We start from the raw sequence: 72,089 nt of genomic DNA, 5'->3' as shown, positions 1-72,089 counted from the left end.
AATAGATTACCAACCTTGAATAATCTGCACAAGAAGCATTCTGCTCTAGAATCCTCTACTTTGTTTTACCTCTGTGGAAATAGTGAAGAAACTGAAGATCATCTTTTTCTTCAATGTCCTTCTTCTTCTTCTTCTTCTTCTTCTTCTTCTTCTTCTTCTTCTTCTTCTTCTTTATGGTATTAATTCATTAATGTTGTGGAAAACCTTAATGTTATTCTAAATTCAGTTAGGGACATTGTTGTGGGATGGAAATGTTTTCTACTTTCTGCTCAAGGTTTTTAACTTTGGAAATGTCTCCCGGCTTACATTCAATAGGGTTTATGGAAAGCTATTAATGCTATAGTTTTTTTTTGGTGAAGGGAAATTTATGGAAACTAAATATATGATTGTTATTTGTATCTTATTGATGGTATATTTTTGTTGTAGAAAAATAATGAATTTTTGGATTTAATATATAGGGTAATTTTAGGATAGTCTAGACGTTTATTTTAAGAGTTTTAATAAGCTTGGAAGTTACCTAATGATAGTACATACCTTAGAAAATAAGTTTTTTATATTTTTGTGAAGTTTAGAGTTTGTTTAGGGGTGTTATCTATATAAGGAGCTCCAAAAACGAAAATTATTTATTTTTTATAGAAAGAGAATTATAGTTAGGTTCATCCTGAGGTCTAAATAATCATCATATCCATAATAGTAATTTTTTGGAGTTGCGAGGTCCGGATCAATCGTTCATACCCTTTATTCTTCGGAATAATTTGGTGACTGAACAATTTATCTTATCAATTATATCAAATTTATCGGTAACTTATTATTTATTTATTTTTGATAGAAAGAGAGATATTATTGAGAAAAAGAATGTACAATGGAGGCTACCAGAGGTAGCGAAGACAAAAAAGAAACGATTTTACAAAAACATTACCAAAAGAGATCGTCCCAAAAGAAAATTTGAGATGAACATTGAAACCAAAAGCAGTAGCCCAAGCAATCGCTAAAGACTTTGGTTCAGTTCGTAAGTATGTATCAGTTTTGAATGTATGCTTATCTTCAAAGGTGTTAGCATTCCTTTCATTCCAAAGAATCCGTGTTACCGTCGCCGGAATTAGAGACCAATAATGGTTACCAGTGGGAGAAAAACGATTACAGTCCCAGCAGTGAGCAAGTTCGTAAAGTGTTCTTGGAAATTACTAGTCCCAATTAGTTGGTGAAAGCTGCGACCAAATTCTTGTAGCCACTTTGCAGTGTAGAAAGATATGATATGCAGACTCGACAACATCTCCACACATGATACACCCATCATCCAGAATGATACCCTTTGTTTCCAGTGCATCGATAGTGTTCAATCTTCTATGAACGACACACCATATTAGGATATGTTTTTCTTCCAGATAAAATAATGTGGGAAATTATCGATCCCAGCAGTTAAGTTTAGTGAAAAAGCGGGGGTATAACAACACCACCCAATATTTCTCTTAGCAATATGTATGGACTAACTCTGAAATACTTTATAGAGAATCAACTAGACAGTCAGACTCAATCCAGGTAAAAGTATCTCAAGGAGTTAATATCTCTCTCTTGTTTTGATTTACTCGAGCTAATAGAAATCAGCGAGTCTATAATCAAACACAAGGAATAACTTGGATGGTACCAAAGACCAATATCCAAGGATCAATCAATGACAATCAACAACCAAAGGTTGGATTACTCTAATTGATGATTTAACGCACAATCTGTATTATTTCAATTATAAAGATAAAACAATATAATGCGGATATAGAAATAACACAGACACCAGAAATTTTGTTAACGAGGAAACCGCAAATGAAGAAAAACCCAGGGACCTAGTCCAGATTGAAAACAAACTGTATTAAGCCGATACAGACACTAGCCTACTCCAAGCTAACTTCAGACTGGACTGTAGTTGAACCCCAATCAGTCTCCCACTGATCCAAGGTAGAGTTGTACTCTCTACGCCTCTAATCCCAGCAGGATACTGCGCACTTGATTCCCTTAGCTGATCTCACCCACACTAAGAGTTGTTATGACCCAAATCGCAGGCTTTGACAATAAACAAATATGTCTCCCACAGACAAGTCTATCAAAGGATCAATCTGTCTCCCACAGATAAACCCTAAAGGTTTTGTTCCGTCTTTTGATAATAATCAAGGTGAACAGGAACCAATTGATAATCCGGTCTTATATTCCCGAAGAACAGCCTAGAGTTATCAATCACCTCACAACAATCTTAATCGTATAGTAGCGAAACAAGATGTTGCGGAATCACAAACAACTAGACGAAGATGTTTGTGATTACTTTTTATATCTTGCCTATCGGAGATATCAATCTCATGCCAATCAATCTGATTGTACTCGTACGATAGAAGATGCAAGATCAGATCACACAACTACGATAAAAGTAGTACCGGTCTGGATTCACAATCCCAATGAAGTCTTTAAGTCGTTAACCTGGTTTTAGAAGAAGAAAACCAAAGGTTAAAGGAGAACCGACTCTAGTATGAAAACTAGTATCACACGTGAGGTGTGGGGATTATTTTTTCACAATACTAGATGTCTCCTTTATATAGTCTTTCAAATCAGGGTTTGCAATCCATGTTAGCTTAGTAACAAAGCACTCAATATTCACCGTTAGATGAAAACCTGATTTAGATTCAAGCTAATATTTCTCAACCGTTAGATCGAAAACTTAACTTGTTACACACACTTGACAATGCACGCTTCTAGGTTTGTTAGCCGTACCCAAACGTATGCACTTGTTGGTTCAACAATAGTTAACCAAAAGGTTAGCCATATGAGAATTTCATATCAACCATGTTCTTCTTCACCATAATAGTTCAAATGACTTCAAATGAACTAGTTAGAGAGTTGTTCTATTGCAAGGAAATCTCATGTACTACTGTTGATAGTGCTTTTTAGCTTAGGGTTAAAATCGTAAAACCTTACATCTTACATGACGTCACTAAGACCACTGGCGCATTTATTGAATCATTCAACACGCCTACGTAAGAATTATCAGGGTACCTTTTTTTTACATATATATGTGTCATGTTCCACGGTATAACCCTTAGTATTGACCGACATCACCTTCGTATACCAAACCCTAAATTGTTACACCACCGTGCCAATGGAAAACCATGTCAGCCACGTCTCCGCGCCAAGGAATGCCAACCATGCCAGCCGCACCACCGTGCCAGCTACATCTTCGCGCCAAGGCATGCCAACCATGCCAGCCACGTCTCCGCGCCAAAGCATGCTAACCATGCCAGCCGCGCCACCGTGCCAATGGAAAGCCGTGCCAGCCACACCACCGTGCCAATGGAAAACCATGCCAGCCACGTCTCCGCGCCAAGGCATGCCAACCATGTCAGCCGCACCACCGTGCCAATGGAAAACCATGCCAGCCACGTCTCCGCGCCAAAGCATGCCAACCATGCCAGCTGCGCCACCGTACCAATGGAAAACCATGCCAGCCACGTCTCCGCGCCAAGGCATGCCAACCATGCCAGACGCACCACATTTTCCAATAGCATGCCGTGCCAGCCACATCTCCACGCCAAGGCATGCCAACCATGCCAGCAGCACCACCGTGCTAGTGGCAAACCATGCCAGCCACAATTCCATGCCAAAGCCATACCGGCCCCGCTACATGTGCTGCCAAAACGAAGGGTTCTAACAATCAAAGGCCACCCTTCCATCTGAGATGCAGATCTTAGCCGTCCAAGGTCGCCAACCAACGCATGGTAATCTTTGGCCCAACGCAAAATCCCTAGTTTTGGCCACGCCTAAACAGCGGCAAGGCATGCCGACCATGCCACATGTGCCAATGGCATGCCGTGCCAGCCACCTTGCCGCGCCTAAACCATACCATGCCGGACTTCCCTTTACGGCTGCCAAAACGAAGGCGTGCGACAATCAACGGCCACCCTTTCATCTTAGATGCAAATCTTAACCGTCCAAGGTCACCAACCAACGCATGGTAACCTTTGGCCCAACGCCAAAACCCTAGTTTTGGCTACGTTTAAACCGCGCCAAGGCATGCCGAACATACCACATGTGCCAATGGCATGCCGTGCCAGCCACCTTGCCGCGCCTAAACCATATCATGCCGGCCTTCCCCTCACGGCTGCCAAAACGAAGGCGTGTGACAATCAACGACCACCCTTCCATCTTAGATGCAAATCTTAGCCGTCCAAGGTCACCAACCAACGCATGGTAACCTTTGGCCCAACGCCAAAACCCTAGTTTTTGCCACGCCTAAACCGCGCCAAGGCATGCCGACCATGCCACATGTGCCAATGGCATGCCGTGCCATCCACCTTGCGTAGCCTAAACCATACCATGCCGGCCTTCCCTTCATGTCTGCCAAAACGAAGGCGTGCGACAATCAACGACCACCCTTCCATCTTCGATGCAAATCTCGATCATCCAAGGTCACCAACCAACACATGGTAACCTTTGGCCCAATGCCAAAACCCTAGTTTTGGTCACGCCAAAACCGTGCCAAGGCATGACGGCCATGCCACATGTGCCAATGGCATGCCAGCCACCTTGTCGCGCCATACCATGCCGGCCTTCCCTATACGGTTACCAAAACAAAGGCTTGCGACGATCAACGACCATCCTTCCATCTAAGATGCAAATCTTAGCCGTCCAAGGTCGTCAACTAAAGCATGGTAACCTTTGGCCCAAAACCCTAATTTTGGTCACGCCCAAACCGCGCCAAGGCATGTCGGTCATGCCACATGTGCCAATGGCATGCCAGCCACCTTTCCGCGTCATACCATGCCGGCCTTCCCTATGCGGTTACCAAAACAAAGGCTGGAAACAATCAATGGCCATCCTTCCATCTAAGATGCAAATCTTAGCCGTCCAAGGTCGCCAACCAACGCATGGTAACCTTTGGCCCAACGCCAAAACCTTTGTTTTGGCCATGTCAAAACCGCGCCAAGGCATGCCAGCCATGCCACATGTGCCAATGGCATGACAACCACCTTGCCGCGCCATACCATGCCGTCCTTCCCTATGCGGCTACCAAAACAAAGGCTTGCGAAGATCAACGACCACTTTTCTATCTAAGATGCAGATCTTAGTCGTCCAAGGTTACCAGCTAACGTATGGCAACCTTTGGCCCGACGTGAAGCCCTAGTTTGGTCGCGCCCAAACAAAGCCAAAACCCTAACTTTTGGCCGCGCCTAAACTAGGCCATATTAAAGTCGTACCGTCCATGCTTTCATGCCACTGGATACCAAACGAAAGGTTGCAATAATCAACGGCTACCCTTCCTCTCAAGATGCAAAATCTCGACCGTCGAAGGTCACCACCGAGCCGGTAAGTCTCCCAAGCTCAACTTTCCGAACAACAACATGCTACATGTTTTCCACGAAAACACTCGAGACATCAACACATGTCACAAACTGGGGGATGCTCATTGTGTATTGGTTTGGCAGTTTACAACGTGCGGCGTACATTATGCCCGTTATAAGACAGTGTCATAAGGATGAGGCGGTTAATAAATACAGGGAATAATGGTGAAACTCTTTCTTTTATGGACATCAATTCCAGGCGTTACCGGTTACCACCTCCTCCCATTTACTCATCTATTTTCCATTTCTTACGAGACCAGAGTATGTTTCACTTCGACTTGTATAAATAGGTCTTACCTATTTCCACCGAACAACAAGTTCAGGTCAGGAGGATACAACACTCAGAAAATATTTGCTAGCTTTCCATCTGTTAGCTTCCCACTTTCTGATACAAGTCGTGAAACAACTACTCTTCCATAATCAAGTATTCTGGTCTCAACACTCTCTTCGCTTCCCTCCCCAAAACAAACCCTTCTCCTTCACTTTGTGACCGAAGCAAGTCTGGAACGACCATTTCTTGGTTTAGGCCGGATTTGTACAGATTGATCTCTAGAATTTAAAGTACTCCTTTGCAGTACATTGTTTAGGGTTTAAACTCGTTTCTCACCCACACACCCGAAATTACCAAAGTCAGCAGAAATTGTTTTCACTCTCAAGCAACTACACAAGACACAATTGAAGCAAAGATGATTTGATTCACTTGAATCGGTTCATGAACTTTTATAGCCACGGTTTGTAAACTGCATTCCTTAGTCTTTTAAAAGTTTAAGTTCAGAAATCATCTTCAGATATATAACCTTCTCAAGTTCGCGGACTTAAGTTACCGGGCAGAGTTTACAAACTCCAGCAGGAATTCTCGGTTATGAGAACTTTGCCGCTTCGCGGACTGAGTTCACGGACTTAGCTTCACGCAAGTAGTTTCTCAACTCCAGCAGAAATTATCGGGTTTGAGAACTTCGGCAGTTCGCGGACTTGGCTCACGCCATTCTTCCGGTTCTCTTGATCAACAAAGCTCGCAAACTTTGGTTCAAGGAATAGGACTTATACATGAATGAGTTTCCACAACAATGCTTATGTCCACCATTGGTTATGTAATCTAAACTCTCATTTCAATCATTGAAACATTCTTAGAGGACGTTATACAGTTGTTACACCATTTCTCGTCAAAGCAATTTTCAAGATGGTTGAAACATATTATGACTTTCTTCACATGGTAAAGATAAAATTGATCGAAGCGAAAATCTTACCAACACATATTTCGAGATATAGATAGGCGAGGTATACTCGGCTCGAGTACCAAATGTGTATAATCCAAGTATATATATATAGCATACGACTTCTTGTATCAAAGAGTAGGAGATAGAGTAGATAGACTTTTGAGTGACAGATAAGTTCAAGTCTTCACATACCTTTTTGTCGATAAGTTCCACCGGTTCCTTGAGTAGTTCTTCTTCTTGTATGGTGAATATCCATGAATTCCTTGAGCTCAACTACACTTTCTATCCTAGTCCGAGACTTAGCTATAATAGACTAGAAATAGAGACTTATAGTTTTGATCACTAACATTGACAAATATGCTTGAGATAGCAACGCATGCGAGTTCGACCGAGCAATGCTCTAACATTTATAATACCATAAAGAGATTTGACATTAAAAACACCATTTGAAGTTAGTGACCAGCGTCTTATGTCTGTCAATCCATCTAGTTGAGGTGGGTTTGCTCCTAAAACTTGCAGCATACAAGCAAATAAGTTTGCTTCTAAATCGAACAATCTTCTTTTGAAATTAAAACACCAATTTCCATCTTCAGTAGTATGCTCAACAAGAGTTATATATTTAACTTTGTCCAGCTTATATATGTCAAGGAGATTTAAAGAGATGAAATGCCTATCCACTTATCATGCCAGAAAGAACTTAAAGTGCCAAAATGAACTGAGATATTGCAGTTGTTGTTAATGATCTCTTTAGTGTCTTCAATGGCCTTACAACATGAAATACCATAAGGAGAAGTAACTTTACCTGGTATCCAGTTAGAGAAGGAATTCTCGTGTTTTTCAGAGCTGATTCTAAACCACATACGGGTTTTTCAATATCATATCTCCAACACCACTTGGACAGTAAGGATAAATTCATTAACCGGAGGTTCAACACACCCAAACCCCTTCTTTGTTTTGATGAACAGACAAAAGAATAATTAACCAGGTGATAACTCTTGGTACCGTTCTTCCTTTCCCAAAGAAACTTCCTTATTTTCCTTTCTAGTTGCTCAATGATCGAAATCAGAGCTTTAAAAAGTGAAAAATAATAAAGAGGCAATGCAACCCGAATATGCTTTATAAGTGTAACCTTACTACCTTTAGAAAGAGAGATTTGGTTCAAAAATGATAACCTCGAGTCAAATTTGTTCAAAACTGGAACCCATATAGTTTTAGAGTTAGAATTAGCACTCAATGGCAGACCAAGATAGATAAAGGGAATCGTATCAGTAGAGCAACCCAATTTCATAGCCCAATTATCCAGTTCTGGGGTAAAACCAATTGGAATTAATCTTGCCTTCGCGGTGTTTATTTTTAAACCTGCGATGAATTGAAAACAACGTAGAGCTGAAAACAAGTTATGAAGCTCCACCTTGCTATTATTTAAGAAAAATATAGTGTAATCTGCGTAATGCAGATGATTAACTATAATTCCATTATGAGTACATGAAAACCCACTGAATAACTGCATGAAAAATATAGTGTCAGCTCCACCTTATCAATATTTCTGTTCTGCTGCAATTTTATGAAAGTAAAAATGCTTCCGATCTACATCACTTTTCTCGGAAGATCTTCAAACTGCATGAAGTTATTCGAGATATATAAATTGATGTTTTCAATTGGTTTAAAGGTCTCGACTGTTTCAAGGGATTAATACGTCTAATATAACAGTGGGATGAAATCATTTCTTTGTAAACCCCCACTAATTTCACTCTTGTTTAAGATTTTTTTTTTATTTGGGTTTTTTATTTTGATTCTTTGTTCCTGTTCTTTGTTTGGATTTCAACTTGTTTCTTGAATTTCAACCTGTTTCTCCAGCCTTTTTGGCCGTAGTTTGTATTATTTCATTCTTTCAATGTGTCTTCTTATCTTCGAAGGGAAAAGAATTTAAATCAAAGAAGGTTATATTGATGGGTGGACTTTCGTTCGTATTAACAACGATGATATATAGTTGCCAATTAAAGTCGTTTGACCGATCTTCACCAAGTTCAATCCTTATTACTTGCCATTGGCGTGCTATATTAATTGGTGGTGGTGGAGCAACTACACCTCGTTGACTTCACCCCATAGTAACACAACAACCAAAAACTACTTCCTACATTTGTCAGAGAAGATATTCCCACTGAAATAATTTTCAAGCCTCCCTTGGGAAATTTGTGGGATCATGTTAGTTTAGATGTTAAACATTAGAAAATTAGAAACCCATGCATTGGTAAAGTTTGCACACTTTAACTATGGATGCCAATTACTACAGTAGCCAAAACGGAGTGAAGCCGTGTGGGTGTGACCACTTGAGGCAACCCATATGGCATGTACGCAGTACGCTTATGCATGGATTGGACAAGTCACAAGTAGCTTGTCCGGAACCTGCCAGAATGTTGCGTAAGGACCATAAATCATTGCAGCGTAACTGGTGGTTGTGTGCAATGAATATCTTCATCATGGGTGGTGGGTTGGGGTTTGGTCATAAGAAATACTTTGACTTTGGGCCATTTATATATGCAAGTAGAATCTGACATTACGCGGTTCGCATTTAGTAGCAGTACTGTAGTATCCTGTGTCAGTTTTACACAGCTCACGAGATCAACCTTCATCACCGCTGCTTTAGTTTCTTCCTTTATTTTTTTCAGACACGGGCCAGCTACTACTAGACAACCAAACTCATTAACTCCATTGAAGCACTTCATGAATCTTGTCATCTCTTTCCAAATTCAAGTTTATAAATAGCGTATGATCGTTATCATTCCGATATAGTAAATTAACATATATCATCTCTACACATAAACAAAATGGGTAGTCATGGTATCCGTGGTTTAACGTTTACGATATTAAGTTTCTTATGGCTAATTAGTATGGAATCGTGTTTTTCACAAGTCGATCAGCAGGATCCACAAGTTCCTGGATTTTTCATATTTGGAGACTCCCTAGTTGACAATGGAAATAACAATGGTATACTTAGCCTTGCTAGAGCTAACTATGCGCCTTACGGTATTGACTTCCCTGAAGGTGCTTCCGGAAGGTTTAACAACGGCCTGACGATGGTTGATGTCTTAGGTGTGTGTCAGGTTTATGGTTCCCCATGTTTAATATGAATGTCGTGAGTAATTAAAAGTTCATTGACATGAATTAATTTCTTCTTTTGCAGCTCAACTCCTTGGGCTTCCAAATCTAATTCCTCCATACGCGAGGACAAGAGGTCCTGCGCTTTTAAGAGGAGCCAATTTTGCATCTGGTGCGTCTGGTATTAGGGATGAAACCGGCAATAATCTGGTATGCAACTTTGTTATCCAGCAAGCTAGTCAAACTATTTGGTTATGATTTCCCTTCTAATTTTTGGCGATTGATGAATTTACAGGGAGCTCACGTGTCAATGAATCAACAAGTAGCAAACTTCGCGAGAGTGGTACAACAGATGAGAAGGGCGTTCAGAAGAGATGATAATGCCATGAGTGCTTACTTGAGCAAATGTATTTTCTATTGTGGACTGGGAAGTAATGATTACCTTAACAATTATTTCATGACTAGTTTCTATGCAACCAGCCGTCAATACACTCCGGCAGCTTATGCTGCATCTCTTCTTCAAGACTATTCCCGCCAATTAACGGTATGTCAGTTCCATCACTTTCTCTTCATATATTTTGGGATATCGGACAATTGCATTAGTTTTCTTACCCTTTGATCTTTCGTTTTATTTTAAAATCTTAGCAACTCTATCAATTGGGAGCTCGCAAGATTGTAGTAACAGCAGTTGGGGGGATAGGTTGCATACCTTACCAATTAGCACGAGTCAATCCTCGCAACCGTACTGCTAATAGCCAGTGTAATGAAGATATAAACAAGGCAATATACATTTTTAATGCTGGGCTTCTAAACCTGGTGAAAAGCTTCAACAACGGCCGACTACCTGGTGCACAGTTTGTGTATTTGAATGTAATCGAGAGCGCAAAAGATCTCGTCATAAATGGCGCTGCTTATGGTAATACAAATGAAATCCGGCACAGTTATCTGTGTACTTTATTCTTGTTCATACGTTTACTATTTTTTTTGTTTTATAATCTGTAGGATTTGAGGTTTTTGACAAGGGATGTTGTGGTGTGGGAAGAAACAATGGGGAGATAACTTGTCTTCCGCTGCAACGACCATGCCCGGATCGTAGTAAGTACCTATTTTGGGATGCATTTCATCCTACAGAAGCTGCAAATATCATCTTGGGGAAGAAAGCGTTTAGTTCGAATTCTGCAACTGATGTTTATCCCATGAACATTCAAAAATTAGCAATGCTGTAAGGCTTAGCTATAATTGAAGAGCTTAACTTGAAAAAGACATTGAATTATTTTCAGCAGTACTGTTAACCCTTTGTAACTGCTTATTGTGAATGCTTGTGTATCATTTCAATATTTTCAACTAATTATATAAGCTTTTAGTATCATTTATTGCTTGACTTGTCTTGACTATAAATGGATTAAACCGATCTCCGGTGTCCCATCTGGTCAATTGGTCGCTTAAAATTCCACGTCGTCAATCCACGTGTCACCAATCCAGTGACAATTTCAAAAGGGCTCCCTGCCTTCATCCAATGAGATGTCTTTCAGTAACACTCTCTTTCTCTTCCATTTCTTCAGTTTCCTTTTCCACCACCATAAGAAAAATCCCAGCTGCCTGTTTTTTGTATTGGTCCTAGGAGGATTCTGATGGAGGTAATTTTTCATTCTTACTTGTACAAATTTGATTTTAATTAACATTAGATTTGTGGAGAGTGTTGTTTAAATTCATTTTTCATTAACCTTGCTAGGGTGATAGCTAATTCACATACACATTTGGTTGGTAATCTAGTTTAGTAATTATTGACTGGCATCTAGATTGGAATTTTAGTGATGGGAGAATTTTGTGTAGGTTTTAGATTTATTTTTTTATTGGGCAATTTTAAAAAATTGGGGGTTTGTTGAAGATGATTTCACCTCTAATCTAAGAACACATGATAGAATTGGAATAGTATAGGAAAGGTAATGATGCTCATTTGGAAGCAACTATGGATGTCCATAGTTTCACCAGTTAACTAAACTAATGAATGGCGTTGCGAAAACGTACAATGATGGGCACTCTTTATTGAGGGATCTCTTGGAAATTCAGATGATGCCGATTTGGGAGAAGGCTTTGAGTGGACAGGAGTGAAGTTAAGGGATTTTGGCTTCTGATCATAATTTATTCTTAGTGTACTATTGAATGTGGGTATCTGAAGTTGTCTTAAAAGCTGTTGTTGTGGATGCACAAAAATTGAATTAACACTTACACTGAGTGACTAGTCAACTGAATGTGCATCTCTATAGGTTAAACGTCTTGGTGGAATTTTCACTTCTTTTAAATGCCAGTTGGATTAAGATTGGATTTCATTCAGAACCATGTCTTGATGTTGGTTTACGGCTTTCATATGAGCTTTGTCGATTGCAGACTTGTTATTTTTTGTTCAATTATCTCTTTTCTGATCATAATCCGCACTTGCAAACCCGAGGATATTCTCCCTTCAGTTGCAAAAGGATTTGGAGCTCATACAGTTATAGATTATGTTAATTTTGTTATAAATGATATTGAAGCTAGAGCAATTGTTCTGCAATGAATTTCTTTCATGTACTGCACTATATGATTCGTTAATCAAGCTTTTGATGATTGAGTTGTTTTGATATTCAGATTTATGCCCATAAAGAAACTTGTAGCGAGGAGAAACTTGTCAAGATAGGTTTGCAAGGAGTATCTCTACTATCGGAGGGATCGACATCCACCAGTCGAAATCCTAAAATGTGAAGCTTGAGCTTACTTGGGGAAGTACGATGATCTCCCATTTTATCCGAGTATATCCGAGTAATTTACCAGACATATATGTACCCAATTTCGTAAGGTACGTAAATCTAGAAGTACATTCCAGTGTTTTAGGAGTTACATTTGTTTTTGAGGTTAGATGAGGTTATCCTCAATACCACCATATCTGCCATGATGAATCAACTTGCAGTCTGTTGAATCCAAGCGTGCAATTCATGGATGCTTTAAACTTCTACCGTCTATTGGGCCACTTCCCAGCACCGATCTTGGCAAGATGTTCCTTTGCTTGACCAGCTTGGTTTCATTCAATAAGGGGCAAGTCACCGAGCACTTTTTCGGTCATAATGTTTTGCTGATTATTAAGATGCATACTTTGTTTTATTGTACTCACTAGTAATACCTGAATGAATCAGAAAATGAGAAGTGTGTCAAATTGATTAAGGATTAGAATAATAACAAGACTCCCTCATTCTCTGTTTTGTGAAATGCAGGCAAAAAAAGGAATGTACTTCATTGGCCGTGAAAGTGCAGCGCTGGACAGAGTGCACGAGTATCTCTGGAAGAAGGTAGGCATCTCAGATTATACAATTAGCCGTTGCGTTATTAGAGCGGATAGAAACGTGAAATCGAAGATAGTAATGTGCTTTTTCTTTCAGTTTGAAACTTTGAAAAATCTTCAATCCATTTTTTTAATATAGTTAGCTAAATTAATCTCAAATGATTTGCTAAAGGTGTACAGTGAAAATACAAAGTAAAACGACAAAACGGCAGGTTCGTTTATTGATAAGCCCCAGCCACTTTTTTTCTTCTTCTCTCTCAACTTTCTTCTCTTTTTTGAGTTTCAAAGTGGAGGAAGGTATTTTTTGTCTCATCATTTTAGTAAATTTCTACAAAAATCAAAAATCTTTAAAGATAACATCTTCAGCTATATCCATCAACGGTTGTAATGAATCCGGAGAAAACTTCCTTGCAAAAAGAAAACGATCATCATGATGATGTTTTTGATGCAGCATCCTCGACGAACCAGAGCCGTTTATTTTCTTCTCCTCCTCCTCATCGTCAGTACCACCATATCTGAGTTTATCTCCTCTAAGCTTGATGATCAACTCAGGGTTCACTTCTGAAGCTTCATAAGTACGAGGATGACCGTCGGATCTTCCATGCCAGTCAACATGAGTCAAAGTTGCAGGTATACATCCCTGTGGATCAAGCATATTCATCAGTGTCGGAAAATAATGTTCTTCCGGGTAACAGACATCCCATTGCAGACAAGGAAGTTTAAATTTCGACCATAAACGTCGATCTCGGACAACTAATCTTGCATGTTTACGGGTCAAGACGAAGAACTGTGATCCGATTCGAAACTTATCAAATGGAATTTCCGGTAACATAATATCTAATCCACGCGCAACCCATCTATCGTAAGCTCCTGGTTCATTAGGTAGTATCTCGATGAAGCTTTTCTTTGATCGGATTAATGTATTGTAAGTGAAATTAAACGAATGAAGAGGAATACAAGTAGAAGAAATGAGAGCAAACATGGAATTTGAAGAATCATGAATTAGAGCATGAGCAAGAAGACGACGAGCTGCAGAAATTAAAGATGGAGTGAATCTCTTTGTGGGTTTTGACGAAGGAATTACTCGGTTGTTAAAAACACCTGTGAATGGTGAGTCGTAAGTTTGATTTGGATCAGCATGAATGTATATGTTGTAAAGGTTTTTATGATTTTGATGAATTTCTTCGGTTTGATTGAAAAACAGTTCCCAGAGTGGTGAAAATGGAAGTGGGGTTGTCGTAAGAAACATAAAAGCAATTTTTCTCGGTGAAGAAGGAGAAGAAGAAGAAGAAGAAGAAGAAGAAGAAGAAGAAGAAGAAGAAGAAGAAGAAGAAGAAGAAGAAGAAGAAGAAGAAGAAGAAGAAGAAGAAGAAGAAGAAGAAGGAAATGGTTTTGAGTTAACTCGGGAAGCGAGTTTGAATAGAGACTCATCATCGGTCGGTATTATGATTGGTGGTGGTGGTGGAGGGAGTAAGTTTCTTTTCGTGCCACTGTTAATGGTGGTGGGAGGAGTAGTAGTGGAAGTGAAAACTAGAGCTAGTGGCAGACAGAGGAGAAGAGCACAACAAAGAGAAAAAGGAGATGGAGAGATCAACATCATCATCTTATCAGGTTCCCTCAATTGTGAGACTGTGAGAGAGAGTACAAAGTAAAGTTGGAATTTTGAGAAGAAGAAGAAGTTGAATATTGAGTTGTTGAAAACTGAAATTGATAGAATAATGGGGAAAAGTTATTAGTTTTTTTCTTCCCCACATAAAATTTTCCAGCTCAAGCTCTCTCTTTTATGTCTTGTTATTTGATAAAAATTAAAACAAGTCTTACTTACTTATCTCAGTGTGGAAGGAAGAGCAGGTTGGAGTCCCTGTTTTAAGCTTAAAATTCAAACAAGTGGCGTGCATGCAAATTGTATTATAACAAGCGCTGATAAAAGCAATTTTGGATTTTCACGAATTTTGGCAACTCAAATGAAAAAGAAGAACATCTTGATGTTTTGCTCGTTTTCTTTTGCTTCTTTTGTCAAATTTGACGCAAGTATTATCATATTATTCGAAACGCAATAAACTACTACTAGTATTAAGTACCAACTTTTATATAAAATGATGTACGTCAGACTTGTTGGTGTACCTACAGTACTGACCCCTGATTGATGTTTGGATTTCTAGGAAATTAAACACTTGATGAGTGCAGATATATTGAGCATGTCTGTGATGAGTTTGAAGTTGAACTTTGAAGTCTACTCAGAAATATCAGCTATATCATCAGTTGTAAGACGCTTCACATGAAATGAGCTTACAAGCTTTCTGCAACCCATGCCATCACTTTTCCAATGGCTCGTAGCATTTAGAAACATTTTGTTCGTGATCAGGGCTCTACGTGTCGGATACAGTATGTGGTGATGTGTTTGATACTGCAAATCATAATACACCTTTTCAGAATTTTGCTGATTTTCATTAATTAGCCATAGATAATTTTGCTGATTATCATTAATTAGCCATGGATAAATGGTAGTACTCCATTTTCAGAATTTTACTGATTAATTAATTAGCCACGGATAAAAAATGGTACGAAACTAATTCTGACTTTATTTTTTTGATCGGTAAAAAAGATAAGGTGCTGACAGTTAATGATTTTATCACTGTATAAGTGAAAATCTTTATCACATTGAAAAAAGAAATAAAGTTCATCACGTAGATTTCAGACACAGACACACACCTCTTATGAGTGAGAATTAACGGACACAAAGCACAAAGCATGTAGAGAGACGACACGTGTCTATAACATGAATATTTGCAGAAACGTGACAGACATGGTGTAACCATGGTGTTAGTGAAACTTGTCAATGGTACTTTGGATCATGGCCTGTTCTTTTCAGTAGGTTGCAGGTATTACTGGGCTTCAGTGATGCAGATTGGGGAGGGTCTCCTGACGATAGAAGATCCATTTCTGGATTCTGCCTTCTCTTTGGCGATAATCTAATCTTTTGGTCTACTAAGAAGCAAGCAACAATAGTTGGGTATTCTACAAAAGCTGATACAAACTTGCTCAAGCTGCCGTAGAATTGTTTGGGTGATGCATGAATTGACACACCTGATTGACTACAAAACACAATTCTGGCTTAGCGCAAGTTACAGGGACATTTTACCCGTATTCAGTGGGATTAGCTAGAACATCATTGTCATGATGACTGATCTTTTGAGAAGTAAAAGCAGGAGTTGAACAAGTCTTACCACTAATTATGTGGTAATTTATGTGGAGCATATATTCTCAACCAAGGGAAACAAGAGCAACAAAATCTTTTGAGAGAAGCGTAATTGGGTTTTCTGTGAAAAAATCTCTCAAATGGGGAATGAAAGTTGATGGACTTGGTCGGAGATCTATTGATAATGAAATTAGATGCTAAGAATGCATCAACCCAAAAAGACTCAGGAGGTTGGCTTGAATGAGAAAGTGTACCAATGTCTAACGGAAGTTTATGTTTAGCTGCTGCAACACCATTCTTCTCAAATATGTATAGGAATGTAACTTCATGTTTGATTCCATGAATAACAATCAAACTAGTTATCTCACCATTAATGATTCACCTATCTGATATAATAGTATTGATTTTAAGAGAAAATGAATTATCAATTTAATCTTTGAAATTATAGAAAACGGTCTTGAAATCATAGGTAGCATATAAAAGAAACAACCAACATAATTTAGTAAAATCGTCAATAATATTTACTTAATAGAGATAACCACCATTACAGCGCCACTTGAGAGGGTCGATACAGGTACATATGCGACATTTGTAGATGCCTAGAACTAAAACTAAAAAAAAAAATACAAATTTGTCATATAGAGAATTACACACTCCCTGCAAAGTTGGAAAACAGGGATGTGCAATTCTTTGATGCAAAATAACTTGAGAATCAATGATTGTAATACCCAAATTTTTCGCATGGGCATGCTCAAAGATGTGTCATTGGATTGAGATGAAGCTTCATCTCAAGATTACGTAGCGTATTGAGAGTAACATTGGCCTAGGGCCAATAATGCACCACTATGGTGCATTACTAGGGTTACATTGGCCTAGGGCCAATAATGCACCACTATATGGCGCATTACGAAGGCTATATTGGTTAAGGGTCAATGTCGCACCATCATGGTACATCAGGTCAGTTGGTAGGATGACCTTGAGAAAAGTAGCGCTACCATAGCGTATTATAAAGGTTATTGGCCAAAAGGCCAATAACGCGGTACAATGACGCATTTCCGAGGGAATATTGCGCTAATATAGCATGGGAAATTTTTGGATGTGGAACGAAGTGTAGAACTGATTGGCACCACAAGCATGGGAAAAATTTCGCTTATGAAATTTGTTATTATATTTTGAAAGTGTTGCCTAAATATAATCAGATGTGTTAGCAAGTTTGCAGCAAGTACCTGCAAGGTCACCGTACACGTCTTCTCCTTCAAAACCATCTTCACAACCACCTCAATCAACTCAACGCCCTCCAGATAATCCATTTTCTTCACCAGACACCATAACAACACAAATTCCAACTTGAATATCAATGCTGCGATTAAGAGAAACAATTTAAAGGATATGTTTGTATCTTAAATCTCCTAGATGAGCGCTAAGTATTTTCTTACCATGTGATATCATCTAAATAAAGTTGATATGAAGAGTTACATATTAACTATGGTATTTACGTATTATATTTAACTATCTTGGAATAATAAAGTATCTTTTGGTTGAATTCATTACGTTTCCTTTCGTACCTTTGCCAATTTTTATCGACAAAAAGGGGGAGGACTATTTAGTTGTTTCTCACTACATACATATGGTCTACAGATCATTATGTAAGGAGGAGCGAATGAATAACCTATAGGTTTACCTATTATACAAAAGATGTGAGTATTGATTAAGGGAGAGAAACATATCAACGTAGTATTACTTCAAAGTTGGGATACAATTGAACTTTGGAGAAGATAATAATACTATGTTTCTGTATAACGACGATTGAGACTATTTGTTTTCAAAGTTGTTATCATTATGGATACGGATCTTCAACAACAACTATGCTGAGTTGAACACATTCAGAATCATTGCAACTTGAAGTAACGAAAAATTCAAGGAGTTGAAGAAACCAAGGAAATCAAGGCATGATGGAATCGAGGAGTTTTTAAAGTTTTATTTTTTATCCGTATTGATAGTTTTATGGGGAGATTGTTAGAGCATAGCTAGGTCGAACTCACAAGTGTTGTTATCTCAAGCTCGTTGTCAAATTTAGTAGTCAAAACTATATCTTGATTTCAAGTATACAATTAGTTAAGTCTCGTATTAGGATAGAAGTGTAGTTGAAAAACGGACATCATATCATTGCGATTTACCGTTCGAAGTCTAAGATCAACCAAAGCTTTTGGAAAACTTCTTCAACTAAAGGTAAGTGAAGAGTGAACCACCTATTTCTCAAGTGAAAAAGAGGGGGTATAACAACCACACCCAATGATTCGTTCGACAATATGTATGGACTAAACTCCAATTTAGTTCCGGGAGCTCCAACTTAAAAGCGAGATTCAATCAAGAATTATATCAAAGAGTTTTTTTCCCTTTCTCAGTATAATCAGCAAATCGAACAGATAGAATCCGTGAGCCTTATTGATATAAGAAATAACTTGGACGGTACCAAAGACCAATGCCCACGTGTCAATCAAGTTTTATCCAACAAACAAGGTCGGATTTATCAACTGATTGAACTACGCACAACCTGTGATATTTCAATTATATAAACAAATATAACAAGGAAATTAAATAACACAAACACCAGAAATCTTGTTAACGAGAAAACCGCAAATGCAGAAAACTTTGGGACCTAGTCCAGATTTGAACACCACACTGTATTAAGCCGCTACAGACTCTAGCCTACTACAAGTTAACTTCGGACTGGAATGTAGTTGAGCCCTAACCAAGTCTCACATCGATTAAGCTAAAGTCGTGTTCCTTACGACTCTAGAACCACGCTGGATTCTGCGCACTTGATTCCCTTAGATGATCTCACCCACAACTAAGAGTTGCTACGACCAAAAGTTGAAGACTTATAAACAAATCTGTCTCCCACAGATATGTCTATCCTTTATTTTGTTTGTTTCGTATTTTGATACAAAGATCAAGGTGAACAGGAACCAAATAATAATACGGTCTTATATTCCCGAAGAACAACCTAGAAATATTAGTCACCTCAAAATAACCTAACCGATTAACATAAGAAGTTATTGCGGAATCACAAGATTCTGGACGAAGAACTGTTGTGATTACTTTTTATATCTTACTTATCAGAGATAAATCTCTAGAAAATATTAGAGAAGATAAAACTCAATACGATAGAAAAAGTAAGATCAACATACGCAACTATAGAAAACAGTTGGATCTGTCTTCACGAATGCCAAATGAAATCTTCAGGTCATTAACCTAATGATGGTTTTGGAAAACCTAGGTTAAAGGGTAATCAACTCTAGTTCGCAACTAGGACACAAGAAAGTGTTGGGATTGGATTTTCCAGTTGCTAGAGTTCTCCCTTATATAGTCTTTCAAATCAGGGTTGCTTACAATCAAAGCTAAGATAGGTTAATAACAAAACATTCAATATTCACCATTAGATGGACTCCTGATTTAAGATTCAAGCTAAGTTTGCTTAGAAATTAAGCAATTAATATCCACCGTTAGATGGTCTTAGATTGTTACACACAAAGGAAATATACTTATATTTAGATATGGGTTACTGTACCTAAACGTGTATATTTAGTTGGCTCAATAACAGTTAACCAAAGTTATCCATATGAACACTTTTGTCTCGTATTCATCTAACACTTCTAGATCAAATATAAAGATCAATCAATCATGATAGATAATCAAATTAACCTAATTGTGTTTCAAATAGAGTTGTTCAATTGTTCACTATCTCATAGAAATATATATGAACAAATTGAAACGAAATCGATTTGATTCGTAATCGTACAAAGTACTTATACAAGAATCAATTCATGAACATTAAGCCACGGTTTGCAAATTTAATTTTCATTTTTTAAATCATAAATGTTTTAGTTCATGAGTATGAGAATCATACATAACCGGTTTTAGAACTTAACCACTGTGTCCGCAAACTGGGTACTTGAACAGAAGCTCCGGACCTTGGCCTAGTCAAGCCATTTGCAAACCCGGTTCGCGAACAACCGTTCCGGACCCAACTCAGGTAAATCCTTTCGCATACTATGTACGCAAAAAAGAGTTTCGGACCTTCTCAGGTAAATATTTTCGCATACTAGGTACGCAAACAAGAGTTCCGGACCTGAATCATCACAATACAGTTCGCATACTAGGTATGCATACCGTGTTGTATCCATACATGGGTAATTGTTCTAAACTCTCATTTCAATAATTGAAATATCCTTGGAAGACGATAATGGTAATCTCACACATACCACTAGCTTCAAGTACTTTTCAGGTGATCGAATGATCAATACGAAACTTCCCGAGATAACATCAAATGACTGTCTCACACAAATCATATAAGATGTTAAAGGTAATTTTCACATGATCATCTTTTGACTTGATGAACATAGCTAAAGAAAAAATCTTCCAACATATATTTCGAGAAATTGATAAGTGAGATAAACTCGCCTCAAAATATCAAATGTGTATAATGTAAAAGTCTATATAGATATACGACTTAGTCTCATTAGAAGATAGAATAAAATAGATTTCCGAGTGATAGATAAATTTTAGTCTCCACATACTTTTTGTTGATGAAGTTCCTCCAAGCTCCTCAGTAAAACTTCCTCTTAAATTGGTGAACGCCATGAAGCCTAAAGCTCAACTACACATTCTATCCTAATCCGAGACATAGCTATAAGTAGACGAGAAATCAAGTATATAGTTTTGATCAACTAAACATGACAAACAAGCTTGAGATAGCAATACTTATGAGTTCGACGGAGCAGTTTTCTGACAATCTTCCCCTTTATCAATTTTAGTGACAAAACTTTCAATACATATGGATTACAAAATAAATAAACTTTGTAGCTTCTCATTCATCATGCTTGATTTCCTTGGCTCTTCAACTTTTCTTGAATTCTTCATTACTCAAAGTACTCCAGCGATTCTGAACGTGTTTAAATCAACATCATTGTTGTTGAAGATTCGTAGCCATAACAATAAGAAAACAGATGTTCTCAATCATTATTATACAGTATCATAGTATTATTATATAGAATCAAAGTACAATTGTATCACAAATTTAAAATAATATTATGGTGATATGTATCATTCCCCCTTAGTCAATACTTACATCTTACATTGAAAACCACTCCCCCTTACATAATGATCCGTAAACCATATGTATATAGTATGAAATACCAAATAATTCTCCCCCTTTTTGTCAATATAAATTGGCAAAGTTATGAAAACCACGGTATCATAATGAAATTTTCAAAAAGATACTTCATGACTAAAAGAGAACATATCAACTTTGTTTCGATTATTTCACATAGTCGAAACTTAGTGTATTCATCAAGGAGTTTATAAAGATACAAGATAACTCATAAATATTCCACAGTCGCACTCCCCACAAACATATGGCAATTAAGCACAAGTTCAATTAAGGACTCTCCCCCATTTGATGTCATTCCCAAGAGAACAACATGAGCGACCTTACTTTTACAAGAAAACAAGGATTTCTTTGGACATTAACAAACCACATGGATTTGTAACCAGTAAACTCGAATAAATTAACCACAAACAGACCTTATTAATTAATTTAATCATAAACACTCAACATAAGAAAATTTACGGAGCCATACAGTACTTTCACATAAAAGTGGTTCAGGGAAAGATCAATACTGCAGAATTTTTTCAAAAGTTCATTCTATCTTCTATCGATATTTGCATAAAGACATAATAGACTTAAAATTTGAGCATATATGAGATAAGCACGGTTCACGAACGTAAACACATATATATCTCATAAGCAATTGCAATATATGAAATCAAAAAGATTAAATACTCATAAATCATCTTCCAAATAACTTTAGAGTTTAAATAAATAAATCTAAAAACATTGCAAGATGAAAATCATTGAAATAGCTATGTGTAACCACAATAATTTCTAGGGATATTATGACTTTGGGTCCCAACTTTGTGACCAGTGTAGCATTTGGGTCCTAGAAAATTCGATATTAGAGTTTGGATCCCAAGACCGTAGATGACCGTCTTCACAGTTAGAGAAGCATGTTAAATACTGAAATGACCAAACAAAATTAAGTTTTCAATTTAATTACTAATCCGACCATTTTACTTTCTGTTAAACACAGGTATGGTTAAAAATACCCAGACTAACGACTGAGATTGTTTTTTCTTCGTTCTTCCTTTAACAAAACTCACGAACTTCATTCATCACCAAACCACACATGAACCAGTAGAAGAAAATTTCTCTCAACAAAACAAAATTGAAATGCCTCTATGAGTTTTAATTAACCCTAATGCCTAAAACCAAAAAGTATCTTAAACTTCTCAATAATCCATGATTACTATATAATTGTTGATTTTGACTTAGGATTTGTTGGGATTATTGGTTTTCCTTAATCCAAATTATTATTGGGTAAGTAACTGTGTTTTTATGTCTAAGGTCCTTATATGATTTTGACATGTTTGCATATGTGAAATTGAAGTAAATTAATTGATCATTTTGGTTTTGGGTTAGTGTTGCTGCTAAGAAATCAATGAAGTAATATGTGTTCTTGAGATTGTAATGGTGGTGGTCTGGTGGAGAATAATGTCTAGGAGTTTGTTTTGGTTTTGAGTTAGCGTTGCTGCGAAAGTTGGGTACCATTTTGTTTCAGTCTTGGATACTATTCGAAACTGTAAATATAGGTGAGCGAAGGTGCTAATGTCATTAATTATTGTTGATGAATGACCATGTATTAACGATCTTTTTTAGAATCCTAATAGTATCAGGATAGCTGATTGTTACCCAAAGCAAATTTACATGTTGAAGAGCATATAAAGAGAGCCAAACAAACATCAAAGACACCTCTCCATGCATCTGCAGTTTCGCTTTCAAGTGTTTGTTAAAACTCCACAACTAAGTTATCTCCGCCACCAGTCCGTTAGATTCGTTTCAATAGATAAAACCAAACCGTTAAATGTGTTTTGCTAGATCTTTAAATACACATGCTGCTCACATGCTAACGATAATTGACGGCTTAACTATATTGGATATTAATTAAAATTTGGTAATGGTCAAGACGGTCAACAACAGTCATGGGACCCAAACTCTATTATTGAAATTCCTGGGACCCAAAGGAAACACTGGTCACAAAGTTGGGACCCAAAATCAAAATATCCCTAATTTCTATTTCAAACCCTTGTTCTCCTTCTTAAATATAAGAATAAATTCTCATAAGAAGTTTCTTAGACATAATAAAACCTAAAACCATACTGAAAGACTTAGACATCGTCAGCAATTAGAGATCGAACAATAGCAAGATCATCAGTCTCTTTCTTCAGTTTAGTCTTCAGAAAAACAAGATTATTTGTTGGGATTGCAAGTTATTCACGTACAACCCCAAAATCTCGGAGAAGATTTCCAACCAAATCAGATGACATCTGAACAGGTCTATTGTCTTCATGATTGCATGCAAAGTAACAGGTTATGGTGAGTAGATTCTCATGAAACCCAATAAGCTTTCCATCTTCAATTTTGTCTTCCTTTTTGCATCCGTTCATCGTGCAGTTCATGATATCACAAGAATGTTTCTTGAGGTTACGGAACATACATATATCTAAGAAGGATTACAGTCTTAGATATATATATATATAAGACTGTTCTATATGTGACCCTCGAGTTTATTTCCATGAAAAACACATACACACATGCACACATATATATATGTGTGTGTGCGTGTGTGTGTGTATGTGTTTTTCAGGGGAATAAACCCGAGGGTCACATATAGAACTTTCCAAACACACCGGTGTTGGAACCATACGTCCATTCATGGAACTAGTACATGAACCGTTCGTGGACATGAATAAAATTCAGTACCAAAGAACCAATGGAGCCTATCCTAGAAACATGTTTTGAACAGATTATCAAAACAAGTTTTTTTTTAACTTTAGACAGAATATCTTAGCTCAATAAAAAGATTTAAAGCACAAGACATTTGTTGATAAATAATCAAAGCAACTATCTTAAGGAAAGGACTCATTGAAGCTTCTCAATGCTAGCAAGAAAGAGTATTATTTCAAGAGTTACTGATCATTCATATTACCAAGTGTAACTAATAACTGGAGCAAGGATCAACAGTAAGATGATCATCATTTTTTATTTTATTTTTTTAAAAATAACACAAAAACAACAAAGACCAATTTTTCAAGAAGAAGATGTCTTCTGGAGAATCTTGTGCTTCCTCACACGGTCTCAATGAGGAGGCACAACTAGAAGTAGTCAAATTATAATATGATGATCTTTTTTCTCATCAAGAGTGTTGACAGTCTCTCCTTTTCTTTCTTGAAAAACATCAGGGAAGTCAATAAAGTTAGTAAAAAAGCGGGGGTCTAACAACACCACCCAATATTTCGCTTAGCAACCCGTATGGACAAACTCGAATATACTTTTAAGAGAATCAACAAGACTCAATCAATTAAAAGTACATCAATGAGTTTATATCTCTCTCTCTTGATTTGATTTCCTCAAACAGAAACTGCGAGTACTAATCAAATACAATGAATAACTTGGATGGTACCAAAGACCAATATCCAAGGATCAATCAATGACAATCAACAACCAAAGGTTGGGTTACTCTAATTGATGATCTAACGCACAACCTGTATTATTTCAATTATAAAGATAAAACAATATAATGCGGAAACTGAAATAACACAGACACCAGAAATTTTGTTAACGAGGAAACCGCAAATGCAGAAAAACCCGGGACCTAGTCCATATTGAACACACACTTTATTAAGACGCTACAGACACTAGCCTACTTCAAGCTAACTTCGGACTGGACTGTAGTTGAACCCCAATCAGTCTCCTATTGATCCAAGGTACAGTTATACTCCCTACGCCTCTGATCAAAACAGGATACCGCGCACTTGATTCCCTTAGCTGATTTCACCCACAACTAAGAGTTGCTATGACCCAAAATCGCAGGTTTGACAATAAACAAATCTGTCTCACACGGACAAGTCTATCAAAGGATCAATCTGTCTCCCACGGAAAAACCTTAAAGTTTTTGTTCCGTCTTTTGATAATAATCAAGGTAAACAGTAACCAATTGATAATTCGGTCTTATATTCCCGAAGAATAGCCTAGATAAATCAATCACCTCACAACAATCTTAACCGTATGGTAGCGAAACAAGATGTTGTGGAATCACAAACAATGAGACGAAGATGTTTGTGACTACTTTTTATATCTTGCCTATCGGAGATATTAATCTCAAGTCAATCAATATGATTGTACTCGTACGATAGAGGATGCAAGATTAGATCACACAACTACGATAAAAGTAGTACCGGTCTGGATTCACAATCCCAATGAATTCTTTAAGTCGTTAACCTGGTTTTGAAAGAAGAAAACCAAAGGTTAAAGGAGAATCGGCTCTAGCACGCAAACTAGTATCACACGTGAAGTGTGGGGATTAGTTTTGCACAATACTAGATGTCTCCTTTATATAGTCTTTCAAATCAGGGTTTCTCCTTGGTCACAAAGCAAACAATATCCACCGTTAGATGAAAACCTGATTTAGATTCAAGCTAATATTTCTTAACCGTCAGATCGAAAACTTAGCTTGTTATACACAAATGAAATGCACGCTTTTAGGTTTGTTAACCGTACCCAAACGTGTACATTTGTTGGTTCAACAATAGTTAACCAAAAGGTTAGCCATATGATCTTTTCATACCAACCATATTCTTCTTCACCATAACTAGTTCAAATGACTTCAAATGAACTAGTTATAGAGTTGTTCAATTGCAAGGAAATCTTATGTACTACACAAGACACAATTGAAGCAAAGATGATTTGATTCACTTGAATCGGTTCATGAACTTTATAGCCATGATTTTCATATTGCATTCCTTAGTATTTATAAGTTTAAGTTCAGAAATCATCTTCAGATATATAACCTTCTTAAGTTCGCACACTAGGTTCACGGAATTAAGCAACCGGGCAGAGTTTACAAACTCCATCAGAAAATCTCGGCAAAGACTTTCCGCCGGTTCGCGGACTGGTACTCACGCAACAAGTTTGTCAACTCCAGCAGAATTTCTCGGGATGATAAGTTCGGCAGTTCGCGGACTTGGAAACAAGTCATTCTTTCGGTTTCTCTTGATCAACAAAGTTCGAAAACTTTGGTTCAAGGGATATGACTTATGCACATATGTGTTTCCATAACAATACTTATGTCCATCATTGGTTATGTAATCTAAACTCTCATTCCAACCATTAAAACATTCTTAGAGGACGTTATATAGTTGTTACACCAGTTCTTTTCAAAGCAATTCTCAAAGTGATTGAAACATATCATGACTTTCATCACTAGGTAAAGATAAACATGGTCGAAGCGAAACGCTTACCAACACATATTTCGAGATATAGATAGGCGAGGTATACTCGCTCGAAATACCAAATGTGTATAATCTAAGTCTATATATAGCATACGACTTTTTGTCTCAAGAAGTAGAAAATAGAGTAGATAGACTTTTGAGTGACAGATAAGTTCAAGTCTTCACATACCTTTTTGTCGAGAAGTTCCACCGGTTCCTTGAGTAGTTCTTATTCTTGTATGATGAATCGCCATGAAGTCCTTGAACTCATCTACACTTTCTATCCTAGTCCGAGACTTAGCTATAGTAGACTAGAAATCAAGACTTATAGTTTTGATCACTAACATTGACAAACATGCTTGAGATAGCAACGCATGCGAGTTCGACCGAGCAATGCTCTAACAATCTCCCCCTTTTTCAATTTTAGTGACAAAACTATCAATACATATGGAATACAAAAAATATAAATAAACTTCAGTAGCTCCTATTCCACATGTCTAACCTTCAACATTCCTCGAAATCTTCGTCACTTCAAGTACTCCAATGATCCCAAAGGTTGTAAGTATAGCATCACCGTTGTTGAAGATCCGTAGCTATAACAATGAGAGCATCGGTCTCTATCATTGTTATACAGTTTCATAGTATTATTACACAGTGTCAAAGTCCAATTGTATCACAACTTCAACAATAATACTATGGTGATATGTATCACTCCCCATTAGTCAATACTCCATCTCACATGGAAACCACTCCCCGTTACACAATGATCCGAAAACCATATGTATTTGTAGTGTGAACTACATGTTAATTCTCCCCCTTTTTATCAATAAAATTGGCAAAGGTACAAGAACGGGATCATAATGAAATTTCCGTAAGAGACATTTCATGACTAAAAGAAAAATACATACCATCTAATTTAGATGCAATCATATAGCCGAAGCTAATAGCATTCATCAAGGAGTTTAAATATACAAGATAACTCCTTTAAAATTCCACAGCCGTACACCCCTCAAGATATGACCATTAAGCACAAGTTCAAAATAACTCTCCCCCATTTGATGTCATTCCCAAGGGAACAACAAGAGCGACCTTAATTTCAAAAGAAAAGAAGGATTTTGATTGGACACTAAAACCCATGGGAATGATTTTCTGTATCCAAAAACTCAATCAAATTAATCACAAGTAAACCCATGATTAATTTAATCGGAATACGCAATCAAATTAAACACAAAAGTTATCAACTTAATTGATTATGCTCGACATAAGAGAACTTACGGAGCATACGACTAACATAACCATTAGAAAATGATTAGGATAGTCGTTCATATACTCAACATAAGAGGAATTTTACGGAGTATGAAAATATTCAACCAGATTAATTATAAGAGAACCCATAATTAATCTAATTGGAATACACAATCAAACTAATTACAAAAGTAATCAAATTTAATTGTCATTTGTTTTGCTCGACATAAAAAGACTTATGGAGCAATAACTAAATAACCAAACAAGATGATTAATTTAGTTCACGAATGCTCAACATAAAGTACCTTATGGAACAACCAACAAAGCTAATCAATAATTAATCAACTTGGTTGTATCGTGCTCAACATAAGACACATTACGGAGCCTCACAATATTACATAAAATATGGATCAGTGAAGATCAATACTGTGGAATACACAAGGATTCATTCTATCTTACATCACTATTTGCATAACGATATTTAATAGACATAATCCTTGTACACAAAAGATTTTAACCTATCTTCCATCAAAGAATTGACAATATAGGCTTAACTTTTGTATATGTCAAAAGTCTATTCATCCTTAAATCAATACATGAATACCGATCATGAACGACTTCACTTTTGACTAAATATGGGACAATATAGTTCACGGACGTAAACACCAATATCCCATAACAAATTGCAATATAAAAAATCATAAAGATTAAATACTGCAAACCATCATCCTCCAAATATTTTTAGAATTTAAACCAAATAAACCTTAAAAAAACACAAGAAGATGAAAAATAATAGCTATGTGTAGTCACAATTATTGTTATTCAAATACTAGTTATTCTTCAAACTAAACCAAAAAGAAGACATATTAGGCAACAATATCTTTGAGAAATTCCTTGTCATTCCCGAACTCCTTGTCGTCAACAGCCATCGGAATACAAGGTTCGTGGAGGAAGGAGTCAATACCAACAAACTGTCTTGGCTGATGATGTTGAACCAGGGCCTTTTGAATTTCCAAAGATCTTAAAACGCAAGCCTTTATTTCACTAATATCCTTTCTTACTTCCTTCAACTCATCAAGAACATCGAAAAACTTCTTAGAGTTATAATGGACAGCCCTTGGCTTTCTTGTATTCCTCCTCTTTCTTTTCAAGGAAGAAGTTACTGGAGATTTCCCTTTTTCCTTGATTGATGGCTTAACAATCATATTGCCATCTTTTCCATCCAAAGACATGATGCTTAGAGAACAGTTATAAACAACTGGTTTTTGTGAGTGGAATTCACAATCTCATCAAGCAGTCTTAAGATATAAAAGATATCAGAGAGGAAAAAGGAATGTCGGGTTCGGAACCTTTAAACAGGTTCGTGAACACCCAATTTTAAACCCTATAAAGAGTAGAATTGTCGATAATAACCCTTTACTTTATTTTATAGACAGGAAAAACAATCCTAAGAAAAAAACTTTTCCTAAAGCCTGAGCGGTACACAATCTTATCTCTTTTTGACCAGGCACATGAGACAAGATTTACCAAACAACACAATTAATTTGTGCTGTGGTGAACAACAATTTGTCCACCATTTTCCTCAGACTTCTGTCTATCAAAATGATTTTACCATGCCTTCTTCTCTAATGGTCTTATTTTGTCTTTAGAAACCAACTTCTTAGACGAAGATAAAATCCTACATACCTCAGCAATCTTCTGAGAAAGTTTAAGCTTCCTTGCCAATCAATTTGATCTTCGTTGAAGTTTGTTGGCGTGCCTCACTTGATTTTTGTACTTGTAACATCTTGATAGTTCATGACCCTTCTGCGAACAAAACGAGCACGTCAAACTTAGATAGTATTCAGGCATATGTGGTGTGAAAGCATCCATACACATAGTAAATCCTGAAACATTACAACCAGAGTTTCCAAAGGATGGGTCAATTCATTCTTCCAGCTTGATTGGATTCTCTTCTTCACCGTAACCATTAAGGTTGATATATGTATTGATACAATTATCAAAATCAATGTTTTCACATAGAAGGCCAACACTTGATTTCCCATCTTCATCAGAATCATAGATCTCAGACATATCATCAAGTGTTACATCAAGACCTTTGTTCCCAGTGTATTTTCTACGATTTGGGCACTCGTTTGCAAAATGACCAAAACCTTTACACTTAAAGCATTGTGGCATATCCTCGTCAGCATCCCTATTTTTAGGAGGAACGCGATTGTGAGGTTTATCTGACGACCTAGGTTTGTCTCTTGAAAACCGTTTACTTCTCTTCAATAGAAGATCCCTAAACTGTCTTGTGATCAAGGAGACTTATTTGTCAAGATCTTCATCCGAAAAATCACCTCATACTGATCATCCTCAGAGACATAAACACTTTTACTTATATCAAGTAACTTAGTGTTCTTCTGTGCTTTAAAAGCAACATCTTTTCCTATTTTGGATGTATGCTCATGACCAAAGATCTTTAGCTTTCCAACCAATGTATTTATGTAAAGATTATCAAGGTTATTTCCCTCAACGATGGCATGCTTCTTAGACTCGTATCTAGATAGCAGCGATCTGAGAATTTTCATCACAATGTCCTTTTCAGGAATAGTCTTACCCAATGCAAAAGATGCATCAACAATTTCAGACACTCTGTGATTAAACTCATCAAATGTATCTTCATCTGCCATACGAAGGTTCTCCCAATCGGAATTAAGGTTTTGAAGCCTAGCTTCCTTTTCACTAGAGTTTCCTTCAAATACGGATTCTAAGATATCCCAAGCATCTTTAGACCTAGTGCAATTTGACACATGGTGCTAAAGATTTGGGGTAATGACATGTATGATGGCATTCAAACCGTCGGAATTTAGATTTGCAACAAGTATCTCGGCAGGATTATATTCACCAATATTCTTGGGAACGTTTACATCTCCAACTGCCACAACGGGATCATCATAGCCATTAACAACGTATACCCATGATTGAAAATCACGCGAGCTCGCATAACAATTTTCCACCATAAGTAATTAGAGCCATCGAAGACTGGTGGTACGTTAATAGAGATACCACCTCTGTCCATAGAGCCAGATCGCTACAAACACAGACTTGTAAGGTCTTAAACGTGTTTGCCTGCTCTGATACTAATTGAAAAAGCGGGGGTCTAACAACACCACCCAATATTTCTCTTAGCAATCTGTATGGACAAACTCGAATATACTTTTAAGAGAATCAAAAAGACTCAATCAATTAAAAGTACATCAATGATTTTGTATCTCTCTCTCTTGATTTGATTTCCTCAAACAGAAACTGCGAGTACTAATCAAATACAAGGAATAAGTTGGATGGTACCAAAGAGGAATATCCAAGGATCAATCAATGACAATCAACAAACAAAGGTTGGATTACTCTAATTGATGATCTAACGCACAACCTGTACTATTTCAATTATAAAGATAAAACAATATAATGCGGAAACTGAAATAACACAGACACCAGAAATTTTGTTAACGAGGAAACCGCAAATGCAGAAAAACCCGGGACCTAGTCCAGATTGAACACACACTTTATTAAGATACTATATACACTAGCCTACTCCAAACTAACTTCGGACTGGACTGTAGTTGAACCCCAATCAGTCTCCCATTGATCCAAGGTACAGTTGTACTCCCTACTCCTCTGATCCCAGTAGGATACTGCGCACTTGATTCCCTTAGCTGATCTCACCCACAACTAAGAGCTGCTATGACCCAAAATCGCAGGCTTTGACAATAAACAAATCTGTCTCACACGGACAAGTCTATCAAAGGATCAATCTGTCTCCCACAGAAAAATTCTAAAGTTTTTGTTTCGTCTTTTGATAATAATCAAGGTAAACAGGAACCGATTGATAATCCGGTCTTATATTCCCGAAGAACATCCTAGATAAATCAATCACCTCACAACAATCTTAATCGTATGGTAGCGAAACAAGATGTTGCGGAATCACAAATAATGAGACGAAGATATTTGTGACTATTTTTTATATCTTGCGTATCAGAGATATTAATCTCAAGCCAATCAGTATGATTGTACTCGTACGATAGAAGATGCAAGATCAGATCACACAACTACGATAAAAGTAGTATCGGTCTGAATTCACAATCCCAATGAAGTCTTTAAGTCGTTAACTTGGTTTTAGAAGAAGAAAACCAAAGGTTAAAGGAGAATCCACTCTATCACGCAAACTAGTATCACACGTGAAGTGTGGGGATTAATTTTCCACAATACTAGATGTTTCCTTTATATAGTCTTTTAAATCAAGGTTTCGCATTGGTCACAAAGCAAACAATATCCACCATTTGATGAAAACCTGATTTAGATGCAATCTAATATTTCTCAACCGTTAGATCGAAAACTTAGCTTGTTATACACAAATGAAATGAACGCTTCTAGGTTTGTTAACCGTACCAAACTTGTACATTTTTTGGTTTAACAATAGTTAACCAAAAGGTTAGCCATATGAGCTTTTCATACCAAGCATATTCTTCTTCACCATAACTAGTTCAAATGACTTCAAATGAACTAGTTAGAGAGTTGTTCAATTGCAAGGAAATATTATGTACTAAACATGACACAATTGAAGCAAAGATGATTTGATTCACTCGAATCGGTTCATGAACTTTATAGCCGCGGTTTGCTAATTGCATTCCTTAGTCTTTGTAAGTTTAAGTTCAGAAATCATCTTCAGATATATAACCTTCTTAAGTTCGCACACTAGGTTCACGGACTCAAGCAACCGGGCAGAGTTTACAAACTCCAGCAGAAAATCTCGGCAAATACTTTCCGCCGGTTCGCGGACTGGTACTCACGCAACAAGTTTGTCAACTCCAGCAGAATTTCTCGGGATGATAAGTTCGGAAGTTCGCGGACTTGGCAACAAGACATTCTTCAGGTTTCTCTTGATCAACAAAGTTCGCAAACTTTGGTTCAAGGGATAGGACTTATGCACATATGTGTTTCCACAACAATACTTATGTCCATCATTGGTTATGTAATCTAAACTCTCGTTCCAACCATTGAAACATTCTTAGAGGACGTTGTTACACCATTTCTCGTCAAAGCAATTTTCAAAGTGATTGAAACATATCATGACTTTCGTCACTAGGTAAAGATAAACATGGTCGAAGCGAAACGCTTACCAACACATATTTCGAGATATAGATAAGCGAGGTATACTCGGCTCGAAATACCAAATGTGTATAATCTAAGTCTATATATAGCATACGACTTTTTGTCTCAAGAAGTAGGAGATAGAGTAGATAGACTTTTGAGTGACAGATAAGTTCAAGTCTTCATATACCTTTTTGTGGAGAAGTTCCACCGGTTCCTTGAGTAGTTCTTCTTCTTGTATGATGTATCGCCATGAAGTCCTTGAGCTCAACTACACTTTCTATCCTAGTCCGAGACTTAACTATAGTAGACTAGAAATCAAGGCTTGTAGTTTTGATCACTAACATTGACAAACATGCTTGAGATAGCAACGCATGCGAGTTCGACCGAGAAATGCTCTAACAGTTAGTATAAAGAGAATCAATACAAGAAGGACAAGACATACCTGATGCTGCTGCCTTCTTTGTCTTCCTAATGTTGCGCTTGAGTCTATTGATACTGGTCTTGAGTTCCGAAACACGATTGTTGATGTGAATGTATTCAGGAACGATTGAGCCTTTCGATCCAAGGCTTTCTTCAACATTAGACGAAGAGTTTGAAAGATTTTCTATTTGCAGAAACATCTTTCTTTTTATTGAAACATGAAAACAGTCATCTGTCCTTATAAATTTATCACTTTGACAATTGTTACAATTGTAAAAAGTTTTTGTGTTACCCTTATAAGATCATCACAACATTTCCTCTGTCTAAAGGTTGGACAATTAATACCAGTAATATGAGATGCATGTTTGATCACTTCTTTAGACATCCAAACAAGAATGTTATGAAATTTCTTATTCCGCAAACGAAAACGACATCCCCTTTCAAGGTGACCTTTGTTTCTGCAGTAATGGCAACTGAATGGAATGCTACCACCTGATCTCATGTGAGCTATTTTTGGAGGTTGGAGAACCTTCTTCTTTTGTACTTCAGCTGCTGGAGGAAGATCATCACTTTTGTCATCAGTGAGATTCTTCTGTTGGAAATTGCTATTAGCATGAACAAAACTAATCTTACTAACACTTGGAGTGTCTATTCCTTTATATCCCAAACCTCGTTTATCGTGAAGGTTTTTACATGCTCCCAACATAGTGGATAATTTGGTTGGGCTAGAGCTAAATTTTTTGAAGTTGTCTTCCAACAGTTTGACCTTATCGTGCGCAGCAATTAGGTCCACCTATAATTGTTTTTCTCTAGATAGAAAAGCGTTTTCTCTGTCACTGAAACAACTTTATTGAGAGTCACACTTTACTTCAGATTCTGCAAGTTTTTTTTTCAACCCAAAGAGATTTCGACGAAGATTTTCACATTCAGAATTTTTTGAACGCACATCTTCTTCACAATCTTTAAGAAGGGATTGTAATAGATTATATCCATAATCATAACATTTAAAGAGTTTTCTCATTTTCTTGTTTTCTTGAAAGAGAGGAGTCAGAAACTCAGTCAAACAAGACGTTAACTTTTTTTTCTTTATCAGATGGTCAAAAAGCTTGATATATTGTGAGACTTCCCCATCAACATCTTTTTCAACATATGAATGACTTTCATCTGAAAGTTCATCCAACTGTTCGTCCAGGCGTATTTCCCAGTTATACACAGTTTCAAGCAATGATAAAGATGTGATAGAATCCTCAAGTGAATCCAATCTTTGAACCAAGTCAGAATGTTTCTGAACTGGTGATGTGTTGTTTGAGATACCACTTTTGTCCATAGATTCAGATTGCTACAAACACAAACTTATGAGGTCTCAGTGTGTTTGCCTGCTCTGCTACCAATTGAAACAGCGGGGGTATAACAATCACACCCAATAATTCGTTCGGCAATATGTATGGAATAAACTCCAATTTAATTTCGAGAGCACAAACTTAAAAACGAGACTCAATCAAGAATTATATCAAAGAGTTTTTATTTCTTTCTCAATACAATTAGCAAATCGAACAAATAACAATATGTGAGACTGATTGATATGAGAAATAACTTGGACGGTATCAATGACCAATTCCCAAATGTCAAACAAGTTCTATCCAACAAACAAGGTCGGATTTATCAACTGATTGAACTACGCACAACCTGAGATATTTCAATTATATAAACAAATATAACGCCGAAAAGAAATAACACAGACACCAGAAATTTTGTTAATGAGGAAACCGCAAATGCAGAAAAACCCTGGGACCTAGTCCAGATTTGAACACCATACTGTTTCAAGACGCTGCAGATCTAACCCACTAAAAGTTAACTTCGGACTGGAATGTAGTTGATCCCTAACCAAGTCTTATACTGATTAAGGTACATTCACCTTCCTTACGCCTCTAGAACCACATCGGATTCTGCGCACTTGAGTCCCTTAGCTGATCTCACCCACAATTAAGAGTTGTTACGACCCAAAGTCGAAGACTTATAAACAAATCCGTCTCCTACAGATATGTCTATCCTTTATTTTGTTTGTTCAGTATTTTGATACAAAGATCAAGGTGAATAGAAACCAACTAATAATTCGGTCTTATACTCCCGAAGAACAGCCTAGAAATATTAGTCACCTCACAATAACCTAACTGATTAACAGAAAAAGTTATTGCGGAATCACAAGAGTCTGAGACGAAGAACTGTTGTGAGTACTTTCGATATCTTACCTATCGGAGATAAATCTCGAGAAAATCTTAGAGAAGATAAAACTCAATACGATAGAACAAATAAGATTAGCATACACAACTACAGAGAAAATAATTGGATCTGGCTTCACGAATCCCAAATGAAGTCTTCAAGTCGTTAACCTAATAATGGTTTTGGAAAACCTAGGTTAAAGGAGAATCAACTCTAGTTTGCAACTAGGACACAAGAAAGTGTTGGGATTGGATTTTCCAGTTGCTAGATCTCCGTTATATAGTCTTTCAAATCAGGGTTGCTTACAATCAAAGATAAGATATCTTAGTAACAAAGCATTCAATATTCACCGTTAGATGAACTCTTGATTTAAGACTCAATCTAAGTCTGCTTAGAAATTAAGCAATTAATCTCCACCGTAATATGGTCTTAACTTGTTACGCACAAATGAAGTATACTTATTTTTAGATATGGGTTACCGAATCTAAACATGTATATTGAGTTGGCTCAATAACAGTTAACCGAAGTTAGCTATATGAACACTTTTGTCTTAGCCGTATTCATCTAACACTTCTGGATCAAATATGAAGATCAATCAATCATGTTAGATAATCAAATGAATTTAATTGTGTTTCAAATAGATTTGTTCAATTGTTCATTATCTCATAGAAATATATATGAACAAATTGAAACAAAATCGGTTTGATTCGTAATCGTACAAAGTACTTATACAAGAATCAATTCGTGAACATTAAGCCACGGTTTGCAAAGTTCATTTGTATTCCTTAAATCATAAATGTTTTAGTTCATGAGTATGAGAACCATACATAACCAATTTTAGAACTTAACCATTGTGTTCGCAAACTGGGTACGCGAACAACAGCTCTGGACCTTGGCCTAGTGAAGCCGTTCGCAAACCCGGTTCGCGAACAACCGTTCCAGACCCAAGTCAGGTAAACCCGTTCGCATACTAGGTACGCAAACAAGAGTTCTGGACTTTCTCAGGAAAATCCATTTGCATACTAGGTACGCAAACAAGATTTCTGGACTTGAATCATCACAATACAGTTCACATACTAGGTATGCATACCGTGTTGTATCCAAAAATGGGTAATTGTTCTAAACTCTCATTTCAATCATTGAAACATCCTTGAGAGACGATAATAGTAATCTCACACATACCATTAACTTCAAGTACTTTTCAAGTGATCAAATGATAAATACGAAACTTCCCGAGCTAACATCAAATGACTGTCTCACACAAATCATATAAGATGTTCAAGGTAATTTTCACATGATCATCTTTTGAATTAATATTTAATTTCCAATAAGTAGATTGTTCCAACTAACTCGTCAAGAATACGATGAACATGTCTAAAACAAAAAGCATCCAACACGTATTTCTTGAAATAGATAAGCGAGATAAACTCCACTCGAAATAATGTGTATATTATAAAAGTCTATATAGCTATACGACTTAGTCTCATTAGAAGATAAAATAGAATAGACTTCTGAGTGATAGATAAGTTTTAGTCTCCACATACCTTTTGTCGATGAAGTTACTCCAAGCTCATTAGTATGTCTTCCTCTTCAGTTGGTGAACGTTGTGAAGTCTAAAGCTCAACTACACATTCTATCCTAATCCGAGACATAGCCATAAGTAGACTAGAAATCAAGTATATAGTTTTGATCAACTAAACTTGAGAAACAAGCTTGAGATAGCAGCTTGCGAGTTCGACTGAGCAGTGCTCTAACATCAAGTTATATTCATCTTTCTATGTATGAGACGATGTCGTCTAACTAATTAGATTATCATAAGCATATCAAGAATTTCGAGTCAAGATTCATCTTGTAATTATTTCTTGAAATATGACTAAGCATAATGAAAATTTATTCATACTTGATGAATTTCAGTTAAGAACAATTTATTATTCGCAATCAAAATCATGTTTTATGAATTATCATTCAAAAATAGCTTGGAACAATGATATGTGTCATTGATGTTATTTGGGAATGTTTAGAATTGATTTAGAGAAATATAGAACTACTGTACATTCGGATATAAGACAATGTACACACCAGTCTTACAAACTGGGAAAACTGTTATAACTCTGAAGCCGTAATACATGTACACATACACGTAAACGGAGTAGCTATATGTCGAAAAATAGATTTTTGGTTCGCATATTCGTATGCACACCTTTAAAAGTCCGCGAAATCATGAATCCGGATTGGTACGTAAACCAGTACGCGTATTAGAAAAGAACCGTTGGTTACGGTATCCATTTGGTATCCATACCGGCACATGTACCAAAAAAGTTATATGGACTCCGGAACGTGACTATTTTTAAATGACATCCATACCAGTACACGTACCACAGAAGTTCTGTGGACTCCGGAACTCGGTTGTGTTTAAATGGTATCCATACCAGTACGCATACCGAAAAAGTTCTATGAACTCCGGAACTCGGTTATGTCTTAATGTTTACATACCGGTACACGTACTATGACATAACTGTTCACGAACATTGATGAATTTTCAAATGTTTTTGTAGATTGTGGTAAAAGGTGGGTTCTTTTCGAACTTGTGAAGGTAACTCTTTTTTTAAGATTTAAGTAAATAAATAAATGAATGAAATTAATAGTAATGTCAAGATTTTAGAAGGATTAAGGCTCATGATTCACTACCACTTCAAGTTGATTGGTTATAAATAATATTTCAGAAATTATTATTAAGCTCTTTTTCTTATTAAATCACTTTTTAATCTAAAAGGTGTCCAAATATTAAGTTGTCATCCTTTAGCATGATTTATCAAAGAATTATTCTAAGCATAAAACATCAAACTGATTCACAACTAATTAAGAAAACCATTTTATCCTTTTTTTATATTTATCCAAGTGAATTAAATAAAGTAAATAATTAAAGAAATTATGAATAAAAATATTACCAATCAAACATGAGTGAATAGATCCTCCATTGACTCAATCACCAAGAATTTAGCCTCTCATCATGTTGGAAAAATACTCAAAAGATTTTATTAATGCTCAAAAGTTGATTACAAATGATGAAATAAGAATAAAACGTTTTAAGACCGTTCTTTGCGACCTACAGTAAGCGTCAGGGAACAATGGCACTTTAAAAGTGCCGTAAGCACAACACCGAAGTCGCGGGAAAGGAACTGAGAATTGTCGCAAATATGCGACACTAGTCAACGACTCTCCTGGACGGTACAATGTTCTTCGTGTTCTTGGCTGAGCAGCAGCAGAACTTCTTTGCCTGTCGACCTCTTCTTTTGATTCTCTCGGCTCTAACTCTCTCCCAATGACTCTCCCAAAATTGCTAGCTTCAATTGTACGTGTATTTATAGTGAATTGAGGCCAAAAATCCGACCATTGATTGCGTATATACTCTCTTTAATTCGATTATTCCTTGCTGCCAAAAATAACGATAATTTCCATTTTTAAGCCCATGCACGCGTTAGATTTGATCCTGCACGCTCTAGTTAGCCTTCTACACGTCTCAGCATTCTTCCAACGCTATTAGAACTCCTCCATGCACACAAGAACTTCAATTTTGCTCGTGTTACAGTACACGTGCTCTGTTTTGGGTGTGTGAATCATCACGCGTTTTCCAGCCAATTCCGATCGAACCCACTTCCCAAAATGTGTTCCTTAACCTATATCACATCTCTCTATCAAATTTCAGCCATTGAATCGACCTGTAACCCCTTCATTTTTGTGATCAAACTTCTGCCAGTTGAGAATTTAATTTCCCGCCAAAAAACAAATTTGAATGTTGAAGATGATATGCCCCCTAGTAATTAGGTTACCCCTTATCCAAAAGCCTTGGGGTGCGAATAGAAGATGCCTTGGGGGTGACCTGGGGGTGCCCCTTAGTAATTAGGTTATCCCTTATCCAAAAGCGAGAGTCCGAATAACACTTGTCCTCCAAGTGCCAAAATCAACTTTTCGAGCCGAATTTTCCAAAAAATTTTATTTCCTAAAAATACATAAAAACACAATATTAATACAAAAATAGAGTTCCAACATTACGGACATTGAGGACAAATTAGACACAAAAAAGCGTCTATCAAATACCCCCAAACCTATTATTTGCTAGTCCTCGAGCAAATCTAATCTAAAAAATAAAATGACTACACTTAGCACGTGCAGCAAGCCGTTAAACCACTAGGTGGCCCTAGTGGCGGAGTGTTGTCTCCGAAGGGTTTACCAGAGGTGTACCCACAAAACCTTTATACTCCAGACCCTAGCTATCTACAACGAACCTTGGAAGGCACTAAAGAATCTCCTTGGTTGGCATACTTATTGACTACAAGAGGAAGTACCTTGATGCGAAATTCCAATTGATGTACACGAGTTTGTACTTAAGCATACTAAAATTCATATATAAGTGACAGATCTCTACTAAGATAGTTTCACAATGGACATCATACTCGGAGTCAGACTAATCACATGAAAAGATTAAGAAGATGGAAAAAGAAAAATGTAGATGGTTGAAAAGTGAACGGTGTTTCCCATATCTGTCTGAAGGCCTCTGCCAAGGTGAACCTAACCTAAATGACTGAGATACCGGTCTGACTAATATTAACACACTGGCATATACAAGGGAACCATCGGTCAATAACTTAAATCTAGATCAACAAACTGGCAAATACAAGGGAACCAGCAGTTGACTACACAGAACAACAATCATTTTTTTTTTAACTTAACGGCATGAATAGATCTTTTTGATCCAAGCGCATGCTTCTTGTCAGCAGATTACACGATAGTTCCCACGGGTCCTGCATTCCACGCTTGCTTAGGCGACGGAAACAGGGAGAACACACACATATTGCTATCCAAGTGTTAGTATCTATTCCGATTGGTCTACTGGTCTGGTCTAATTTTTTTTTTTTGAAAAGGTAACTCATTCACTCTATTTCACCCTAGCAAAGGTAACAACTTGAATTGTGTGCCCCACCAAATCACTTGAAATAAAAGAAAACTAAAAATAGAAAGTGAAAAGGACTCGACGAGATATGGCGAAACTATCATGTTAATTATAACACCTGAGCTTTGTGCTTTTATGAATAGACTCTATAGATGTTTCCATCTAGTCAGATTGGTTCCTCAACTCCTAAAACAAAAATGTTTCCATCCATTTAGATTGGTTAGTGCCATCCTAAATACGCATAAATTTCTAGGCTCTGGAGTTTATTTATTGCAACTAAAAAGTTTCTCCCATACCCCCAAACTTAAATCTAACATTGTCCTCAATGTTCTAAAGATGAAATTAAAAGCATGAACAAGGAGAAACGATTACTATTGAAGCAAAAGAGTTAAGGAAAGATATTACCGTGTTGCATGAGATTGGGTTACCTTCCAAGAAGTGCTAAGTTTAAAGTCTTCAGCCAGACATCAAATATCTCAAAAAGGATCTTCACCTTCCAAAGTCATATACCAATAGCCGAAAAAGTTTTGGGTCCATAATACCAAATAGAGCTAACACCAATATAAGACAACTGCACTGGCTCAGAAAAATGAACAGAAGGAGCACATCCTCATCTAAGGTTTCTTGCAAGACAACCGGATCTATCCAGAGCCTCCAGTTGGGCTTCATAAGAGTGTCTTGAAAAATAGATTCATCCGAAAAACGGGTTTCTAATATATGGATTCCCTCCTAAACAGTATCAGGCGGATCAGGTTGTGGAGTCTGAATAGACTCAAGAGATATCTCAGATGCACTAGGCTTGAGTCCCAAGTTAGGGACTTCTACTGGGGATAATTGACACTCTCTACCCCCAAACTCAGAGTTTTGGGTGTCTCTAGATAAACTAGTCACAATATTCCCAATTTCTAGACTATCTGGTTCCTGAAAAAGGTCAATTGCTTTCTCTGAGTTATAATCAGGTGGTTCATCCTCTAAATTCTTTTGAGGTATACTAGCTATAGGACTTATATGTTCATATCCTCTATGGTCATCCCTAGAGTTTCCTTATTGTGTTGAAGCACGGTTACTGGCCAAATCTCATGATCACTATCCAAATCGGAAGTTATAGGCAAAATCTCAGATGGGCCTACAAATGCATAATTGGGGTCCAACTTAGGAGGATCTTTAGGCTCTTCGAAATAAGGGCTTAAGGTAGATTCGGTAGCTAGTAATGGTTCAAACCTAGATTTCCATCTATCGGTATCTAACATAGGAATAGAATCCAACAGAGCATTTACTTGTTCAATGTTGCTATCATCGTCGAAATCCACCTGTAAAACGGGCTAGACAACTCTCTAATGGATCTTCCGATTCGGTGTTTGGTACAGACTTCGGAACTAAGGTTCCTATCATGTTGACCTCTTCAATGCACGTGTCATCTAGCTCAGAGGGTAGCTTACTAATATTAAAAATGTTCAGCTCAATAGTCATATTACCAAAAGACAAATTCATAATACCATTTCGACAGTTAATGATCGCATTGGATGTAGCTAAAAACGGGCGACCTAAAATCACTGGTATTTGGTTCTCTGGGTCAGGGATAGGTTGGGTATCTAGGATAACAAAATCCACCGGATATATAAACTTGTCGACCTCTATGAGAACATCCTCGACCACACCACGAGGAATTTTAACGGACCTATCAGCTAACTGAAGTGTCATCTTGTAGGTTTCATCTCACCAAGTCCTAGCTTAAGGTACACATGGTATGGCAGTAAGTTCACACTGGCTCCTAAGTCAAGCAACGCTCTCTCAACACGTACTTACCTATTGTACAAGCAATGGTAGGGGACCCTGGGTCTTTATACTTAGGAGTAGTGGTATTCTGAATAATAGAACTCACATGACTAGCTATGAAGGCTTTCTTCTGGAAACTGAGCTTACGCTTTCGCGTACACAAGTCCTTAAGGAACTTGGCATAAGAGGGAATCTGCGTAATAGCATCTAATAATGGAAGGTTGATATTAACCTGCTTAAAAACCTCCAATATATCATTAAAGTTGGACTCCCCCGGCAGCGGCGCCAAAAATTTGATGAATTTTCAAATGTTTTTGTAGATTGTGGTAAAAGGTGGGTTCTTTTCGAACTTGTGAAGGTAACTCTTTTTTTAAGATTTAAGTAAATAAATAAATGAAGGAAATTAATAGTAATGTCAAGATTTTAGAAGGATTAAGGCTCAGGATTCACTACCACTTCAAGTTGATTGGTTATAAATAATATTTCAGAAATTATTATTAAGCTCTTTTTCTTATTAAATCACTTTTTAATTTAAATGGTGTCCAAATATTAAGTTGTAATCCTTAAGCATGATTTATCAAAGAATTATTCTAAGCATAAAACATCAAACTGATTCACAACTAATTAAGAAAACCATTTTATCCTTTTTTTTATATTTATCCAAGTGAATTAAATAAAGTAAATAATTAAAGAAATTATGAATAAAAATATTACCAATCAAACATGAGTGAATAGATCCTCCATTGACTCAATCACCAAGAATTTAGCCTCTCATCATGTTGGAAAAATACTCAAAAGATTTTATTAATGCTCAAAAGTTGATTACAAATGATGAAATAAGAAGAAAACGTTTTAAGACCGTTCTTTGCGACCTACAGTAAGCGTCAGGGAACAACGGCACTTTAAAAGTGCTGTAAGCACAACACCGAAGTCGCGGGAAAGGAACTGAGAATTGTCGCAAATATGCGACACTAGTCAACGACTCTCCTGGACTGTACAATGTTCTTCGTGTTCTTGGCTGAGCAGCAGCAGAACTTCTTCGCCTGTCGACCTCTTCTTTTGATTCTCTCGGCTCTAACTCTCTCCCAATGACTCTCCCAAAATTGCTAGCTTCAATTGTACGTGTATTTATAGTGAATTGAGGCCAAAAATCCGACCATTGATTGCGTATATGCTCTCTTTAATTCGATTATTCCTTGCTGCCAAAAATAACGATAATTTCCATTTTTAATCCCATGCACGCGTTAGATTTGATCCTGCACGCTCTAGTTAGCCTTCTACACGTCTCAGCACTCTTCCAACGCTATTAGAACTCCTCCATGCACACAAGAACTTCAATTTTGCTCGTGTTACAGTACACGTGCTCTGTTTTGGGTGTGTGAATCATCACGCGTTTTCCAGCCAATTCCGATCGAACCCACTTCCCAAAATGTGTTCCTTAACCTATATCACATCTCTCTATCAAATTTCAGCCATTGAATCGACCTGTAACCCCTTCATTTTTGTGATCAAACTTCTGCCAGTTGAGAATTTAATTTCCCGCCAAAAAACGAATTTGAATATTGAAGATGATATGCCCCCTATCCTGAACTGGGGTGCGAATAACATATGCCTTGGGGGCGACCTGGGGGTGCCCCTTAGTAATTAGGTTACCCCTTATCCAAAAGTGAGAGTCCGAATAACACTTGTCCTCCGGGTGCCAAAATCAACTTTTCGAGCCGAATTTTCCAAAAAAATTTATTTCCTAAAAATACATAAAAACACAATATTAGTACAAAAATAGAGTTCCAACAATACAGACATTGAGGACAAATTAGACACAAAAAAGCGTTTATCAAACATGTTAAGTATATATACCTTGTACGACTACTTACCATGTCGATTAAATTCATATGCATATAAGATTATTTCTTCGAGATAATTAACATTTGAATTATATTTGAAAGCACCATAGACATATTTGATCACAAGATTGTATTTCGAGTTAAGTCTAAGTCTTTATAAAAATTCTCAAGCTTATAGTTCAGTTGGCTAGTTTCAACTAACCATTCATGAGCGTGGTCTTATACACGGTTCGGTTATGATTCATTCTGACCAGAGTATATATATTGATTATGTTAATTAAATTCAAAGATTCATCTAACAATGGGTATTGTTTGCTTGGTTCCAAATCCATCTTAGCTTAAACCTAAAGCAACCTATGCTTTGAATGTCTATAAAAGGGTAACTTCAAGCAACTAGGATCTTTGAATCCCGACAATACTTTTCTTGGTGTGTCCTAGTTGTAACTAGAGTCGTCCTCTTCCTAAAACCATTTTAGGGTTTAGCGACTACAAAGACTTTATAGGGATTCGTGAATCTAGGTCCAGTTATCTTTTATCTTGATAACTCGAGTATCCCGATCTTGCTCGATTGTTGAGCTTCTCACTTGAAAAAGATAGGTGGAAATCATCAAAGTTCTCTTCATCTCAGACTTTGTTGATTCTACAAGTTTTATACTTGTGAGGTGAATAATAATCTAGGCTGCACTTAGGGTTGCATAAGTACGGATTTTGAGGTTAGTTAGATTTTATCCGCAATCAATTTCCAGTCTCACCTTGATCTACAATAAAAAAATAAATCAAACACATATAGGCTTATCTGTGGGAGAAATATTGGTTTAAAGTCTTCAATTGAGTTGAAGCAACTCTTAGTTGGTGTGACGTCAGCTAAGTGAATCAATTGCACAGAGTCCTTCTAGGACTCAAGAGGCGTAAGGAGCGCGACTGTAATTTAATTCTTGTGAGGGTTTAATTCGGTCTCAACTACATTCCAGTCCGAAGTTAATTTGTAGCAGGCTAGTGTCTGTAGCGGCTTAATACAATTTGGTGTTAAATCTGAACTAGTTCCTGGGGTTTTTATGCATTTGCGGTTTCCTAACAAAACTTTTGGTGTCTGTGATTTTTATTTTTCGGCATTATATTGTTTATCTTTATAATTGAAATATCACAGGTTGTACGTAAATAAATCAAAGTAGATACATCCATCCTTGTTTGTTGGATACGACTTGATTGATTCTTGGACATTGGCCTTTGGTACCGTCCAAGTAATCTCTTGGTAATTAGGTTCATGGACTTGGTTCTGTCAACATTCTAATTGCAAGAGTAAAGAGATATAAGCTCTCTATATAATTCCTTGATTGAGATTCATTAAGTTGAATTCTCGGAATTATATTGGGTTTAGTCCATACAAATTACGTAAGGCTGGTTCCTATGGGCAAGGCAAAGCCATGAGTTTTCCACTTTTGCACCCACTATGAGCATGGCAAAGTGGCAAACAGGCCTAGTAAAGTGGCAAATATGCCGTTTTTCCAGGCCAGGTCGAGTTCCTACTGAGCGGTCTAGTCTCGATCGCTCAGTGTGATATAGACCGGCCGGTCAAGAGTAGACCGCTAGCGATGTAAAATCGGGTGGCCACTGCATCTCATCCAACGGTCATCGATTCATAACCGTATAAATACAATATCAATTTTCATTTCAACTCACATCATTTCTTCAATTTTCATTCTTTCACTCCACAAATCTAATATGCCAGTTTACAGAAGAAATGGTCAATGATGCACCAACAACAAGATACTTTATGGCAAAACATATTTCAAAGATTTCAAGTAGAAACATTGAACCTCAATAATCGAGATGCAAATACTTTATGTCATCGCTTCGGAGAAATCAACAAGGATGTGATCTTGTTTGTTTCTGCACTTATTGAAGGGCATCGAAACCAAGTAACTAGTCAAAACGAACTTGATGTGGAGCAAATATGTCGGGTTGAATGGCGCAATAGAGTGAAAAAAGATTTTCAATTCGATAATTGTTATCTTATCTTGATGGTGTTGCCCAAATATGATGCATTTAGATTAACATTTGTATGATGCATCTTTCATTTGTATGATGCGATGTAATCAAGATTTAAAGTTATTATCAAAGATTAATTTTAAGATATTTATGTAAACTAGTGCATCTTTCATTAAGTTTGATAATCTAATTTTCGAATTTTAATTTACATTAGTGCCTCTTTCATTAATCCAGATAATAAGATATAAACTAGACATAACTTACAATAAAGACTTTAAAAATAAAAATTTGGGACAATATTCGTCATCCTGTTTATCTTCTTCATTTCACAAACTTCCAATCAATACGCTCATGAACAAAGTTTCTTTGTTTATCTTCTCATTTCCCTTCAAATTTTCCTTACCTTAAACTTTTCTTTGTTTTTACTTAGTCAGAGGTTTGATTTGGTTAATATCCAAAACTTGAAGACTTCTTTGGTTTTTACCTATTTCTTTGTAACCTCCACATATCTTACTAACAACGGCTTCAAGCACCACTCCGAAAAAATCAAATTGGGTAGCCAAGTTAAGTTGGGATTCAAACTTTGCCATTTTGTAAGAAAAGATAGAAATTTTTATGTAAAAAATTTGGTGTAATTTGTGTGTGTGAATGTCACATTTTTATAGTGGTGGAGAAAGAGCCGTTGGAGATTTAAAATCAACCGAACGGTAAAGACTACACCAGTAGCGGTGGAGTCTCGATCGCTAGCGGTGCCGTCTCTACCGTTTGGTTGAGACTCGATCACTTAGGTCACATATTCGTCTCTTTTCCCAAAGTGGTGCGCCCAGTTTTCCAGGCCAGCTGGCATGACTAATGGGTGGGTTAGCCACCCCCCAATAGGAACCAGCCTGAGAAAAAGTTGGCGGTGTATTTTGGTACCTCTAGTATTTTCAAAAATTACTTAACATTAATCAATTCACCCTCCACTTCTTCCGTACTCAGCCCACGTATTCGCTCTGTTCTGAAGCTGACTAGTCATTTGCGCATAGTTCCTTGCAGGTAATCCTCTTTCTGGTTGAATATCAGGCCTCAAGTATTCATATGCATGGTTAGTCCAATCCTTATTACGACGGGTTTCTTGAATTACCATGTTATGCATAATTATGCAAGTCAGCATAGTCTTATGCATTTCACGAGCACTTAGACCACGATAAGACCCACAAATGATGACGAACTTCTGTTTTAGAATTCCAAAAGCCTGTTCTACATCCTTCCTCAATTCCATTTGTCTACTATTAAAACATGAGTATGAACAACCCATATCACCGACAGGGGGCTGACGGTAACATTGAACTAAAGTTGATCATTTTTGATAAATTCTATCTGCAAGAGTGTAGCGATAACCGTTTAAAGTGAAATTTACTTTAAGACTAATTCCATACTTTAAATCTTCAAACAAACACGACTTGTGTAAAACATTTATATCGTTTTGAGATCCCGGAAGACCAAAAAAAACGTGCCATATCCAACAATCATAAGAAGCAGCATCCTCAAGGATAACCGTTAGTTTTGCGTAGTGACCCTTATTTTGAACGACCCAATAGGTAGGGCATCTGGTCCATACCCAATGCATACAGTAAAGAATACCCACCATTCCTAAAAATCTTTTTCTTTAATATTTCTTTAACATCTGTGTCAGTTGGTTTTCATAAATAAGTTGGACCAAAATGATTAAACATTGCTTAGCAAAAAAATGAAAGTTACTTGTACGCAGTTGTTTTTCCCATACGAAGATACTCATAATTAGAATCCGGAGGTTTGCCATATCCTATAACCCTTAAGGCCGAAGTAATCTTTTGTTCCGGGCTATGACCTATAATATTCAGTGCATCATACTGATAATTAAATTGAGGGTCTACCTGAGAAAGCTCACCAATAATCTTTAAAAACAAATTCCGGGTAATGCAGAATCGGCATTGGAAATCTTCATCAGAAAACACAGTCTAGAAGAAAATAATTGTGCATCAGCTTCTCGTGGAAATCATCCCGACCTTGATACTTATATCTTCTTGTAAATACTTCCCTTGATTGTGGATCTCTAGGCATCTTCCCCGATGAATATAGCATCAACAAAGTGTTGGTTAGTTCTCTATTTTCATCTGATTCAAATTCTAATGTTATGAAAAGCTCACCAACAAAGTAATGCTTTGTGTACCGTGGGATCGCCACAAAGGGTTGTCCCGTGTGAGACAACCTGGCGGGACCCGCACAACCAAAACCCGCCCCCTGTTAACTCTAGCGGGTCCGTGGGTCCCTCCAGGTTGTCTCACACAGGATAACCCGTTGTGGAAAGCCCACGGTGTACGTAGCACTACTATATGAATACGCACCTCTTCGTTAGAAGAATCCATTGTTTGAAACTAAAGGAATAAGTAAACCGAGAATTAAGATACAAAATAGTAGGATGATAATGTATAATTAGTGAAAAAACGAGGTGTAATTAAATAAGGGGGGAAAACAGCCGTTACATCATTATTTACTATGCGAGTCTCCACTGTTCAATAAAGACTCGATCGTTTAACTATGTTCCCATAATGCGCGCGACTAGTAGCGTTTTAGATACTAATAGAGCTGTACATGGATCGGGCGGGTCGGATTTTAGGTAATACCAACCCCGCACCCACAAACAACAGGTTTTTATTTTCATAACCAACCCCGAACCCACAAATAGCGGGCGGGTTTGGGTTTAAACCTGCTTAAACCCGTTTCATATTGTAGTTCAATATTTCTGCAAGTTTTTCACATGCATTATTTATAGCTGTACCTCTTTATATTCAATAATCATTCACACACACATGTTTTAAAGTTTAAACATATTTCTTACTTAAGTTCTTGATTACTTAAAAAAACAAACCATAAATATAAGTGTTCATTGTTAAGCTTAAACAAGTACCAATATACTTCCAGTGAAAACAAGTTTAAACAATACTATTATTTCAAAGTTTATCAACGGTGTATATTTGACGGGTTTTTCGGGCAACCTCGCACCCACAAGCAGCAAGTTTTTATTTTCATAACCAACCCCACACCCATAACGGGCGGGTTCGGATTAAATACCCACGGATTTTGCGGGTGCGGGTAAGTTGGGCGGGTCTTGATACTAAACTAACTTACCACAAACAGTGTCCGTGACTCAGGCTGTGACCGGTGTTTAGCTTGCTCCGAAATTGGATCCGGTCAATTGATCACCTAAAACTCAGACGTCACCGAATGCCTTCCTTTTTCGCTGCAGTCTCTCAATCTCTCTTCTCCCAATGAAATGTCTTCTACAACACTTTCTTTCTCTTCCATTTCCTCAGTTTCCTTCTCCATCCCTACTTTCTCGTTAACTCCCGCTTCAATCCTCATATCAAACCGAACCAAAATCATTAACATTGCTTCACAGTCACAACCCAGAGCAGTTGTTGTCCCAAGCCTGGCTAGATTCTGAAACTGATAAGGTAGTGATGAAACATTTCGAAGATACTACTCAAATTCTAATGTTATGAAAAGAAATGGTGAACTGGGTTTCAATTGTTTGGTTAAGAATGATTTTTATTTTTATTTATTTTTAGGGTTTTGGACAAAGAAGCACTCTAGACAGCTTGGATGTCTTCTCAGTTCTCACTCCATTCTAGCTGTTTATTATGTTGATCCTAGGAATTTTGGTACTACACATTACTTTGGATTTCCTAAAACTGGAGATGAGTTTTGATTCTTACTTCAACAAATGTGATTTTAATTAACGGTAGATTTGTGGTGAGTGTTTTTTTATATTCGTTTGTAATCAACCTTGCTAGGGTGATAGCTAATTCACATTCGCATTTGGTTGGTAAGTTAGTTCAGTATTATTGACTGGCAGATACTACGAAATTTAGTGATGGGAGAGTTTTTTTTGTAGGATTTAGGAAATATTCGGGCAATTTTGAAATTGGGGTTTGTTGAACTTGATTTGATAAATAAGAAAGGTAATGATACTCAATTTGAAGCAACTATGGATATCCACAGTTTAGCCACTTCATTAATTATACTAAGAGTTAAGGGACGACGGGCAGTCTTTATTAAGGGATGTCTTGTAAATTTAGATGATGCCGATTTGGGAGAAGACTTGCAGAGGACAAGAGTTAAGGGATTTTGGCTTTGAATCATAATTTATTCTTAGTGTTTATTGAATGTGGGTATCTATCTATATGTTGAGTGGCCCTCCAGAAATTTGAATTAACACTTACACTGTGTGACTAGTCAACTGAGTGTGTATGTCTATAGGCTAATGTCTCAGTGGAACTTTCAGTCCTTGTAAATGTTGGTTGGATTAAGATATGAATCCCATTTGTAACAATGTTTTAATGTTGGTTTTCGGCTTTCATACTAGCTTTGCTGGTTGCAGGCTTGTTACGCTTGTAGCTGATTTTTTTTGTTATACAATTTAGCTCCCTCTGAGAGAAAAGGGTAGGGGATCCACTTATCTGCCTAAGCTTGGATTCACTAGTTTTTAGTTAGATCAGGAATACTTTAAGAATAAAAGGGTCGTGGCTTCCACTTTGGCAATGCTGATTCAAACTATTACAGGATACACGTTCTGCTTTTGCCTGTTGTTTTTTCTGTTAGTAATAGGGATTGCATTTTATCGTTATTCCAATCTTGGATAAATCCAGTTGGTGGGTACCTTGTTTCAGCTCGTGTCTTCTAGATATATGTTTTGAGTTTGTTGCCAAAACATAATCTGGTGAAATGGGGGAATATAAGAATATTAATTTGCTTTTGGAAGTTGAATGAGTGTGTATGACTTTCAATCTTAATTTGCTTTGCAGCTCTAAGGGCACAGTTTCTGATTGAGTGCTTAGCTGATTTGAAAAAGAATTTGATGAAGAGAGGCTTAAATTTTGTTATATAACATGGAAAACCCGAAGATATTCTCCCTTCAATTGCAAAAGCTTTTGGAATTCACGCACTCAATAGATATGTTACTTTATAAATGATAGTGAAGCTAGGAGCAATTCTTTTGTGATGAGTTTCTTTCATGTGCTGCACTATATGATTCGTCAAGCAAGCTTTTATTTATTGAGTTGTTACGCTATTCAGGTTTGTGCCCATAAAAACATTTGTAGGAGTATCTCTACTCTCCGAAGGATCCACATCCGCCAATCGAAATCCTACAAATGTGAAGCTTGAGCTTGCTTGGGGAAGTACTATGTACCATGTCGATGATCTCCCATTTAATCCGAGTAGTTTACCTGACATATATACCCAATTTTGTAAGGTACGTAAATCTAGCAGTACATTCCAGTGGTAGAAGTTACATTTTGTTTTTGAAGTTAGATGAGGTAATACTCTAAACAGTATCTTCCATGATGAATCAACTTGCAGTCTGTTGAATCCAAGTGCAATTTGTGGCTGCTTTAATCTCAGTTGGGTCACTTCCCAGCACTGATCTTAGCAAAATTGGGGGAAGTCCTTTGCTTGACCAGCTTGGTGTCATTCATGAAGAGGCAAGTTACGGTGCACTTTTTTTCGGTCATATTAAGATGCAGTAGTTTCTTGGTTTATACCCAATAGTGAACCTGAATGAATCAGATAATAACAAGACTCTCTCATTCTCTGTTTTGTGAAATGCAGGCTAAAAAAGAAATGTGTTTTGTCGGCGGTGATAGTGCAGCGCTGGGCAGAGTATACGAGTACTTCTGGAAGAAGGTAGGAATCTCAGATTATACAAATATCTATCGGTTATTAGAGAGGATAGAAAGGTTTAGAATTGAAGATGGGAAGATAATGTGCTGTTTTCTTTCTGATATATCAGGTTGAAACCTTGAAAAATCTTTAGTCCATTTCTTTAATATAGTTAGCTAAATAAATCTCAAACTGTGTAGAATTTGCTGAAGGTGTACAAGCATACAAAGAATAGTATGCTAGGTTCTTTTCACTCAACAAAATTCTTTTCATGCCAGATATGAGAAGGATAGGCTAGCAAATGAGTCAACATATTGGTATCTTACTGCCTTTGTATACTGTATGTTCTGCTTGGTTATACATAGTTTTATGTATATAAATCCAAACGAGCTGTTTTTGTGAATTGTTGTAATGTTTAGTTGCTTTTGGCGAATCAGTTGTCAAACTTGTGTGGTTTCAGGGTACTGTTAGAATTGATATGAAGGGACTCGATCTTCCATTTGGGTATAAACTACTGCTTTGCATTTCAGGATATCTTGATAGGTGGATTTGCCGAACATAATAAATAAATGCCTCATGATTATGCACAGTTACTTTTTGTAGATGTCTGTGTAGGATGCAAATTATATTTCATGTGTATCAATAACTGTATCTCTTGTAAACATCTTTTCTCGGGACTATATTTAGGTGGACCGAGAGAAGTTGAGGCTAGGTGGAGCGAAGATCTCCATCTTTTTGAATCTTGGAGAGACGGCCTTACAGGGTAAAATTGTAATACCCCTTCCTAGAATTTTACGGAATGTGAAGCTTATCTAGCCACAGATAAATGGAACCAATTGCTGATTCTGTTTATCTTGTTACCTTGACATTTGTAGGGATCCTCTTTAAGACGCAAATATGAAAGAACTTTCAACAACTGCTTTCGCGTCAATCCAAGGACGACAGGTAAATACTGAGTTGAGTGCTGAATTTAACTGTTTGGAGGGATCCTTTTAGTTTTAGATTTTTAACTGTTTGGGTAGTACATTACCACCCGGAGTTTGTTTTGGAGATGAGCAAATAAGACCTTCTTTACTTTGATGCATCAAGATCATTAGGGTTGGTGAAAAATGAACACTATCTATTATTGCTGTACAGATAGTTTTGCTCATTTCTTGTTCGAGATATGGGTATTGACTGGCTTTTGAGTGCAGAGTGGTTTGAAATTTCTTGGATTATGATCCAAGTTCAAATCATGGGAACTGGACATGCGGTGCAGGTTAGTTATTCGTGGATTATGCATCTTTGAACTTCACACAGATAATTCAGTTTCTGAATAGTTAGATTGCTACTGTAGGTGTTGGGAATGATCCAAGAGAGGATTTGTAAATCAGTATTCCCAAACAAGTGAACACAAAATTTTTCATTCATCATTCAGATTTTTATTTTTTTTTCTTTGGAAGAACACTTTTAACTGATTTAGATCCCGAATATAAAAAATTGCTGTATTCCTGTATACGAATATGTTGCATGCTAGTACCAAGTTACAGAATCTTCCATAAGAGAAAAGGAATTTTCCACAGGAGAACTTTATACCTCTGAATTTTAGCAAGCGAAATCATGGTCGTAGACATACTTAACCCACATCAAGAAGAAAATGACAGTAATTCCAAATGAACTTTTCCATTTGATTTCATTTATAAACTACTGGCAGTTACATACTGTACATGAGTTACGATACACTTATGATAAGAAAAGAAAAAAAAATCAAATAAACTTTATTTTCTATACTAACTTTTTCCCTTTAACATTATGTTGGAGAGTTCTCTTATCAAATATTGTAGGCCAATATGTTGAACGGACCATTTCAGCAAACAATGGAAATAGCAACCACAGAAACAATGCAACTGGCACACAGCCAAGCGATGTTATAGGAATTACAGTCCATTTCCATCTCGGGCAAAGAATAATATCTATTGCTGAACCAAACGCTATCATCATGGTGGCCATTGAAATGAAGAGTGTTGCTAGGCCTAGTATGAACTTTTGTGGTAATGCTTTAACAAAATCTTCTTCTGAATATCTTGATGTTAGGATGGCCAAGAACATAAGAACTGATGTGGCGGAAGAGAAGAGAGCTAAGGCATCTGCTACTGCAAAGACAATGAATGAATTGGTGTTCAAAAGAATAGGAAGGCCATTGACCGTGTTTCTCTTAGCATCATTGTAGTTACCACCGGGTACAGTAAAAGCTGCAGCAAATGCTACTGTAGAGATAAGGGTTGCTACTATCATACATGAATGTGAGGTACCTCTCATCCATTTTTCTCCCTTCATCACTAAATCTTTGTGTTTTTCTGTAAATATGCATTGCGCAGTCATTCCATCTTTGTTCCTCACTAGCCTGTATCTCTCTAGTAAAATAGATTTCACCCCCTGATTGAAATAATAGAGAAGAAAATAAGGACATGATATCAGTGAACTTAAGTAATAAACTGACATATTTAGGAAGCACCAAAACTTGTTTTTGGTTTATGTACCGAACTACACACATTTAGATCATGTAAAACCTATTCCTTATATGATCTTATCATTGGTTACCTTAAACCACTGTGCTTCCCTTTGCATCTGAAATGCTGCACCTGAGACTGAATTTAGTTGGTGAGAAGGTGCAATTTCCGCAGCATAATGCAAGATGGTGTTACCTTTATCATCAGCTCTGGAATTCAATTCATCCATGTCCTCCTCGCTCTTTTTGCATATGAAATCAAATATCTTATCATTTCTTTCTGCAATAGCAATTTGTACCATTGTTTGTCCCTCCATTTCAGACCAGAGCAAGTAAGGAAATTTCTTAAGACACTGCACAATGACTTCCGTTGTCCCGTATGTTATTGCTGTCTTCATGAGGCTAGATTGTTTGAAAAAATCTATAACATCTGACTTTTTCATAGTAGCACCTATCTGTTCTAACATGGTAGAGACTAATTTAGAGGCTTGTTCATTAATGAACTTCTGGTCGTACACTTTTTTGATAAAAGAAACTGTAACAAGAATAAACGGTGAACAATAAATTAGAAATTAGATTCCTTCATTTAATGAAAATTTAGCTAATAGGTAAGTTTCACTTTAATAGACCTTGAGTTAAGTAGGGGTTGAGGTACTGCTTGATGAACTTTGTTATGGCTCCTCTACGCATTGTTGAGGACTCTCTCGGGCTTTCTAGGTCTGCTCTGTTGTCAAGGTAATTAGGTGCCTCTGTGTCCACTTGAAGAACTGTTTGGAAAAGTAAGTAGTTTCAAAATATATAGACTGTATTCAAACTATAAATAAGAATGAATGAGGTTAAAGCAAGGGCACTAACACAGGTAGAGGCGTCTTCGCCACCATGTTGTCTTATTTCCACTTTGAAGTGAAAATGGTCTCCGAACAAGCACTTCTAGTGCGCACACACCACGGTTTTTTGTTTTCTCTGTGACCAACTTCGGATTACTTTGCACAATAGACAGTGCGATATCTACAAAACAAACAAGCATTACAACGTAAAATTTTATAAATCAAAATATTTCACTAACCTTAATTTCAATTGACGAATATAAATCTATGTATCTGATCGGTTATTATTATTACAGTAGAAGTTAGAATCAATTGAATCACAGAGTAGGGAAGCACCACGTTGCCCAGCGAAAGGACTTGGGTCATCGTCTCTAGTAACAGAATAAAGATACCGTAGCACCTCCTCTTGTTCTTCTGAAACAAACTTTGCAGCAGTGTGGAGCGGTACTCTTCCATAGTTATCACGTATCTGTGTCAAGAGCGGGTTTGTCTTCACCATCAGCTTAACAACTTTGGTGTTTCCTTCCATTGCAGCAGTGTGAAGTGCTGTATACCCATACTTACTGTCCTTTTGTTCAAGTGCTTTTGGCTGCACGACTCCTACTAGTTTTTCCACGAATTCCCACTTTGTATGGTCTGCAGCTATATTCAATGCTGTTTCTGATTCAATTGTGATGTCTTTCGTAGTTGCTCCTGGGTCTGCCTTGAAAATTTCTTCTGCCCGATCCCAATCGCCTTCCTTTGCTGCTTCATATAGTGGCTTGTGTTCCTCGTAAACGTAATCCGTTGCTTGATTCACCTCTCCTTGATCTGTTTGACAAGCAAGAGTCCAAAATATTTTAGATCTATTAAAGAATAAACATACAATAAAACCATTATGAATAGTAAAAATTTTAATTTTATTTCTCATGTTTCTCATTGAATCACTGATCAACAACTTGAACAGAAGTTTTCTATGCAAATGCTGAGTTTGTCAGAAGAAATTGGATTCATATAATGACATTCAAAGCTTCGATAAAATTAGTAAATGGGGTTTGTTATGATCAACTGTTGGTATAGTACTCGACTCTAAGCTGGGATGAAATTGGTTAACAAAGGCAACTCTGTCCTATAGCTGGGTGCCAAAGCAAAGTAAGCTCAATTTGTATAGATAGATAGAATTACAATATGAGAAATCAACAGTAAATATAGATAAGCGAATTACTTTGTTGTTCATCGACTGATGCAGGGTTTTCAACTTCAGCGCCCTCTGTTGCTTCAGTTTGATAATTGTTATTACAATTAAAAGGCTTTATTTGGTTAATAGGAATGATGCTAGGACTATTTTGGTTTTGTTCTGGAATTCCATTGTTCATACTTTTCAAGGTCTCCAATATTTGTTGTAGAGTATGTGCCTGAGATTCCATAAGTTTAATAAGAGTGGTTTCAAAAGTACTAGCCATTGTTTCTTGAGATTTTTTGTTCCTGGTATCAGTAGATATATGGTGATTATATGCCGCTAGAAGCTAATAATGATGATTTATTTATAAAGGCTTGGTTGTTGTTTTTGTTTACTTATATGAGAAAAAAGGCAGAGAAGAATATAAATAGCAACAGAAAGAGAACAAGAGAGTAAAGACTCCAAACTCCACTGAGATGATGTCAAATTGAGTCTATTCTGAAGGGAAGTGGAAAAGAAGAAAAGTTGCAATCCACTGAATACAGTCAGTCAGTCAACCATGAACACTAAAAAGGCAAAGAAAGATCTTTACAATCTCATTGATAGGCTAGCAAAAAGTAAAGATGCAGTGCAATCCACAGTGTGAGTACTCTCAATCAGTCATGAACCGACTGCTGCTTTCCGTATCTTCTTCTTCTTCCACTACATTCAATAATTCATTTCCTTTCAATAATTCATTTAAGATGATTGCTGTGTGCATGTCTTCTATATTTCCTTTAAATTAGGGTGTTTGCATTTTATACACTTAGTACTCAAGTCTGGTGACCTTCATGGTTTCCAGACTGCAGATCAAGGAGACTGTCTAACCATTCTAGACTGTCTAAACTCAAGGCTGAAAGCTGAAAAGGCGTTATGATCCACTCACACCTAACACACCACTTGCATACAAAACAATCAGACCTTTCTCTATCTTCTCTAAAGAAAAAAGTAGGTGTTATTGGAAAATTCTTCTGCTTATCAATTGGATGATCTTGAAAGCTTAACTGTTGAATTAAACTTATTTAAGCAGGCTCTTTCCGAGTAATGATCACTTTGTATTTGGTGCAATGACGACCAATTGTTGACCCAAGATGAGAGCACTAAATTCGATTGCTTTTGGGATGCCAATTGTGTTTTGAGCTGTCTCGTATCTTTCTTTTTTTTTTTCCTCCAAAAGAGCGCAATCTGTTGTAATATCTCCATAACAATACTTTATCTTTCGGTCTATGTTCGATGAATTTCAAATCGGAATCTAATTCGATTTTCACTTGTATAAAACTGGTACATGAGGATTTCTGTGAACTTCTGTACTAAATACGTGTATGCATCACTAGAATAACTAAAGAAAATATATTGACTAAGATCTTCCACACGACTTCATTACCTTCACAAACTGTAGTGTCACCCGACAATAACATAGTATACTTGCGTTATCTCTTTAGTCACAAACTCACAACTAACTCGAGAAGAACAAAAAAGGAGAAAATTAGAAAGAAAAGAAAATACATTCTTGTAAGTGGTTGCAACATACACTAATTAATCCGTTTAATTTAACCTTAGTTTGGTAGTTATATGATGAAAATAGGTAGGCCAGCATGTAGAATGAATCATTTCAACAAACAACGGAAATAACAACCACAGAAACATTGTCACTGGCGTGGAGCCAAGCGCTGTTTGAACTAATATTCCATGCCAATCTATGGCAAAGCATAATATCTATTGCTGAACCAAAGGATATCATTAACATGCTGTATCTTAAAGATATCCGAATGAAGATCATAGTAATTAGAACAAAATCAAAAGGATACATATATTCTTTAAAGTATAAATAGTTCATCAATACATAAATCTATGCCGACCCGGCCACATTCATATTAATTTCAAGAAAGAGTGTAGAAAACATATCTAAACAGAGGAGCTAATAACTAAGGCTGATCAAGATCAAGAGCAGCAAGTTGTTGAATGTTGAGAGGATAAACAACATCATTTTTGCCACTGAAAGCTTGTTTCCCAAGAATTATGTTGACAACCTCAGTTGGATGAAATGCATCCCAGAACACATACTGCTTTCTGTTGGCACATGGTGTTTGAAATGGTAAACATGTAATCTGCCCTTTGTTACGTCCAATTCCACAACACCCTTTGTTCACCTCAGTAAAACCTACAATTAATCAACAAAACATATATCAAAAACCAAGTAAATATTAGCACTAAAATGTTCAAATACAGAAATGAAAATCAGGATCTAAACGAAAGAGCGCGTAAAACGTACCATAAGCTCTAGGGTTAGTCAGGATATTCTGGAACATCTTATAAATGTCGAGGTATATAAACTTAGCACCAGGAAGATTTGCATTGAGTCTGTTCATCATTGTCTTGACATTTGTATTGAACGGAATAATCAACTGATTCACCGAATCGGAACATCCTTCGCCATCGCCTTGAGCAAGAATACTTGGAATACAACCCAGTGATCCAACTCCAGAGATTATGAATCTTCTAGCTCCGAGATTGTAAAGGGTCTGAAAAGCAAAAGATATTACATGATAAATATCATATCCATGCACTTGACATACAGTTCGGTTACTGCAGAGTGTTATAAAAACAGTGAGTACTACTTACGGTTAACTGCCGAGTATATTGTTGAACCAAGAAAGTAGCATATTGCTGAGGATTGTACTGCCCACTACTTGCGTAATTAGGAAGAAGGTAGTTGTTAAGATAGTCATTACTCCCCATTCCCACAAAAAACAAGCATTTGGCAATAGCAGTTGCAACATCATCTGCTCCAAGATTATCTGTGATTTGATCAAGCGTGGTCTGGAAGTTACGGATCTGTTGATCGAATGGTATGCGGCTGACCTGATTATCATAATCAAGACAAAAATTAGTTAGTAGCATAAATATCAACAAAATATGTATGCGTTGAAATGACAATTTGTTTTGTCAGATGAGTCTACGTACAAAGTTACGGCCGGTTATGTCAAGGATTCCAGCAGCAGCAGAAGCGTAGTTGACACCATGAAGTGCTTGGTCAGGTGAAGCTTGTGAGAATGAAGGAATCAACGGTAGGCCCAACTGTTGAGCTGATCTCTCACAAACAAACATTTTAAAACTTGTTAAAAATCAGTTCGTAAATCACCTGTTTGCTGAAAAAGAAAGAAAAAAAGACTAGAGAAAAAAAGAGAGCTTACCGATGACATCAACCATGGTTAAACCATTAGAAAATCTACCAGTAGGACCTCCATTAAAATCAATACCATAAGGAAAATAATTAGCCTCAGCAAATGAAGGCAAGTTATTGTTATTCCCATTATCAATCAGAGAGTCTCCAAATATGAAGAAAGCTGGTACTAGTTCTTTCCTAGAACCATCTCTACCTGCTTCACCATAATCACCTTCATCTTGACATAATACGTTAACTAATAAACTACTACTGCATACAATGAACAGTACTGCCACCAAGACACTCAGAACCTTAGCCATTTTTACTTGCAGAGAGTATTATGAGTAGTTCTGTAGAGAGAGGGAGTGGGAGGTGATGATGAAGAAAGACTGGAGAGTGTGAAGAAATAAATAGCAAAGCCAATGCAAAGGGCGGTGGGTAGAAAATCATAAATGCAGTTTTTATCTCTCTATTGTTGCAGCACAAGAGTAGTTATTAGTTACCAGAGGTTTTGCCAGGTTCTTCTTTAATGTTTTTCACCCTCTTTTCTTTTCCTTGAAGAAATGTTTTTTTAGTTTGCCCTCCTAGGTCTCTAGCTATGACAGAGTCCCTTTTTATTTTTTTAACCTTGGTTTTGAGATTTCCAAGTCCAACTACTACCAAGTAACCATATGACCAGTCAGTTGATTGTTAAGAAATTTGATTACAGAGAACAACTGAAGAGCAAAATAGTCTACAAGTGTAAGATGTTTTAAGGTTCTATTGCACTTGTTTAAATTAATGTGGATCCGCTAGTAGTCAGCAGATGTTATATTGGCCCTGAGAAATGCTGAATGGTGTAAAGTCCCGGCAATAGTTTTTCACTTCGGCATAGGAGTTCTAGGCACTGCAGGTCACCCCTAGAGTTATACCAAGTATTAACTAAGAATAGGTGAATTCCTAACCCTTTCTACATTACTACTGATCTTCAGAGCATTAATTTCCTAGATAGGGAGAGGCAAAGAGCTATGCGCTTTGTTGTACAATATAAAGCTTTAGAGAACCAATTCTTTGTTGCAGCCTGGATACAGATAATCACATCGTTCATAAGTCAAATGGATATTTAGTTCCAAACTACCAATTTTCTAGTGCTTTACATGTATAAAGCCATGAACAAAACTGGTTCCATGAAAACAAACTTATTCCCTTGCAATTTAATTCTCTTAAACACATCTGACCAAATATTTTTCTATCTTCATAACTAAACTCTGCATGATGTAGGGTTTTTCAAAATTTCTCTGTTGTACTAATTTAAACTCAAAGGTTTTAAATGTTCCACATTAACTCAAGCCCTGTGCAGTGTTTTGAGAATTGATACAAACAAGAAAAAGAAGAGAAAAATGTTGGTATTTTCTTGATTTCCTCCTTATAAATGTCTCATTCACTTAAAACCCTATGATCTGTCTCAGTGTGGGCTCCACAGAAACCCTTTTGAGTTAAAAGCAGAACAAATCCAACAGCCAGTGAAACAAGAAAAATACATCAACGGCTGATGTAACACATTAGATAATGAGTCAACTGTAAGAGGTTGACTTTTGAGTAAATGTTCATCTCCTAGGTAATCTCGAAGAATTTAAGTTGGGACGTTGGCAGGTTTTATTGAGAAAACAACAACAACGCGTTGCAGCAAGTACGAGCGTATGATCCTCTTTCTGATGAGTAATAAGGGTGAAAACAGATATTCCTAGTAAATGTTTATAATCTTTTAAAATGCAGTAGAACATTTAAACTCAAAGGTTTTAAATGTTCATACACAGTCTCACTGTGAGCCTTAGATTCAGCATTGTGAGACTACCGTATCGTGCACCACCTTTATAATTATATGCCACTATGAGCAGAAAAATAAGCATATACAGCTGGGAATTTAGCTCCACCGTAGGTGCTCTAAAGCTTCGCTGAAGTGTTTGGACATAGGCTAGAAAATTGAACTAGTGGAATTTGTGGAAAGAGTAAATGAAAATTTTCTATACTAACCATGCACACCATCCACACAGTAAACAGTTTTTGTTTCTTTAATTCAAATGAAATGTTACAAGTTTTTTTTCATTTAAGAAAATGAAGGTTAGAATATGCATGATATCATAGCAGAAAAAGTACAATGGAGCACTTGGTTATACGACCACAAACCAACACCATAACAGCAGAATAGCCTGGCTCAACCGTAAATAAAGATTTATTTATTTATTTGTAAACAAACCTAGTCATAAAAATCCAAGGTGACCAAACTTGTGATACAAAACCCCACTCAAATTTTGGGATTCATTAAAACTCCATCTTAAACTAAATTGATACAAAAACCCAAATTTTAAAAACTTGATACAAAAATCCCAAATTTCAAAATTGGTTTCATCAAATTTTATGAATTCGACGAAACCAATTTTTGTGTTATTTTTATTTTTTGTCGAAAACAAAAGTAACACAAAAACCCCAAAAAATAAAAGTAACACAAAAACCCCATAAAATTCGATGAAACCAATTTTGAAATTTTGTGTTACTTTTATTTTTTGGGGTTTTTATGTTACTTTTGTTTTGGCGGGTTTTTTATGGATGGATAGTGATACCTTTGGGGTTATAACTCGCGGACCGTTTTGTAAAAGAGACAAACCTCGTATAATCATATACTAAACAGTGTCAAAATTGTTACAGGACTGATTTTTGAGATTACAACCATTACAACGTATTCGAACACAACGTCAACACTCAAGACTCTACACGTACAGATTAGAGAATTCAACTGTTACAACTATCAAAACCATCAAATGCCAAAAACTGGTAGCCGAAACCAGTAAACAAAGATTTAGTGCAACCAATTAATACAAACTTACAATAATTAATAATATAACAATAAGGTTTTAATGTAGCAAATAACACACATAAACAAATACACCAAGCAATTCCTACATGGATAATACATGCAGTTACAAACTTCTCAAAGCAAATTAACTAACATAAACATAGTTGTGATTATTATAGGTATTAGGGGTCATTTACCTGTACACAACACAACTAATTAATCACAAATTATCTTGAAACACCAATATTAAGATAATCCTTGGCTACACAATAACCATTACTACAACTGCTACTATGATTAGATTTAAATGACCCCTTTTCTACTAGAATGTGTTGAATGTATCACTTGGTATTGTTAGTTGATATGGAAATCCGGTCATTATCGGAGACATGTCAAATATTACATTTTGCTCCTCTATCTGCACAAAAAAATAAAAATAAAAAATAGATTTAAGCCAAAAAACGAAAACTTTACTTCAGAATAATCACATGAATCCATTTTGCGTCAAAATTCCACTTTAGATATGTCAAGTATGAAACTCAAGAAATTGGATATCCACTAAATCAATTTTATTTAATTTCTTGTTATACCTTCTCTTGAAGAATCTCATTTGCTGCCTTCAGAATTCCCTCCTTCAAAAAATGAACCAAAGGTGTAGGCAAATGAGAAAACACACAAAATGTCTACTCATATTTGGTTATTTTTGTAAAGTAAGAAATAATGGTCTAACCTTATTCTTCAACATCTGAATCTCTTGGAACATAATCTGCATCTAGGTATAAGAAATTCCAGCAAATTTGTTAGTCCATGATATATTGCCACAATTAGAATCAGATAGATATCTACTACTTGCATTAAAATGTCAAATGCAATGAAGACTTGGTTGGAACTGCTGAAGACAATCAATATATACCTTGGTTGAGCGGATATTACGTATCCAAAGTTCAAGATGTTTTTCTAATGCATCTAATTCTTCCAAACCCATAATCCCAGCTCCTCCCCCAAACATATACCTGAAATCACACCGTTAAGAGAAGATGTTACTCTTTTTCTGATGGAAATAAACTATACTTATTTGGTTGTTTTTGTCATCTCACTAATTAGTAGGGGTCTAGGGTTGGTACATCTTTAAGTAAAATATTAGTTTCGTTCCGAAAAAATAAAAACCAAAAACTGGCAAAAGGTTACTAATACAATAATCATGGTAAAAATTTGGACCTTCCGGTGATGCCTCTTTACTTAAAGCAAACATGAAATCACCTATTCAATTTACTTCACGAACAGTGTAGTCTCAACTTCATGTTTGTGGATGTAAGCACATAACGAATTTATCGGTCTATTAAAAAGACATCTACAGGTTAAAAAAACTGAATTCTGAATTCTTTATTTACCTGAGCCCTTTTTGGAGAAGTTGAATTTCTTGCTTCATCGTAGCGATGTCTTCCTCGGATTCCTGATGTACAAAGAATTTAGTTAGCTCTAAGCTAATCTTCATGGACTTTTCAGCTCTAATAAAGGAAATGTGCGTGTATATTTTTGGCTAAAGCATTTAATTTAAAAGTTGGGTTCATGGAATTTGACTGTTTTGATTAGAGGGAGTAACTAATCAAGATACGAAAAGGATTAATAAAGATAACGACTACGACTACAAACAATTCATCAATTAAAAGAACTTCAAATATTTAGATCGATTCTTCTTTTATGTTGTGGCAAGCATCATTTGGTGGTCTACCCCTATATTATATATAGATCCACTGAAGCATGATCACTAGTGGAACAAGCTAGGACTACTCGAGAGGTCAGTCGGAGGAGCATGATTTCCTGGTAAGGAATTTCTTCATCATTTAAGATCCTCCAAATTTCTTATTTACTTAACTGTTCTCATAAGAAAAAAACTATGTCTTATTTACTTAAGTGGACTAACAAGAAATTTGCAGCTAGATTTTCTTAACCATCCCTTCGTGTCAAAAAAACTTAAGGGTGCAGTACTAGGTGGTATTAGCAATACTATTTATTTGTGAATTAATAACTACTTATAGTGAAACAATAACTTTCAAATACATATGCTCATACTTGTCGGTAGTGATGGCAAAATTGTTAACATAGGGATAAAATCTTTACCTAGGTTTGAACTTCGAACACTGTCTACATCTTAACATCTGAATATTAAAATAATATAGTATATGTATGATCGTGGTGAATAAATACGTACCAGACTTTGTTTTTGTACACCTTCTGCAATTTGTGCCCCTCGTGATGTTTCAGCATACCTATCGATCACTTCTTCCATGGTTCTGTACCGGAGAAAAGAAGTATCGCTATAATTAGCAGTAGTACGTAGAAATCACTATCTTAAACTATATTCCTCATTATTATGAGTGCAAGTAAGTTCAGATATTCTAGAGAAAGGATTTATACATAATTAAAGAGACTGAGACAGATCGTACCCTTTGGTAGCAAGCTCGTAAAGCTTTCCATGGCTTGAGAAAATGATGATACCAACATCAGCATCACAGAGTACAGACAACTCCTTGGCTTTCTTAAGCAGTCCAGAACGTCGTTTGCAAAACGTCACCTGTCTGTGAACCGGGTTTTCGATCCTCTTCAGCTGAACCTTTCCTCTTGCCATTTCAAAATATCGATTAAAAAAACTTGAGTTAATTAATTTTGTTTCCTAATAATTTCTTGGTTGAAATCTTTTCTTTGATGATGAAAAAACTAGCCTGCCTTTTGCAGACAACCTCCCACTAGTTTAGACTAGCTTCGAGGCTGTTTGCAATTCTTTGGTTGCAGTACTCTCTTCTTCTGCTCTCTCTCCCTAAACTTCTCACAACTTGTAAGTTCTTCTGTCTACAAAATTCTGGCTTCATATAAGCATGAATCTCCCTCTCCTCTCCCTCTCTCTCTGTTTCTCATTCGTTGATCTGCTACCAACGGAATAAGTTCTAGTGCTCTTCACTTTACACCTCACTAGTGATTTAGTGTGCTTCCTTCAGACTTGGGAATGGCTTGCTGTCTTAATATATGTTGCACCAATTTGGACGATAGCAACCTCACACACGATTACATGCAAAACCAATCAAGGTTTGACACACATATATAACTAGTATTTAGATATGGACCCATATAACTTTTGCTATATTCTCTTGACAAATCAAATGGTCCTAACCTGATAGATACAGATGTCAGTTTTTTATTAGGTTCGAAGTACATTAGTCTATCGTAGCTTTATACCTGAGTTTTACTATCATTTAGGGTTTCGATTTGCAAGTGGGAGCGAGTATTTTACTTAGTCAGGTTGTAATGCTTTTGCATGTGAAGTTTAATGAACCAATAAGCTACCCATGTTGAGTTGGGGCCTTACTCGTCTTGTTTGCCTTTTGGCCTTTTTTTCTTTAATCTCTTTCTCTTGCTCTTCACGCACTTTACTATTTTCTTTTGTGGCAGAAATTTTATACATTTAAGGTTGGGAGTTTTTTTAAAGAAAAGAAGTCGCTTTATCTTTATCAGATATATGTATAGATCTTTCCCACTAACTTGAGTCTTTACTATGATGTAGAGTGATGTACCGTATCAGATAATGCGATCGGTATGTGTGGATGTACCCGTATATCCAGCCTCAAGGGATGAACTTATGCATATGTTCTGATAAAGAACGGAACCCCAACCCTGAGAAGAAAATATATTGTACTGATGATGATTCTACAGCTAAAGTGATAAGTCTACGTAAAATCTAGTATGTGGACATATCATATGGAAATTACCATCCGATGGACTCGGTGGTTAGCATATTTTGAAAGGTAATATAACCAGATGGTACTTGGTACTCTTCGTGCTGAAGAGACGAGAGATAAGCGAGAAAAGTCAAGCGAAAGTAAACTTAAGTCAACTGAAATTTTTCTTTGATCCGTCATTTTCTTTCGCTTTAATTTCTTCAACAACTGTTTGTCATCTCTTTATTTCTCTTCCTCTTGTCTGAATTTTTTTTCTGCGTATTTAATTGGTGCATATTTACTGTTTTTGTTTGCCCTAATTCAATTTTCTGTTTTCAATTTTTTTCTTACGGGTTTTTCTAATTATCTGTTTTTCCTATGGCATATCTATATCTTTAATCTCTGTATGTCCAGTATCAGTGTTGCAGTAATGTCCCATCACATCAATTGGTGTTTATCAAGTTGGCCGCTTCAGAGTTGGCTTATTTACAGTTGGCTACAGGTTATAGCAGTGGTGCATCAGTTTCAATTTATTCTTACTTATCAACTACAATCCTGCAGTTATCTTCATCGGGGTTATCATCATAGCTATATGGTATTCAAAATGGGTAACTTTTGTATCGATTCTCTTCTCTGTTTTCTAGCCATTTTATTCTATCTTATCTGGTTTATCAACACCTTATACCTTTTCTGTAGAGTTTTTTCGACACCTCTTCCTTTCACTATCTATATAAATAGAACTCATCTAGGATCCTTTAATCATACCCTTCTTAATCCTCAATCTTCTTTGATTACTTTCATGGCTAGAAATCATATTAGAAATATTACTCAACAAATAGAAGAAACTTCAATTGATGAAGAACCTATTACTAGAAGGGTTGTTTCTCATTCTACTGATACTATTTTCACTGGTATTAGAGACTGGAGATTCAGTTTAGCAGGAAAACTTTATGCACCGGGTATTATGACATGGCAGGATGCGGAAAGAGCGACTAAATTTATTTGGCCTCACCTTAGAAGAAACAAACAACGGTATGTGCAAGTAAGAACTCTGGATCCTAATATTTTCTCTATCAAATTTACTTCGGCTGATGATAAGAATGCAATTTTGTTTGGTGGGGCTTGGAACTTTGATGGTTACTTGATTGTTCTAAAAGACTGGAATCTTACTATGGATTTTAATGACTGAGATTTTTCTGTCTCTCCTTTTTGGCTACCCGCTTCCTGAATTTACTTATCCATATGTTCTTAGGCAGTTTGGTGCTATTGTTGGAGAAGTCAGAGTTATTGAGCCTGATGGTGTTAAAGAACCTACCTCTTCTAAATATCGTGCTTTAGTGTTGATTGATGTAGCTACCTCTTTAATAACTGGTATTTATGCTGCTAATGCTGCTGGAGTTACAAGATGGGTTGGTTTTTTCTACGAAAAACAACCTTATCGTTTATGTCCTAACTGTAAGGTGCCTAATCATGAAGCTAACCCCTGTGCTGATATGACACAAAGAAGAATTGAAATGGAGGAGCTTGTTCAAGGTTTTGGTTTTGCTAAACCCATCTATCCTGCTTACCGAAATCTTCAAGAAGAAGCTCAACTTTTTCTTCAACATGGTTCTCAGAGGAGATCGCGATTAAGACAACCTTTTGAGCAACACTAGCAGAGACCTTATGATGGTATGAGAATTTCTCTTTTCTCCGCTACTGATCCTGACATGGCTTCATCTTCGAATGCTACTCCAGCTGTTTCTAAACCTCCCTCTAGTTTCAGACCTTCATCTACTTTAGAAAGTGAATTTGCAAGTACTAGTGGTGTCAAGAAAAGATCTAGAAAGGTCTCTACTCTGGTTATTGTTAATGAGCCAACTGTTTCGGCTCATGATTTGCATAACTCAGGGCAAGATGACTTGGAAAATTCTGATATGGCCTTTTCGCATCATTCGGATCATGCTGTTCAAGATGATAGTGTTTGGGACATTTCTGCTGATCAAGCGTATCTTGCGCAAAATCACACTGATGCTTGGCAACAGGTTATTTCATATGTCTCTCAAACTTTTTATTTTTTTTACCTTTCTTTATTTACTGCTTTTGTTTTTGGGTTTTGCTTTTTATGCCTTGGCTTTTATCTGCATTCTTGGTTTTCTTTAGACATGAAATTTTTTTCATGGAATTGTCAGGGTATAGGAAATCCCCATACTAGAGATTACCTTAAATTTTGCTTGACTCATTACGACCCCGATGTGTTCTTTTTATCTGAAACTAAGGCTCAACCTAGTAATATGAAATTATATCTTACTCACACTAAATATCCCAGCTATTGGTTTTATCCGGCTATTGGTCTTTCTGGTGGAATTGCTCTTGCTTGGAAAAATTAAGTAGATTTGGAAATTATGCATACTACTTTGGACACTATTCATGCTATTATTCATACTCATGACAATAAGACTGATTTTCTGATAACCTTTATGTATGGTGCACATCACTCTATTGAGTTTGATAATCAATGGCAGTATTTGATAAATATGAATCCATATGTTGATCTTCCTTGGGTCTTTATAGGTGATTTAAACTTTACTATGCATGATTCGGAAACTCATAGTAGAAATAATCATTTGCATCATGCTAGTCATATTAGACCTATCATTCAACAGTTGGGTCTCATTGATTTAGGTTATACTGGTCAAGATACTACTTGGTCCAATCATAGAACTGGTGATGATCATGTATCGGTTCGCTTAGATAGAGCTTTAGTAAATAATTGTTGGATTAATAATTTCACTAGTTCTCATCTTCAACATCTCATTCCCATTGCATCCGATCATAGTCCTATTTTACTGCATACATCTCCTAGCTCTAGTAAACACTCTCCGTTCAAGCTTTACAAATGTTGGTTTAGAATATCTTCTTGTACTGAAACTATCAATAAGAGTTGGCAATTGGATTTTCTGGCTCCCCTGCTTATCAATTTTCTAGCAAGCTGAAATTCACAAGAATTCAACTTAAAAATTGGAAAAGGTTATCTTTTGGTAGTATTGAAGCTTCAATTCATGGTGTTCAACATCAACTTCAACGTTGCTATGATAATAACATGCCCTCTTCTCATCCTGATGTGCAACAGTTAAGTAAATCTTTACAGACTTGGCTTACTATTCAAAAGGAATATTATATGCAGTAAGCGGGTGCTAACTTTCTTGAGGTAGATAAAAATACTTATTGTATTCACTCGATGTCCAATTTTAACAAGAGAAGATCTAATATCTGTGCTATCCAAGGACCACTGGGTATCTGGTATGAATCAAGAACTGAAATTGAAGATATTTTTCTTTCTCATTTTCGATCTATTACTGCTACTTTAAAACCGCCTGTGGATTCAGATATTCTCAATTTGTTTCAGCCATGTAATTCAGATACAAAGAACTGCAATCTTATTCAAGTGCCAGATGCTCAGGAAATTAAAGAAGTCGTCTTTAGTATTCGACCTTGGGCTTCTCAAGGAAATGATGGCTTTCAGGCTGCATTTTATCAGCAATGCTGGGATACTATTAGCTGTGAGGTAATCTCTATGGTTCAACATTTTTTTGAACATAAACACATGCTTAAAGCTATCAATCACACTTATCAAGTTTTAATTCCTAAAATACCTCATCCTCAAAACCCTGCAGACTATAGACCAATTAGTCTTTGTAATGTTAGCTACAAAATTATTTCGAAAATTTTGGCTAACCGGTTGAAACCTTTTTTTACCTCGAATCATTTCTCCAACTCAGACAGCTTTTATTTCAGGCAGGAATATTCATGATAATGTAGTAATAACTCATGAGATTTTACATACCATGAATACTAAAAATATTAATCAAGCTCTTATTGGGTTGAAGTTGGATATGTCGAAAGCTTTCGACAGGGTAGAATGGTCTTTTTTTACTTTCGATTCTTAGATAGTTGGGTTTTCACGCTGGTTGGATTGCTTTAGTTGAACAATGTATTTCTGCTGCTAATGTTTCGTTGCTTATAAATGGTATCCCAAGTGCTTCTTTTTCTCCAACTCGAGGTATTAGACAAGGGGACCCCCTGTCCCCTTACTTATTCTTGTTTATAATGGAAGCATTTTCAAGATTGCTACAACAAAATGTGAATTCAGGTTTTCTCGAAGGCATTAAAATTAATAGACATTGCCCATAAATAAATCATATGTTTTTTTGCAGATGATTGTTTATTGTTCTTTCAGGCTAATAATACCCACATGGTTCATTTACAATATATTCTGCATAAATTTGGTCAAGCTTCAGGTCAAGTCATAAATATGCAGAAATCAACAATCTTCTTCGGCAAACATACTTCTCTGCATAAGAAAAACAACATTGGTGGTATTCTTAACATGAAGCTTATGGGCCTTGGAGAAAAATATTTGGGGATTCCTCTGCTGATGCACAGATCTAGACAAAAAAACTGTAAGGGTATCCTTGATAATATGGGCAGCATATTACAAGGATGGAGCTGCAAACTTATCAACCAAGCAGGGCGAACTACTCAGGTCAATGCTGTTTTGAGCTCCATGGGTATGTATCAGATGCAAATTTTTCGTCTACCAGACTCAGCTATCCATCAGATGGATAAGCTTCAGCGTCAATACTGGGGGAATAATTCTAAAAAGCACAGAACTACTCAACTTATTTCTTGGGATACAGTGAGGCTGCCTAAAAGACTTGGTGGATCAGGTCTTAAAAATCTGAGTAATTATAATTTGGCATTTCTTGCTAAATTAGCTTGGAAGCTTCTACACAATCAAGATGCTATTTGGGCGAAGATTTTTAAAGGTAAATATTTTTCTTACAGTGACCTTCAATTTCATTCTCCACCAGACACAAAAAATACAAGTTGGATTTGGCAAAGTGTGTGTATTGGTCTTCAAATAGTGCTGAAATATGCTTAGTGGCAAGTGGGTAATGGTAATTCAATAAATATTTGGACCTCAAACTGGATTCCTTCTTCATCAACAGCTTTACAAGATTGGGATGAACTGCATTTAAGTGATTATCAACTAGTATCTCAATTGATTGATTCTCGTATAGGTGAATGGAAGGTCTCAGTTCTGCGACAACTTTTTAACAATGATCAGGTGAACTCAATTCTTATTATTCCAATTCAGTTGGATCAACCCGACACCCTCATTTGGCCTTTTACTTCTTCTGGTATGTTCACAACCTCTTCGACTTATAAAATGCTTTGTGAACAAGATCTCAACAACCATGCTTCTCTTAACCTTTCACCCCAATTTTGGCTTAAGTTTTGGAAGTTGAGAATTCCATATAACATTCAACTTTTTGTATGGAAATGTTTTCATAATGCAATTCCTGTAAGAGCTAGGTTGTTTCAACACCAAGATGCTTTTCATCAGAATTGTGTCATGTGCAATGCGTCTACCTGTGAAGACTTGAATAATTTACTTCTTCATTGCTCCTTTGCCCGAGCTAGGAGATACTTTCTTCCCCACTGTTATTCTACTATGATGCAACATTCAACTTTTTTGGAATGGGTTCAGTCTTGGCAAGATAACATCAGTAGTATCAACATCTACAACACTCCTATCTCTATACATATTATAGGCTGCATTATGCATTTCATGTGGAAACATAGGTGTATAGTTATATTTAGTAATCTTGCACCTAATCCAAACACAGTCATACATCAAGTTAGTTATTACATAACTCAGCATCATTTATACATTGCCATTGATTATCAGTCTCACTCATTTAGTGTCAGATCTAATGTGCACAACATTTGGAGACCTCCTCATATGAGTATGTTAAAGGTTAATATTGATGCCTCTTATAGTCCTCATTCTATGTTAGCTGGAATTGGAATTATAACTCGAGATTATGCAGGAAGATATGTGGTTAGGAAAGCAACAGTAAAAAGAGCTATTAGTGTTCATCAGGCGGAGACTTGGGCTTTGACAGAAGCAATGGAAATGGCTAGCAACTATGGATGGAACCGGGTAATCTTTGAAAC

At 36.6% G+C, this 72,089-nt stretch overlaps 5 protein-coding genes and 1 pseudogene across 9 annotated transcripts; 2 read left to right on the top strand and 4 right to left on the bottom strand.

The window, feature by feature from the left end:
* Positions 1–9,373: 9,373 nt before the first annotated feature.
* Positions 9,374–12,767, top strand: LOC113306556 (GDSL esterase/lipase At1g33811-like). 2 transcript variants are annotated; one of them, XM_026555479.1, is made up of 7 exons: positions 9,374–9,688; positions 9,780–9,904; positions 9,990–10,238; positions 10,340–10,610; positions 10,697–11,331; positions 12,320–12,527; positions 12,639–12,767. In XM_026555479.1, exons 1-5 carry the CDS (start codon positions 9,424–9,426, stop codon positions 10,918–10,920), a joined length of 1,134 nt encoding a protein of 377 aa, XP_026411264.1. In that variant the 5' UTR covers positions 9,374–9,423; the 3' UTR covers positions 10,921–11,331; positions 12,320–12,527; positions 12,639–12,767. The 2 variants fall into 2 exon arrangements, with proteins under 2 accessions (XP_026411264.1, XP_026411263.1); XM_026555478.1 differs by having other exon boundaries at positions 12,320–12,767.
* Positions 12,768–13,132: 365 nt separating this feature from the next.
* Positions 13,133–14,779, bottom strand: LOC113306555 (chitinase-like protein PB1E7.04c). Of its 2 annotated transcripts, XM_026555477.1 has the most exons (2): positions 14,352–14,779; positions 13,133–14,282 (listed from the first exon to the last, which is right to left on the bottom strand). In XM_026555477.1, the coding sequence occupies exons 1-2, from the start codon at positions 14,608–14,610 to the stop codon at positions 13,345–13,347; spliced, it is 1,197 nt and encodes a 398-aa protein (XP_026411262.1). In that variant the 5' UTR covers positions 14,611–14,779; the 3' UTR covers positions 13,133–13,344. The 2 variants fall into 2 exon arrangements, with proteins under 2 accessions (XP_026411262.1, XP_026411261.1); XM_026555476.1 differs by having other exon boundaries at positions 13,133–14,779.
* A 34,882-nt stretch (positions 14,780–49,661) lies between these two features.
* On the top strand, positions 49,662–53,470 carry LOC113305417 (annotated as a pseudogene).
* Positions 53,471–53,498: 28 nt separating this feature from the next.
* Positions 53,499–56,735, bottom strand: LOC113306552. Of its 2 annotated transcripts, none has more exons than XM_026555474.1 (6): positions 56,381–56,735; positions 55,471–55,986; positions 55,205–55,357; positions 54,979–55,116; positions 54,442–54,884; positions 53,499–54,276 (listed from the first exon to the last, which is right to left on the bottom strand). In XM_026555474.1, exons 1-6 carry the CDS (start codon positions 56,616–56,618, stop codon positions 53,626–53,628), a joined length of 2,139 nt encoding a protein of 712 aa, XP_026411259.1. In that variant the 5' UTR covers positions 56,619–56,735; the 3' UTR covers positions 53,499–53,625. The 2 variants fall into 2 exon arrangements, with proteins under 2 accessions (XP_026411259.1, XP_026411260.1); XM_026555475.1 differs by having other exon boundaries at positions 55,513–55,986.
* Positions 56,736–58,132: 1,397 nt separating this feature from the next.
* On the bottom strand, positions 58,133–59,902 carry LOC113306533 (GDSL esterase/lipase At1g71691-like). Its single transcript, XM_026555461.1, has 5 exons — positions 59,569–59,902; positions 59,339–59,460; positions 58,997–59,236; positions 58,647–58,896; positions 58,133–58,535 (listed from the first exon to the last, which is right to left on the bottom strand). The coding sequence occupies exons 1-5, from the start codon at positions 59,858–59,860 to the stop codon at positions 58,300–58,302; spliced, it is 1,140 nt and encodes a 379-aa protein (XP_026411246.1). The 5' UTR covers positions 59,861–59,902; the 3' UTR covers positions 58,133–58,299.
* A 2,487-nt stretch (positions 59,903–62,389) lies between these two features.
* LOC113304427 (agamous-like MADS-box protein AGL12) lies at positions 62,390–65,338 on the bottom strand. Of its 2 annotated transcripts, none has more exons than XM_026553532.1 (7): positions 64,821–65,338; positions 64,586–64,667; positions 63,765–63,826; positions 63,287–63,386; positions 63,104–63,139; positions 62,964–63,005; positions 62,390–62,791 (listed from the first exon to the last, which is right to left on the bottom strand). In XM_026553532.1, exons 1-7 carry the CDS (start codon positions 65,000–65,002, stop codon positions 62,696–62,698), a joined length of 600 nt encoding a protein of 199 aa, XP_026409317.1. In that variant the 5' UTR covers positions 65,003–65,338; the 3' UTR covers positions 62,390–62,695. The 2 variants fall into 2 exon arrangements, with proteins under 2 accessions (XP_026409317.1, XP_026409316.1); XM_026553531.1 differs by having other exon boundaries at positions 63,104–63,145; positions 64,821–65,334.
* Positions 65,339–72,089: the final 6,751 nt, after the last annotated feature.

The sequence above is a fragment of the Papaver somniferum genome, chromosome 8, assembly GCF_003573695.1.
Source record: "Papaver somniferum cultivar HN1 chromosome 8, ASM357369v1, whole genome shotgun sequence".
Taxonomy (NCBI): Eukaryota; Viridiplantae; Streptophyta; class Magnoliopsida; order Ranunculales; family Papaveraceae; genus Papaver; species Papaver somniferum.
This window is presented reverse-complemented; position numbering and strand designations above follow the sequence as displayed.

Bases quoted from the DNA above. Each gene is read 5' to 3' on its own strand.
- LOC113306556 (XM_026555479.1), top strand. From the start codon at position 9,424: ATGGGTAGTCATGGTATCCGTGGTTTAACGTTTACGATATTAAGTTTC. The intron at 10,239-10,339 runs GTATGTCAGTTC...TTAAAATCTTAG, and splicing joins ACTATTCCCGCCAATTAACG to CAACTCTATCAATTGGGAGC. The intron at 10,611-10,696 runs GTAATACAAATG...TATAATCTGTAG, and splicing joins CATAAATGGCGCTGCTTATG to GATTTGAGGTTTTTGACAAG.
- LOC113306555 (XM_026555476.1), bottom strand. From the start codon at position 14,610: ATGATGATGTTGATCTCTCCATCTCCTTTTTCTCTTTGTTGTGCTCTT.
- LOC113306552 (XM_026555474.1), bottom strand. From the start codon at position 56,618: ATGGCTAGTACTTTTGAAACCACTCTTATTAAACTTATGGAATCTCAG. The intron at 55,358-55,470 runs GTAATAATAATA...TTTGTTTTGTAG, and splicing joins AATTGATTCTAACTTCTACT to ATATCGCACTGTCTATTGTG. The intron at 54,885-54,978 runs GTCTATTAAAGT...TTCTTGTTACAG, and splicing joins CAACCCCTACTTAACTCAAG to TTTCTTTTATCAAAAAAGTG.
- LOC113306533 (XM_026555461.1), bottom strand. From the start codon at position 59,860: ATGGCTAAGGTTCTGAGTGTCTTGGTGGCAGTACTGTTCATTGTATGC. The intron at 59,461-59,568 runs GTAAGCTCTCTT...GTGAGAGATCAG, and splicing joins AACCATGGTTGATGTCATCG to CTCAACAGTTGGGCCTACCG. The intron at 58,897-58,996 runs GTAAGTAGTACT...TTTGCTTTTCAG, and splicing joins AATATACTCGGCAGTTAACC to ACCCTTTACAATCTCGGAGC.
- LOC113304427 (XM_026553531.1), bottom strand. From the start codon at position 65,002: ATGGCAAGAGGAAAGGTTCAGCTGAAGAGGATCGAAAACCCGGTTCAC. The intron at 63,827-64,585 runs GTACGTATTTAT...TTTGTACATCAG, and splicing joins GTGTACAAAAACAAAGTCTG to GAATCCGAGGAAGACATCGC. The intron at 62,792-62,963 runs GTATAACAAGAA...TTTTTTGTGCAG, and splicing joins ATGAGATTCTTCAAGAGAAG to ATAGAGGAGCAAAATGTAAT.